Raw genomic sequence first — 72,089 nt, forward strand, 5'->3', positions numbered from 1 at the left:
TGCAATATATTTATATGCAGTAGTTTTTCCCCATACCCACTTTGAAGGATAATTGTTACCCACTGCAAAGCTTCACAGCTCTTCATAAACAAGCGCTTTCCAAACTCCAGTAGAATGGTGTCACTTCTGTGTGTGTGTGTGTGTGTGTGTGTGTGTGTGCATATGCGCTCACACAAGCACACGTATTTTTGCTTTGGAGGAAGCCAGATTGCTTCAAAGAGGTTAACACAGAGAGCAAATGGAGCATGTGCAAGAAAATGCATCAAGTCATTTCCATTCTTTCAGAAAAATAAAGATATATACTACCTTAAACCACATTTTCCCTTTTTAATACAGGAATTTCTCAGTATTATTTGTGAAATGTTCACAGAGCATTACTAGTTACACTTACGAACTTACATGCTGTTTGGCTTAAATACCTCACATCCATCTTTCTGGTGGTCATTATTGAAGACCGAGATATTTCACAGACATACAGTTAACGATTACGTATTCACCCTCCACATCTAGAGCTCCACAATGGAAAATTATCTGCAAAGCTTGTGTTTCTGTTTGCTAGGGAGCTCGTCTCTGCCCTGTTTCAATGCTTGCAAGGTGGCATCAACCTAGTTATTCATTCCTGAGTCCACAGAATTTATTTAAGAATAGTAAAATGGCAGCTGGAAATAGCTGGAAAATGTCATAAATATTACACATTCGAAGATTCATGAATGCTAACATTATAAAATGTACTGCGTGCCAAAGGTAAGTTTACCTTCAGTTTAAGGAAAAATATGTTCGAAACTGACAAACATACATGGGGTTAAAACCCAAAGGGTGACTCTTGAGTCCTCAAAAATAAAGAAAGAAAGAAAAGACGACGTAGGCAGGGAGAAGATAAGGGAGGGAGGGCCATTTCCTAGGCAACACAATTGTATGTCCATTATTCCCAGAATGTCTCAGTTCTAGTGTACTGCTCAGTTCTAGTGCACTTATAAATAACATTTCCTCCCGTTTTGAAAGTGCCATGGTTTTCATGTTTCATAAGGTGGGTATCCTGTGTAAAGGCAAGGTTGATGGGGGAAAAATATGCTACTCAAAGCAATGGAAATCTTTTAAAGCTTTAAAGAGGGGGAAGTACTCTTTAAAATTCATGAACAACAATGGATGTAGCCTGAAGAGGAGATCAGAGGGGATCAGTGTCAACTTGAACAAATGCGACATCCAATTAATGAAAAGACTTCAAACATTTCATTTACAAATGGAATGGAAAGACAAGGGAATCTTTCTACAAACGTTCTGAGGCCCCTTATCGCAGGCAATGGGGAAGTGGCACAGGGTTGAGTTCAGTCCAGATCTCAGTTTTGGAAAGCAACCTTGGAAGTTGTATTCTTTATTCCTTTGTGTTGGAAAACTCTTCTAGATTATCATATAGTTGACTTTTTACTATCAAATTCGGGTTTTGCAAAGACTACTCATATAGGGACAACGGTGGCAGTGGGGAAACCAGTGCAACAGACTGAGGTGCCCTAATCACGTAGCAAAGGAAGCTAGGACGAGATGGTGACCTTAAAGAGACTGTGGGCTTGACCCGTGTGTTAGAGACACAGTGGACAGGATTAACTAATGGTGTCAGCACATAAAGAAGAAACTGTGATTTTAAACATTAAGTTTGCCAAGGGTTGGAATATCCACATCAGAATAGTAACTTGGGTATAAAATCCTGTAGATCACACAAATGTAGAGTAAGGATATACATTTTCTGATAATTAGAAAGTTGCATATATGTGCTTTACATGGCTTTTTGCAACTAGGCTATGATGTGGAATGGATTTTTAAGGCCTATGTACACTCTGGATAAATTTTGTCATTGTAAACAGGTTTGGAATTGTCATCTTTGACATTGAGTAAATTTCAACTCAGGGACCCATCAGCCAAAGCAGATTTGCTCCCAGAGGGTTACTGGTCTATTATCTCTCTGGGGTTATTTTTACCACGGAGCCACTGGTGGGTTATAATGGTCCCCTACTATGATTCAGCCCCCAGGGTGCTTTAAGGAGTGGATAGCAATTGCATTTTAGCCTTTAGAATACATAGTAGAATCCTTGCTCTCTTTGGTTCTTCTCTGAAATGGTGTGCATGACCATTAGTCATCTTCCCACATCTAATGACCCCACAGCCATTTTGAGAAGCAAATCAATCTCTGTCTCACCAGGATTGCGATGGTTTGTACTCTGTACTTCTGGCGTGCGCATAAGGACATGATTTTAGCGCCTTTTTAAAAAAGGATCGGAAAACATCATTTCTTCCAGAATTTACACAAAATTGACTTCCAGACCACAAAGTTATTGTTAGGAAACCTGACACTCAAATCCATGGTATTCATAAAACTGGATGCTTTTGAGGGGAGCCCAAGGGTCACTGTAGGTTTGCTGTTGAATTGCTAACCACAACACCAGTGGCTAATAATATGAAAATAATAATAATTTGTAATCTATCAAGGGTTCACAAAGTTGGGGAAAGGAGGGAGGGATAAAAGAAGAGCTGATACCAAGGGTTCAAGTAGAAAGAAAATGTTTTGAAAATGATGGTTACAGCATATTACAAATAGGCTTATACATTAGATGTATGGCTTGTTATAAAAGCTGTTAGAGCCACCAGTAAAATGATTTATGAAAATATAAAAGCTTGTGAATGGCCATCTAAGGTACAATTATTGGTCTCTCTCCTTCCAGGGTAAAACAAAAGTAAGTATAATTGAAGATCAGGCTGATAAACCACACAAACCTCTGAACTCTACAAGCCTCAGCTACCAGTGACCTGGGACCAGAAGAACAAGATGGTCCTTGGGTACTACTAACAACAAGTTTGATGAGAGCCATAAGAAAATGTCCCTGGTTAGAGTGGGGAAAGGTGTGGCATAAGAATCAAATTGTACAAAGAAGTACTGAACTTACTGTTCTGATAGAGACGCCTGAAGCCAGAGCTCTCACACAAGCTTGACACCTGGAATTGACCTACCCTAAGGTTCACCTTCCAAACAATAGACAGTCCTGCTACATGAACAGTAGCAACAAGGCATAGGCATTCCATAAAATGATCAATAAAAGAGACCAAATGGCAGCATTAGTCTAATGTCAAAGCTCACAGGAAAAGCAACAGGGGCAGGGAAGAATCAGGGATGGAAACAGTCAACCCAGCGGGAGCAGCAGGTTCTGGTGCATTGATGGGTGCACAGTCAATGCCTGGAATTAAAATGTGTCTGCTGCTCCCCATGAACTGTGTTGTTATATCTATTGTAGACACACAAATTTACACAATATTCCTAAAATGAAGATTTGTTTTTGTGTTTTGGTAAAAATCCATTTTTTTTTACCATTGGCTTGGTAGCTAAAATGCAGCTCCTCATGTGGATTTTTTTTTCCAGTGACATCAGGTCTTGAAAAGATAGGAAACACACACACATACACACACATACACACACACACAAGCATACTTTAATTAACTGTGAATAATTCTCAAGGCCATCTTGAAACACTTGTACTTCATTGCAAGACAGCGACAATGTAATTAATAACTGTGCCTCTCTAGAAATTAGTCTGAAATGATTCTTTGTTAAAACTGCTGGCACTGAGCACATGCCTTGAGACAGGAGTTGGCTGCTTCCATCTGCTGCTGTTCTTCCTCAGCTCCCAGGACTCCACTGTTGTGAGCTTGCCGTGCTCTGTCTCTCCATGTAAGACATCAATAACCAGAAATCCCGTGGAGCAAATGCAAGTGTGAGTGGCTATGCATGAGTAGCTGGATAAAAGTCTGCTTTGCACCTGTCCCTTTATTTCTTTGCCTCTCTTATACTTTAGAATTCACATGCGAAGCATGTCAGGGCACGGTATTCACCCAGTGTTAACTCCATTGGATCTGTTTTGTCTTCCTCTTTCACTTCAAGAGGAAGATGTGTTCTCACTTAATGACTATCTCACACATTAATCGGGTTGGCTATGATGGTAAGCTCCTTGTGGCTTTATTAATGAATTATCGCTTATCAGGAGTTATAACATTTAAGGTCCTGCTAAATATAATTTGCCTTAGGCAGTGAGAACAATATAAAGACTGTCTTCAGTGTTCCAAATGAGTTTTTAATCTAGTTTCCATTGAAAAATAGTGAACATTTTCAGAGTGGACCCAATTCTCAGCTTCTTTCTGTAAAATGACACTTCATTTAAGCACTCTTCTCAACATGTCTAAAGTATAATACATACAAGAGAAAGGACAAAGTAATTGAACATGAGCATGACCATACAGATAAACTTATTCTAAATTGAATTCAAAGGGTTTTAAAAGGGTAAACGCCTACAGATATATAACAACAACAACAAAAAAACCAAAACTAATACTCATGCATTTGATTAAAGAATGAATGAATACCTGGCCTACAAAGCCTCAGGTTTCATCAAAAAATTGAAAATTTATCTTAATGACTATACTTTTTGCTTCTAAAATTCCTCTTCCATCAAGGCATGTAGTTAAATGGATATTGTAAAATAAATAAGGACATTCAGAATTCAGTGATAAATGAGTTTCACATTTCAACATTTATTTTGACCTTTATTGTGATCTTGTGTTAGAAGCAGAATAACACATTGAGCATTGGCATACTGATGCAAATGTAAAGCTGTGGATTGATTGATGGAGCCATGCACTAGCAGTACAAAGAACAATACTCTAGTCGTGCATTGCTATGCTAAATAGTCAGAGCATGTGTCCAGATGGATCATGAGAAATCTAAACGCTATGATGCATTTGAGTTTGCCCCTTAATAGTGCAGAGACAGAGAGACTTCAGACAACCTCTCATGTCTTTTCACACCGTGTTAGTCTGGGCTGACTAGGAAAAACATCCAGTGACACTCATATATGTGTAAGACAGTTTTATTTCAAGAAGAAATTATATGTGTGTATCTGGTAAACATCCCAATCCAGCCCAGCTCAAATCCATTTGTCTGATACTAGTTCATAAGTCCCTCTTCAGACTCACAAATTTGCATGCAATGATGTAGAATGCAGGTAGATCACAGTGGTAGCAAATTCCCATGGATCCAATGGCTGTGGATGCATCTCCAGGGCTCTGGCAGAAATCTGGGTCTGCCACTTGGAAGTTGAAGGCACAGAGACAGGGGGAGGCCCTCAGGGTCCTCCTATGTGAAAGCCACACCCACAAGGAGTCAACATCAGGCTAGACTTCACCCCTACAATCTATTTTAATCATTTTATTGGTGACTCATACAACTCTTGTCACAATCTATACCTACATACATTGTGTCAAGCACTTTTGTACATTAGTTCCCCTCATCATTCTCAAAATATTTGCCTTCTACTTGAGCCCTTGGTATCAGGTTCTCAGTTTTTTCCCTTCCTCCCCTCTCTCCCTCACCCATGAACCCTTTATAATTTATAAATTATTATTATTTTGTCATATGGTACACCGTCCAATGAAACTCTTCACCCACTTCTTTTCTGCCCATCCCCCAGGGAGGAGGTTATATGTAGATCCTTGTAATCTGTTCCCTCTTTCTCCCTACCTTCCCTCCACCCTCCCAGTATCACCACTATCACCACAGTTCCTGGGGATTTCCTCTGTCCTGGATTCCCTGTGTTTCCAGTTCCTATCTGTACCCGTGTACATCCTCTGGTTTAGCCAGATTTGTAAGGCAGAGTTGGGATCATGACAGTGGTGGGGAGGAAAGCATTGAAGAACTAGAGGAAAGGTATATGTATCATCATTGCTATACTGCACCCTGACTGGCTCACCTCCTCCCCATGGCTCTTCTGCAAGGGGATGTCCAATTTCTCACAGATGAGCCCTTAGTCCCCACTCTTCATTCCCCTCATTCACAGTGTTATGCTTTTTTTGGGTCTTTGATGCCTGATACCTGATCCCTTCAATGCCTTGTGATGTCACAGGTTGGTGTACTTCTTCCACGTGGGCTTTGTTGTTTCTGTTATATATCTTCAAGTTGACATGAAATCATGTAATTAGCAAAGACATGTTAGTGGGGGGAAATCAGTCCGTGGAATAAGGTATCAGCCTTGGTAGAAGTCAGTGAGAAAGAGAAAGATCCTCAGCAGGATAGATTGACATAGTGGCTGTAGCAATGGCCTCAAACCTAAGAAAAACTGGGAGGATGGTGCAGAAACAGGCAGTTTTGTTCTTTGGAACTTGAGATTGATTCAGCACTAACTTAATGACACCTAGCAAGAACCCCAGAAAGGGTACAGCAGTGGTTGCAGAATAGGGCTTGTTTTGCTGTAACCTGTAGCCAATACAGACACAAATGGGCTGACAAAATCATTACCAGACAGCCTGCAGGTAATGGACTGAGTACTGGCAGAAACGGATGGTGATGTGTTTAATATAGTGGATATGAAATCCGAGAATACGGGATAGATCAGAAATGATTGAAGCACAGGGATTCCTTATTTGATGGACCATTCACATTCATACTCAAATCACTGGAGACCATTTACTTACTGATTCATTAGATTTTTTACTTCTACTCATTAAAATTTTTACAGTGCTCTCCTTATTGGAAACCTTATATGTATTACACATTTTCCCTGAATTTTATTTTAATTTTCTTATTTAAAATGAACAGTTTTCAAGACATGAATGCCACATATCATACAATTCAATGGTTTAATCATATAAATAAAGAGATATGCAATATCATCATCATTGATGTTAGAACATTTTCCTCTTTCTGGTACTCATTATTATTAGTTCCTTATTTCCCCTCAACTTCTTGCATTATAACCCTAAGTAAGTAATAATTCAATTATACTCTATGTGTAGATTTACATATTCCTTTATTTTTTTGTTAAAAGACATCACTATAGGTAAAAGTTTTTGGACCCATTCCCTCAATATGCTATTTTGGTTAGGTACTGTCGAGAAAAACTAACAAGTAAGACCGGCCAACTTTGTGTTGTTGTCTATAAGGCCACTGTGAGTTTTCTTGCTCATTGATATGTTTGGGTTCATTGTTGTGGTTTTGGGTCAATCTATCTGACTAAGGGGCTCCCTCTTTCAGAATATCTTCTTCTTTAATGACAATGATGTCCCAGCCAAGGAGATTTCATTTGTTTTCATTTATTTTGGCAAGAGAGTAATAGTTCAGAACCACAAATTCAATATATTCCACATTATTAGCTAGTCAAAATAAGGGAGGGGAGTGTTTAGTGGAGCTGAATGTTCATATAAATAAACCCGGGAAACATATTATTAGCTTGGTGAAAACTGTAATCCAAACCCAGAGCGTTTCGTAGTGAGGGGAGTGAAGCTAGCTGATTAAGAAGCAAGAGGATCATGAAACTTTCAGAGTGCATTTGGAACGTCCTAGTCAATGTAATTTAACAGATAAATGATATAAAATTATAGATCTAAAGATGAGGAAAACCAGCATATCAGCATCAAAGTTAAAGAAATCAGTAACTATTCTTTTACAACATAATCTAAATCAATAGCTTTCTCATATATAATAAAATTAGCCAATAAAGAAATTTACATTCATAATCATGCATTCACTATACATCATTAATCTATCAAGACACAAAAGGAGGAGAAAAATGATGCAAAAAGATCTATAAATTTGATATCTTAAATTTACATTTTATATTTTATATTAGGAATTCAAAAAATTGGTGGTGAAACTATTGATTGGTTTTTAGTGATTTTGACAAAATACACTCCAGATAGCATCCATTGATAAAGTACAATCAATCTATATAATCATGTCCAAAGAAAATGTGAACATGTGTCCATCCACCTGTGATCTTTCAATGCAAAGAGCATCTTTATTCTTACTTGGCACCCATAGATTCAGAAATGCTGATATATTTATTACTTCAAACAATGCTGATTAAAAATTATCCATTTGTGAAACATAAATCATTAGAAAGTGTCAAAGAGTAGCATCTTTATTAGAAAACATGTGTTTAGCATGCGCTAGAGAAATGATCAGTAAACTCATCAATCAGGATGTATTGCTAGCCAGTTGCACCCATACATAAAGTAGGAGGGCTCCAATTCAAAAGAGAAAATGCCTCATGTCCAATTTCTACTGTTGTTCAAAATCATGGATCTTCAATTAATAGGTTTTAAAGACAGACATTGTGGCAGACTTTGATTACAATGCAATATTCTGGCTTGGGGAAACGTTAAGCTTCTGCATTTAGGAGAGTGATGGCAAGTTGGGAAAGGCTCCTTAATCTGCTTAGCATTGCTGACTACATAGTTGGAATGTTTATTTTTTAACTCACTTTTGAAAGGAAAGAAAAGTTAGTAAAAACGTGTTGCTATTAATATAAATGCATAGTGAGCTTCCTCAAAAATGCTTGGAAAGTATTCTCATTAGTAATTGCCTTGAAAATGACAATGTGATGGATTTATTTTGTGTTCAAGTTTCATTATTTAATATTTCTTACTCTGATCTTTTTTCTGATGAGAACTTTCAAAAGAAAGATTCTTCTTTGAAAAGAAAAGCAAAAGGTGACTAAGTTTCAAAGTTGACACAATCCACTTACAATTCTTATTTTGAGTGTGATTTCTTCTACATATTGGGGTACTTTACAGTATACTAATATATTATTGAATAAATGTATATTTTACATTTTCTTGACATATTATTTACACATAGTTTTAACAAATTTTGCAATCATCACCACAATCAATTTTAGAAATTTTCTTCTTTCCTTTACTCATTGTTAGTTTCCCATTTCCCCCACCTACCCTGCTGTAACCAAGACACTATGAACCCAAATACTGTTGTTTTCCTTTTATTACCTATCCTAGATTTTATACATTTTATTGCAAAGAGATATCAAGGCAGCAGAGCCTGGTGACTTAGTGAGTTAAACATGAGACTGCAAACCCCAAGGTAAATAGTGCAAAGCAGCCAGCTGCTCTAAGGGAGATAGAGGAGGATTTCTAATCTTGTAAGGAATTACAGTACCCTAAATTCACAGAGGCAGTTCTATTCCATCCCATAGGATTGCTTTGAGTGTGACTTATTTTGATGGGAGTGTGTTTGGAGGTTGGATTTGAATGATATAGTAGTCAACAAAAAATGAATGAGGAAAAAAAATGGTGGTTTGAGTCCTGTTACTTTTACTCTATCACAAGAATCACTGATGCTACACATTACTCTCGACATTGGGAAATGACCTTGATGACCTTATCCCATTTTATGTCAGGAGTAACAGGAAAATGTGTCAAAACATAACCACTTTCTATGTAGAGGCAGTCCTCAAACGAAAAACAGAGCGTGCTCTTTCTGGGATTTTAATGGACAGAGTCTAGCACCTTCCAAGGTTGGATTAAATGGCTGCACAAGCAAATGTGGTGAAGAAAGACGATGGTGCTCCGTTAACAAAAGATACAGCATCTGGGCCCTTAAAGGCTCGAAGTTAAACAAGCGGCCATTTAGCAGAGAAGCAACAAGCACACATGGAGGAAGCACACCAGCCTGTGCAATCATAAGGTGCCAATCTGATCAGGCAATAGGCATCAGAGAACCCCCAAACAAACACACAAACAAAAAACCTATTGTTGAAAATGGTTAGAGCAGAGACCCAAACCCATCTATAGACAATGGGAGATCCCCTCACAGAGGGGTCTCTAGGAAGGGATGAGTCAACCAGTGCACAGTATAGTACTGATGAAACACACAATATTCCTCTGGTTCCATGAGACTTCCTCCCCCCTTCCACCACCCCCTACTATCATGACTTCAATCCTGCCTTTCACTGCGGGCTAGGCCAGAGCATGTACACAGGTACAGATAAGAGATAAGTCAGATAAACCTGTCAGGAAAAGAGTAGCAATGCCAGTAGGGTAGAAGGAAGGCCGAGAGAGGAGTGGTGAGGAAATCATGGAGTAAGAGAGACTGTGTTCAGTGTAAGATATCTAATAATAATAATTTATGATTTATCAAGATGTCTCGAGGATGTGAGGGAGTGGGAAGGATCCAAAAGAGGAACTTATACCAAGGGCTCTGAAAGCCAATATTTAGAAATTTATGATGGCAACATATGTTCAAATATGCTTGATACAATTGATGTATGGATTATTATAAGAGGTGTAAGAGCCCCCAATGAAATGATCTTAAAAAAGGCAAAATATATAAATAAATAAACAAATTAATTAATAAAATCTCCTGGGGTTTTTGTCACCTTGTATTGAAATGTTGGGAAAAAGACAAGGTAATCGTTTCCTTAGGGGGTGACCTTCTGGAAGCAGATCTCCAACTCTGTACCCCAGATACCCTTTTGTCTCTTTAAATGTTCCAACTTTTAGTTTGTATATGAGAGCTTCATTCATTGCACTACCCTGCTGCCCTTGTGCTAAGAACAGAGCACTTCAATGTTTTTATAGAAGAATCCATTCATTTTTAATTCCATTTTCCTTTCAAAAACCTTGTGTAAAATCAAAGAAAACTGACACTACATTCATATGGAAGGTAAAGAAAATGCCAATAGTGGAAAATGTAATATGTTTTCATTTCTGAAAGAATATCATATTATGCAATACAAGGTATCATGAGATAAATTTCTAAACATACTAGGGTTCTAAGGAAGACGATCTCTCTTGAAATGTAGGTCTGAATTTTTGTGTGTGTGTGGAAAAAAGTAGTAAAAACTTGAATTTTTGGAGTAGATAGGTATAGATTGGATTATCACCTAAACTCTTACCTTTCTACTACGAGAATGCTATGAATCAATATTTTACTCTATATTTTCTTCGCATTTTTCTCTGTCACTCACAATACAGAAAGCAATAAAGATGAAGAATAGAGTCAGTAAATTTGCAAGACCCATATACACCCAGAGGCAGATTACATAGTTCTTCCAATTATTTGTTCCTTTCTGGCCAGCTTTGAAGTGCTACCTCCGCAAAGGCCGGGACTTACCATGGAGTTTTCTCTGACAAATGGAGTGTTTAGAAACATGAGATGAGCTGAGGAGCAGATTTCAACACAATATCATGGACTGACTTGGCCTCTTCCACTTCTGTCATGTACTTAAGGAAGAGCAGGATCCTCACAGTTACTATCCTAAGTAGCATGGGGAATAAAGCTCATACTAACCCACACTCGGGACCTCTCTCCAGCAGATCTCAAACTTCATCATTCAAATTCCAGCCATATGGAGTTGGAGACTGGTGATTGCAAAAATAAAGAGAGGAATGGGTTGAATTAGTGAAAGAAAGGTTAGAAAAAGAAAAGATAATCAAGAGAAGAAAAATTAAAAGCAAAGTGTTGCTACAAACCACTGTTGTTCTTAAAAATAACTTTGTATTTTGAGCCAAGTGAATGTTTACGGAACAGATCATCTATTTTATATTCATCAATTTATCCATATATTTCCCTCTCATTGATTACAGTCCCCTCAATTCAATATCACGTATCCCACTTCTTCCCTAGGTTTCTTGTTTCCATTTCTCCCTCTTTCCTAACTGTCTTGAACTTTGTCCTTGATTAAATGCTCCTCTTTTCCCATCATCAAAACGTCTAGATCATGCCAAAAAGAAAGTAAATTCATGACAATTGCAGAATAAGTTGCCATCCCCAGCCCGCCCATTCCACTCCCTGATCTCAGTAACTGCTAATAAAGTTTAGTGTGTATGTAGAAACAAACAGAAAAAACCTCACGAGCAGCCATCTGAGATGCAACTATTACTCTCTCCCTGCCCTGGGAAAGAAGAATGAAGAAAATAAAGACACATGGGAACAATTATTCTATAACCCTGAGACCAGAAGAACTAGATGGTGCCCAGTTATCATTACCAACTGGTTTGAGATGGATCATATTAGAAGGTCCTAGGTAGAGTGGTAGCAAAATGTGAGCAAAAGTAAAAATTGTAAAAAACCAACTAACTCATGCTTACTGGTTGGATAGAGACTGAAGAAAGCCCTGAGACCACAGCAATTTGCTGTCTTCTAGGTGTGGAACTGAGTTCAATCCAATGGCTCACTTTGCAGCCAAACAATAGACACATCTAAAGGAGAACATTAACACCAGGGAAATAAGCTGCAGCCCTAAGGATCATCAAGTATTTGAGATAAAAATGGCACTATTCACTCAAGAACAAAGTACAGAAGACTTAGGAAAGAAAGAGGAAGGAAGCAGGAAACACAAGAAGGAACTGAGGTCTGTGATGTTACATTGTGAATACTGCAAACCATGACTTGAAACAAAACATGCATGGATTTTTGAATGGAAAAACTGATTTTCTCCTCATCAAATGCACAATAAAATATTAAAAACAACTACAAAAATAAATGCTGCCATTTTGATGCACAGTTGTTGACTATTCTAAGGCATGGTCATTTTACTAGTGTTACAGTTCCTCTTATATTTTGAGACTGTTACACAGCAAAACTAACATGCTAAGTGCTGGCATTTTGCTGAATATTCCTTCTTATATATTACTAAAAACCTGCCCGAACTAGTATGCAAACTCAAGCCTTTCAAATTGATGACTTGTTTGTTCATAATTCTTATTGTGCACATTAAAAAATTTATTATATTTATTAATGTACATTGGAAGATGTATTTTTCTTTTTAGTTGCCCTTTTTATTAGAAAACTTCTTATAAGAAGTGAGGCAATAAAAAAAAAGAAGTAAGGCAATATTGATCACTTGGGTGCTCATGGGAATTTCTTCCCCCTTTTCACAAAATAAAGCATTAGAGATAAGTTTTCTTTATTATGTACTTCTAAATTAAGAATGTATGAGAGGATAAATTTATGGCCTACATATAAACTTGGTCAGCAGAAAATGTAGCTGGATAAATATGAGAATCAAGCAAATTAAGTGAGTTTCCTCTTGGACTCATTATACTAAGGACACTCTTTCTATGTCTTTGAAAAACCTGGATAATACAGTGTTTAAGTGACTCACAGACTTGATTTTATCCTTTAAAAAAATTATGGATTAAATTAGCTCAACCACGTGAAGAACATAATCACATCTCTGCTTTTAAAATTGTCTTACTGGAACGCAGACATAAAATAAATTAGACAGAGAAGGACGGAAGACAATGTGGTTGCCAGGTAAACTGCCAATGCCCATGAACGGTATGGCAGAATGAACTAACAGTTAGTGGCAGAGGCACTGGAAAAGGTAGCTATATATAGTTAATTCACTATGTGCACGTTTGCTTTGATGGTCATTTTCTCCCAGTAGGTGCCACCATTTGCTTGGTTCCATGCCATGTAGATTGGACAGGTCAACTCAGAAACTTGCTTCCCTTGGTCCGAGGACCATCCCAGAATAGCACAAGGTTGAATCATTGTGATCAATCTTCCTGGTAGTTTTAATCTATCGGAAGTGTGGGCATATCTGTGATCAGGATATATCAGTGTAATTATAATTGCATATGGTCCCTGATAGAGAAACAAATGACAGTGACTTTGGATCTGAAGAATTAAATCAATAAGCATATGTGTGCTACTGAACATTAAAGCATAGTGAATTATTTATGTGGCTGCTGTCAGGAGCTGTCTTTTCCATTCCAAATCACAGTGACCTTATATATACAACAGAGAGAAATAGTCTGGTCCTGCATCATCCTCACAGTCATTGCTTGTTTGAAACCACTGTTGCAAGCAAAATGTCAATCCATCCCATTAAGGGTCTTTTCATTTTATGCTGACCCATTGGTTTCTCAAGTGTGATTACAATTTACTTGGACCCACAATCCATATCCATGGTAGTGGCAGTCAAGAAATCAAATACCAGATGAAAATGGGGAAATCTGTTGAAAAAGACTTCTATACGGTGTTCAAAGATTACTTATCCACAGTGAAAGTTTAGGGAACATATGGTCATAATAGACTAGTGAGGAAAATAATCAACCATGTACATAGTTAGATTTTTCAATAATGGAATTTACACAAAATAAAACAAAGAGCAGCATCAACTAATACACGCAGTAAGCAGTCCCGAAGTGATTTCACTGGACCAACATTTTAGATGAGACAATACCTCTGGTTCAAGATCTTAAGAAGTCAAAGGCTGATGGCAAAAATTACTGAAAAATATAACAAAAATGATAAATTTGCATCTTTGGAAGATTATTTTCAATCTTTTAATGCTAACTGGAAGAGAAGAAAACCTCCGCAAAAAGATTACAAGTCATTATGATATACACACAAAGAATAAGGTCAAGAAGAAAACACGAATACCAACCACGTTGGTAATAGAAATTCAAAATAAATATGACCATTAATATTAAAGCAATTTCTTATGTATTGTCAAGAATAAATATAGATAAATGATAACGTCCAATAATTAGGAAGTAGTTGAATTGGAATATAAATTGTCATGTACAATTTTGAATAATGAACGTGTAGTGTTTTGCAAGTGCATGTCAAGAACTCATAAATTGGTGCACCTTTTAATCAATAAATTTATTTTTCCAAGAAGATATAATAGTATACAAATATAAAACTACAACAAGATTTTAGAAAAGAGAAATTTGCAGTTGCAATAAATCAGTACAAACTTAGTTAACAATGCATTTAAATTTTAATTCTTTCATAAAATTAGTCATTCAGTTAATTAAAAATTATACACTATATCTTTTCAGGTAATGTGCCCATTCAAGAAGAGCATATACATTCATTGTGTGAGTGCAGGTTTCTTGATATACAATTATTCTTTGATATAAAGTTGTCTGTTACACTTTTATGTCTCTGGATTTGTTTCTCCAGTCAACCTGCACACTCACACAATGAATGTATATGCTAATTTTTATTCACTAGGGAGTATTAACTAGATAGCCCTAGTTTTAAAAAAAAATGGATAATGGTAATATCAACGGTGTGTGATGCTACTGATTCAAGTTAGCACTACAGACAACAGAGGACCAAATTAAATTGTAATCCTGATTCCACTATCAATTTTGATGGCTAAGATATTTAAAATAATTTATTCACTACTTTTCTCTTTTGAAATTTATTTTCAATTCACAAGATCCACATGAAAGGGGAAAGCAATAAAAAAATCCAAATGAACTAATCTCCTAAATTTGGGATATATCTTTCATTGTAAAACTAAAAGGGGAATAAAAAAAAACCCCTTGATTTTAGGAAACTTACCTTACACTGTGGAATTATTACACACAGTCTAGTAAGTGGCCCAGAATAAGGTAGGCATGCCTTGGGACTTGGGGAAGTAGTAACAGAGTCCTCTTTTCATCTCACACAGAGCAAGTACACATATTCTCATTGAGTGACATTATAAATATAACCTACATGGCTTATTCAATCATAAGATATTTTTTGTTGCTGGTTCCCATGAATTTGACACCAACTCATTTCCCATGAGGTTCCCAGTCGCATGCTATCTTTGGGACATTTGTTTCTTTTAAGGAATTGCAATTTGTGCAAAGGTTGCCATTGTATTTTATGAAGAATGCGCTGTCACTCTGGTGTCTACCTAGTTTGCTGTACAATTTAATTAACTTCTAGTCATCCTTTGGGCCTGATCATCTGTAGGCACCAACAAAAGTAAATCTCTTGGCCCTCCATGCAAAACACTGAAATGTAAGAACATGATTCAGCCCAGCTGTTTTAAAACATCAAAATGCCATCAACCTCACATCCTTCCTGCTCCTAAGGACTTGGGAAGCCCAGGAATGTTTTCAGGACAACAAAGAGAACCAAGTCTTTCAGACAGATGGTGACATAATTGTGGTCATGAAAGAAAAAGAAACTGCAGTTTTGAAATGAAGGATTAGGGTCAGCGAAGTAGGGGGAAAGGAAGATATATATATATATATATATATATATATATATATATATATATATTAACATATATGTCTGATAAAAAGACATGAGTTTATCATCCGTAACTGAATAAACTCACTACCATCCAGTTGATGACAACTCATAAAGGCATTAAGAGGAAAACTAATTGAATAAAAATGGTAATGTATTTAAAGAGGTAAACAAATATATTGGAAAATATGCATCAAAGGTAGTCATTCCAAAAACCTCAGTGCCCTAGAGTCAACGCTGACTCATAAAGACAAAGTAGAATGACACTGTAGGTTCCTGGGAGGATCACTCTTTACTGAAGCAGAGAACCTCATCTTTTTACATCAGAGACTGCTGATTCCAAACTGCTGACCTTGCAGTTGATAGCCAGATGCATAACCACTGTGCCACAGGGTAATTCATATTACAATGATGCATAACTGTGCATGCGTGTTGATAACTAACATTTGAGAAACCAATGAGAATTCATGTTTGTGAGAAGGAATGACATCAAACTCTCACACATATGTTTGGAGTGTAAACTGCTGCAACCATTTTGGAAAATATTAGCTTATTAAAAGTAATTCAACAAGTGCATCTGGTACAGCCATTCCATTCCTAGGTATTGAACCAGAAAAATATAAACCGAGTTCAAAGAATTTCTGGAATGTGACTTACAGTGTTCTGATAAACAAGTTCAGCAGCAGAAGCACTCATTAGCAGACATGCCAGGCAATTTGGAAGACTCGGCCACCCAACAGACAGAGATCCATGCTTGTGTCCATTTCAAAGAAAAGTGTGCGATAAGATAATGTGGTTATTGAGTGATATCACTAGTGTGACATGCAAAATAAATGTTGCTATAGATAATTCCAAAAGTTGTTCAACAGTACATCAAAAGGGTGTTGCCATAAATTAAAGTCAAATACAAAAGAGAACATGGAAGGAAGGATAACGTTGCTGAGGTGAGATGGATTGTGCCCCAAAGCAGAGAGTATCAGGCAGATATTCACTGTGTTTTATTAATTATGCAGAGACATTCAACTGTGTGGATTATAACAAATGCTAGATGACATTGAGAAGAATGGGAAGTACTGAACACTTAATTGTGCTCATTCTGAGGCTGTACATAGGCCAAGAGGCAGTATTCTAACAGAATAAGAGAATAACGAATGGTTTAAAATCAGGAAAACTGTTTCTTAAGACTTGTATCCTTTCACCATACTTATTTTATGTCTAGGCTGAGTCTATAATCAGAGAAGGTGGATTCTCTACAGACGAATTTGGCATCAGGATTCAAGGAAGTCTAATTATAAACCTGAGATGTGCAGATGACACAACTTTACTTGCTGTTGAAGATCAAGATTGCAGCCTTTAGCATGTATTAAAACTCAATGCAAAGAAGATTCAAGCCCTCATGCCTGGTCTAAAAGGTAACATCAGGACATACAGAGAAAATATCATAGTTGTCAATGATTTAGGCTTGCTTGGATCCACATTCAATGCTTATGGGAGCAGCAGTGAAGAGATCAAAGGATACACTGCATTGGGGAAAAATCTGCTGCACCAGACCGCTGATAAGTATTGACAAGCAAGGGAGTTAGTCTGAGGACTAAGGAGTGCCTGACTCAAGCCATGGTATTTTCAATTGGCTCCTATGCCTGTAAAAGTTGAACATTGAATAGTGAAGATTAAAAAAAAACAATTCACTTGAATTTTGGTGCTGGAAGAGAACACTGAAAGAGTCTTGGACTGCAAAAAGGACAAACAAATCTATCTTGGAGGAGGTACAGTCAGAATGCTCCTTAGCGGCAAAGGTGGAGAGTCATGACCTCACATCCTTTGGACATGTTGTCAGGAGAGACCAGTCGCTAGGAAGGTCACCATGCTTGGTATAGTAGAGGGGGAGCAGAAAAGAAGCAGGTCCCGAATGAGATGAATTGATGCAGTGGCTGCAACCACGCATGGAAACATAGGAACAGTTGGGAAGATGGCACAAGACCAATCAGTGTTTTATTTTCTTGTTCCAGGGTTGCTAGGAGTCAGACCTGACTCTATGGCACCTCAAAGTAGTAGCAGTAAGGAAAAGAAAATCAAACGGATAGCTTATTCCCATTTGTATTGACATATATTAGGCATAGTAAAACATAAATCTGAAGTGTAAAATTAAGTACTTTTGACATATTTTTAAACCATAGATCTGTTACTCAAAGAATGAAAATATTTCCAACCAGGGAGGAAACTTTATGGTTATTTTTCAGTCACTATTCCATCATTCACTGATGGCTGGTAAAGGTGACATTTTTTTTCATATTACAAGTTAAATCCATGTCTTAACCAAAGATATTACATGAACACACTGTATTCATCTGGGTACTTTAGAGAAACTAATTCTCAGAAACTCATGTATAAGAGAGAGTTTATATAAAGGTTAAGTACATATCAAGAAAACATTGCAACCCAGTGCTGCCCAAACCCACAAGTCCAACATTAATTCATATGTCCAACACCAATCCACCAAGTACTTCTCCATCTCACAAAACAGATGCAATGATGCCAACTGCAGGAGGAAAGCCAAGTCAGTGGACTTTTAAGCATCTCAGTGCTGGCAGGGGTCTCCACATGGCTGCTCCAGCACCCAGGGCTGCATTGAGAAAGGTCCATGTGGTTTCTCCTCAGGGATGTCCTGCAGTAAGTGAGCCTTACCAGCTAAAGCAGGGAATTGGCTAAGGCAGCTGCACCCTGGTCCAACCATGAGAAAGCAAGAGATCTAAAAAGAAGAAAGGTAAAGCTCACTGAGCCATTGATCCCTCCACCCTTTAATTAACATCGCATGTGTATATTAGCTAGGTTGGCACAATAAATGAATAAACCAGCACACACACACACACACACACACCTTCAAAAATGAAATAGTTCTATGGAGATCAATTGACACAGCAGTTAGGAACTCGGCTTGCTAACCCAAAGCATTGAAGCTGTAACCCACCAAATCTTCCATGATTGAAAGATGTGACAATCTGCTTTAGTAAAGACTGACACCCTTGGGAACCCTGCAGAACTGTTTTGCTTGGTCTTATAAAGCTGCCATGAGCCAGAATGTATAATATTGCAAACCGTTTTATTCCTCCTCCAAAGAGTGTTCCCTTCATTACATTTTAGAAACATATTATGTGTGTTCTCAGAGTAGAGAGAATATTGAGCAGATACAGCTAAAGGAAAAAAAAACCTATGTGAGAAATTTGCTTATTCTATTTCTCAATAGGATATATAGAAAGCTGTTATTTTTATGACTTTTTTGTGTTTATGATTTTTTTAATTCCAAAATATTCAAATATGCAATTTTATCACACTAATTTTAGATATCCCTGATGAATTTGAAAATTCAAAAAATATTAGCTGAAGCAGATTGTAAAGGTATGATTTTGGTTAAATAATGAAGATACTAAAAAACTTCCAATAGATAAATTTGATACATTAAGTAACTTGTTCAGAGAGCAAGTAAGAATATATATATATAATTTTTCCCAGGAGAATTTTGTAGAGCACCTTACTTTGTATATTTTCCTCCTTTCAGTTCAGGTCAGAGAGTTCATATCTATTGCTACTTTTATTTCTTAACATTTGACTTCCGTTTCTTTTTGCACTCTTCCTCTTTCTCTCAGGCTTCATTCAGTCAGTGTGTGTATTGAAAGGGCTGAATAGAGGGGCAGAAGTGGCTGCAGTAGCCCCACTTTTCAGAGACATTCCAGGGTGCCACTGCTCCATAACTGACTTATTGATTGATTCTTTACTCCGGACTTTGGTGACATTGTTGCTCTATTTAAGCTCGAAGATGAAAAGTCTTAGTCTTGAAAGTGCACTGGTATAAGAGGGAGTCCACAGTACTCTCCATGCCTGAATAGCACTTTGCACTTAAAAGTATCACTCAACAAATAGCACCCCCAAAGTAAATACCAGCTGATAAGTTTCATAGAAAAATTTTTCTATCGCATCTGTGTACTTAGACTCTTTAAATAACCCAAGGATTTTCTTTTAGCCTTCTTTATTAATATGTCATGACAGTGGAATAACTATTGGCCCAAAATAGAAGAGAATATTAGTATTTCCCATTCAATATCATTGCTATATTTGAATGTATTTCATCCTGGGTATATTTTGATAGATCTATTTTCTTCTATTGTTATTGGTCATCCAGTTGAGTCTGTCTCAATTGGTAGCCCTAGGTTTGCAGAGTAACCCTGTTGGGGTCTCAATACTGACATTTCAGAAGTAGAATTCTGGTACTTTCAGTTAATGTTCTCATGTATTTGACCCACCAACACCTGGGCTAATATTCAAGAGCTAACCATCAAGTCATTCAGGGACTGGCTAACTAGAATAGATGAGGGGAATATCCATCATCTATTGTACTTCTAGTTCAATAATGAAAGGTTTTGCAATATTTCTTTTGCCCCCTAAACAAACTAACTAATAGGCATGCCTAAAGTAGGTGATTTCCATAGAAGACATCTTTGTCTTACGTTGCTCTTGTTGTAAGGTTTTCTTTGCATATTTGTTAATCTGGTATGTTTTTCTCTGTATGAAATCAAGGATGTGTTACTGGAATAATGGTTTCTTGGAGGTCTTGCAGGGGAGGTTGAAAGGAAAGGGGTAGCTAATAACAATTAGTATAAAATAGAAGAAAATATTCTAAAACTGATTGTAGTGATGATATTACAATTTCTTTAATATAATAAAATATTGAATTGCATTACATTAAATATATTCCAATAAAACATTAAAAAGTAAATGACACAAATAATAATAATCCATGAGTTTATCACTATGAATTCATTATGATCTCTGGATGTTACAGTTCATGCTTTGCATCAACTTGCTGTTTGGAAAGTCTTAGTGTCTTTGCACTTACGACCTAATAATCCTCAATGAGCAGATCTTCTTGGTGGTATGTTGGTTTCAATATAAGTGAACACTCTGGAGAAGCTTGCTTGCTTTATTTTTCCTTTCTGAGTTGGAGTCTTCCATCAAGCTCCAATATATAAGCTCCAATTCTGTAGACTTGAGCAAATAGTCTGCTCTGTGGCTTGTTTATCCAGGAAGACTTCAGCAGCCTGTCATCTTACCTATCAACTTTGGATGCATTTGTCATTATGACAACCTTCTGACCTGCTATTATTCCTGCATTCAGTTTAAGGGGTTTTGCTTTAGCTAACCTACAATTTAGAGCGTTGGGTCCTTATCTGAAGGCGCCATGGTGAGATTGTCAGATAAATATTGGACTGGAAACCCGCTGACCTGCAGGAGCGAGATGAGCATCTCCGCTTTATTCAGATCCGTAGCCTCAGAAACCCTGCATCGAGTTCCTATGAGTCAAAATTGATGCCGTTAATGGTAGGACTGGGATTTGGCCTTCTTATACAAGTAAAATAGAAATGGAAAGCATTTGCACAAAACAGCAAAAATATCCTTGACGAGCAGTTGAAAATGGTAACAAAGTATTTCAAAGAAGAAGAGCATTTAACACAAAAGAACTAGCTATGAAAATATAGCACAAAGAAAGGAAAACCTGTAAGGGAATAAAAGGCTTGGACAGTAGAAGATGATCGAAATGAAAACAGAAGAAGAAATGCAATGGATGCACATACTTAAGATGTACAATAAAACTCTAATGTAGATGAAACGTCCTCACATAATAATGTAGAAGAACAAGCAATAATCGTACCAATATTTGTAAAGTTGAAGACGTCTAATATACTTTTTAAAGGACACATTATAAAGCCCTAAAAAAACAGCACAGAGTAACCAATACCAAGACAGAATGTAGTGAAATATATTTAATTAAATCCAGAATATGTGGCCATCCCCAAGATACCAAAGTTTCCTTAGTGAAAAAGAATAATAGGCTGCTTTTCATTGTTTCTTTTGTTTCTCTTTGTCTTTGAGGAATGCAAGTCAAGAGAGTCATTTTCAACATAGTTTTTCGACCAGAACAATACATCTCCCCAAATAACACAACAAAGGGAAATGCAGCAAAATACCTCAAACCAGGCCTATAGAATTGCAGAAGGAATATTGAAGAAGTCTGTAAAAACCAGATAGTCAATTCTATTTGTACTTTTCCATGCACTCGGTGTCTTTGTATGACACATAACATTGACACCAGATGCACAAAGAATTGTAAAAAAAAACCCTATTTCACATGAATATCAGTAAAATAAATATATAATTTTCTAATTTAGTTCATTATTCCTACGTTGCCATGATTTTTATGTTTTCAATACTCTCACACAGTGTTTTATTTTCTCCAAAAGTTTAAGCTGTTAGTTTAGCTTTATACGATTTTAAAACATTACTTATATAAATATTTAATACAATATTTTATGCTGATAAATGTTTTAGCTCTATCCCATAAGGATAAGTTATGTTTTCATTTACACTCTTTTCTACAAGACATATATGAAATAATGTACTTTATTTTTGACCAAACGGCAATAGGATCTGTTCTGAAGAATAAAGGGAAGCAAGAAGATTCTTATGTTGCTTATTGAAATACTCTATGGTAAAGGAAATTTTCAAAAATCAAGCAAAATTTCAAATTCTGATTAATAGAATCTGACTTGATAAAACATGGCACATACTTAATATCACATCATCCTCTGGTATAAACATAACATAATGTTATTTACAGATAATCTTGGAATAATCTCTGAGGTATATTGCAAAATTTACACATAAACAAAATAAAGCAAAAGATAAAATGAATAAACTTAAGCAAACCTATGATGTAGTATAGAAAGTTTTAAGGGTTAAGTGTGTGTGTGTTTGTGGGTGTGTGTCAAATAAGAGGAAATGATATTTTGTTCACATTTACTTGAATTTTTAAAATATATAGGAAAATTGTATGAAAAGAGTAAGAAAAAAAGTGTGCAGATAAAAAGAGACTGGTACCAACATGGGACTGTGCGAAAGACAAAGATTCTCTGTCACCTATAGCTTGTTTTCCCCTTTAAATGGTGATAACGATGTCAATAGTTTTTGTTGCTATTGTTGTTGTGTGCCCCTGAGCCAAGGCCTATGAATAGTAACCTCATACACAACAGAACAGAACACTACCTGGCCCTCCACCATCCTTACCATTATTCCTGTGCTGGGGCCCACTGTTGTAGCCATGGTGTCCATCCATCTCTTGGAGGGTCTTCATTTTCCTGCCCTCTACTTCACCAAACAGGATGCCCTTCATCAGGGACTAATCTCTCCAGACAAGTCCAAAGCATTTAAGATAAAGTCTTGCCATCTTTGCTTCCAAGGAGCCCTCTGGCAGTATTTGTCCAACACAGATCAGTTTGTCCTTTTAGTAGTCCTCGGTACTTTCATTTTAATTTTCTTCAACTTTATCTTACGTATGAGCAACTGACACGTGAGCAACTGATGTTCTCATATAAATACTTCCATAAGAACATATTTTATTTTCCCCTAAAATAGTTTTTGCCATATCTTACACAATCCAATATATCCATCCACATACAATTCTGTTGTCTGATTCCGTCAAGTTTGGTAATACAGTCATCAATGCTATCATCTCTCTATTCATCCTACATACCTCCTCTCTTCCTGTACTCGTAGGGAACCATTACTCCTGCTACTGTTTCTGAAGGATTGTCTACCTTGGCTTTCATGTACCAACCTATCTAAACTATACAAATCAACATACACAAATCGAACATAATTAAGGTTGTGCAACACATAAAAACAATAACAGTAAGGTGAGGAAATATTAAAGAACTAGAAGATACTTATGTGGTTCATCAGTGTTATACCATCTCTGGGTGGTAGCAGGGGAAGGGGTGATAAAGGAGTGTTTGTAACAGGAGTTCAAGAAAAAGGAAAGTATTTGGAATTGAGTGTGGTAACAATTGTACAACACTGCTTGATGTGATTGAACTATGGAATGTTAAGATATCTGTAAACTAAATAAAATAATTTTTAAAAAGAAAATATTAAATATGAATCAAAAGAAAATATTGACTACTACTAAGAAAGTAGCAGAAATGATTCATTATTTATTATCAGTGTGTTACAAAGAATGGAATATTAAATGACTATAAACAGAACATTATTTGAAAATTTTCAAGGATGAAATATATAAAACACATAACTCATATGCAAATCACATGAATATCAGATACCTTGGAATCATTGCTACTTAAATCAAGGAACAAAGTATATTGAACACCCAGACATGTTTTCCATTTACTCTCTAAATCATATCTCCTCTTTTTACCTCTCACCCCATCATCAGATTGGTTTTTATTAACTTATACACAACACAGATTTTTTTAATGTTGCTGAGCATAAGTGCACATCATTATTTCCATTGCTGTGCAATAACACATTCTGTGAATATGAAACATTACATCCTTTTTGTATTGACAGACAGCAGAATGTTTTCAGATTTTAATAATTTTACCATGGGCATCTCATGACATGCCTGTAATGTCCTTCCATTTCTGTTGGGTATTTTGACAAAAATTAATTCCATAAAAAGAAATAGTTACCATTGTATCAATTTGTCTTTAAAATATGAGTTTCCCTGGTATCTTAGGAAACACTAGTCATTGGCTTCCTTTTTAATTTGAGCCATTCGGGTAGATTCCTCGTTGTATCTCCTTCTAGTTTTTATTTGTATTTTACTGATGGCTAGAAGTGCAGTTACAACTCACAAGTCTATAGTTTGTATATATATCCACTTTTACAAAGTATTCTTGGAATTTTATCAATTATTGTGCTTTTGTCTGTTATTGATATTAATTTTCTCTGGAAATGCCTACTTAATTATTTAAAATGTTAAAATATCTTTATTAAAAATTGAGATATCCACGTGGCATTGTATACACTACTGCCACATTTTCAAATAATCTGATGTCTGTATTTTTTGGGCAGATCTACATCTATCTAAAGTAATTTTAGAAGTATCAGTTATTTTAAGATGTGGGGCAAAATTAGTTTAGAATTTTAACATATACCTGCAAATATTCATAACTTCCATAGTTTTATTTTCAGATAATATTGCTACCATGCTTGGTCAATATTTATGTTTACATTTATCCTTTAATTCCAGATTATTTGAGCCTCTTGTTTTAAGTATAGCTTAAGTAAACTTCCAAAATTAATTTTAGAATTGACTGATGTTACCAATAATCTGTCATTTATTTATATGTTTCTTTTTAGTACTACTTAGTTTAATATGTCAGTTAGCATTAAATTTCTGTTTTTTTCTTTAAATTTCATGGTTTAAAAATAGTCTCACTAAATTAAAATAAAAAGAATATTTTAACTTAAAAATGTTAAAATGTAAACATTCCTCAAATACATTCTTGTGCAGATGCTTCCTTTTACTTCATTTTTGTTCATTTTTTGGGGTGTTAATTTTAAATGTAATTAAAGACATTAGGTTTTGAGCCTTCTCTTGGTATGTTGGAGTCTCTCTATTTGGAGATGACTGAGGTGTCAGAAAATAGTGATGTTTAATTTTGTCTCTCCTACATTCTAATAAACTTTGAATTTGGTACTTAAACTGGTTGACATGTGGCAAATGAAATTTAATGTTGACAAATGTAGAGTAATGCAAATTAGCCTCAGATATAATAAGCAGCAGCTATAAAATTATAGGTAATTAGAGTAATCCATGAAGACCTTCAAAATGTCCTCAATATTGTGTACAACATCTCAGGAACCCACTTTCCCCAAAACAAAGACTCAGTGTGCTGGTTCTTGGTATGACACAACTGAAATAAGAGAGTTGAAAATCCCACCACTTCATCCCCTTGGCCTCGGGCTGCTCACCTGAAGGTTGGTGGATCGCATCCACTAAGCTGGATCATGAGGGAAAGGACTGGTGACCTCCTGCTTCTGTGAAGATCACCAGGTGTGCTTCCTACTTCCTCTTTTATCAGCGACCCACCAACCTGGGCCATGTTCATATCAAAGCTATGAAGAAAGCGGCCCAGGTATCATTGAGAAATACCACACAAGCCTGGACAAGGACTTCCACACGAACAAGCGAGTGTGCGGGGATTCCACCATTATTCTAAACACGATTCTCCCTTACAGATCTCAGGCTGAGTCACACAGCTGATGAAGCGGATTTGGAGATGCCTGTGAGAGGCATCTCCATCATGCTGCAGGGAGGGGAGAGTGAAAGGAGAAATCATTACATTCCTGGGGTTTGGCCCTGGATCAGGAGATCCTTGAAGTGCATCAGACACTAATAAGATGTGGAAGCTTGCGACTTTGGTTGTCTGTCCAACAACCAGGTTATTCAGCCCACAGTTGCACTGAGTTTCAAAACACCACATGGAGCCATTGAATTACCCACAATGCCGTAATATTTTCCATAAACCTGAGACCCACTGAAAAAAATATCAAAGAAAACCCGCTAAAGAAGTACTCTTCTGTGACACATGGGGTCTGCTTGGGTCAGATTCATTGGGGGGCCATGGGCCTGTGGGTACATGTTAAGAAAGTTGAACTCACTAACACGGCACCTGATTTTCAACGTTTGCTCCCTTTCTCTGGCTCAGTGTATATCATCTGTTTAGTCATACAAAGTGTTCTCACCTCTCTTTTTCAATGATTGGCAAACTAACTGAACACACCATAGAGAAATTCTATTTTACAGCGATTCATTAAATGTCTGGAGTGCTATAGCAGGGGAACGACGTGAAAAATACTGTAAGAGTGCTTGGTACCACTACAACCCAGATCTCCACCTTTGAGAAAAGAAGTGGCAGATAACACCCATTTGTTATCCTTTCAAATCCCTGGTAAACTGTTTAAGACATGCTGCGGGCTAAGCCAGGCCAGATTCTGGCTGTCTTCAGTCAGTAACTTGGACAGTGCATGGGCCTTAGATTAGAATCTGCTAACACTCCTCTTTAGCCACAAAGGTCTTGAGGGAGCAATCAGAACTCACTGACCCATCATAACGAAGCAGATACTGGAAAATCAAATGCTCTCTATTTTTGCTACATTCTTCATCGTCACAACTACAGTGAGTTGGAGAAAAATACCCTTCTTTCTTCAAGGGGCATGTGGTTTTTCTGCTAAAGAAAATGCTCTGAAAACCAAATCACAGATATGAAGTATCATTTATTATACATCTTTTATGTTTATATTAAATTTTAATTGTGTGCATTTCCATAATATATGCATCATTCTGCATAATATATGGTGGTAACTGCATAGTGATATGTATCATTGCTGTACGGTTATGTAATGAAATAGTTTTTTTCTCACAGGAGATCACTTTTTGCTCTATTACTTTATAAAAGACAAGATTAAGTAACAAACCAGCCGAACATAAAAAAGACACATATCTCCAAAAATTCCCCCCAAATCACACTGTCCCTTGGTTGATTCTGACTCATAATGACATTACAGAATAGAGTGTAATGACCCCATCTGAGTTTGCAAGAGTGTAAATACTGACGGATGCCAACAGTCTCACCTCTCTGTTGACCTTGTGGTTCGAAGCATAACTCACTACGCCGTTAGTAACTAATATTCTGCTAGTTTTCTGAGTTATAAACAATATTTAGGATCAGAGGAAATGAAGTTCAAATGACTTTCAAAATATGGTCAGACAAGAGTTAATTGAATGTTTTCAATTCCAATCAAACGCAAACATTTGGGTATTAGAAATTTCTGATCTATAAGGTTAGGGCTTACCTAAGTTTTCTCAATAACACCTATTGGTAAGTATGTACATTAAATTACTTTAAAATAATTTTAAAAATAATAAAAAGCTCACATACAGCTTGAGTATGGTGACAAAGACAGAAAAAGAAATCGATGTCAATGTTATTGGTCCCATCAAGTTGATTTTGACACATATACATCAGAAAGAAACACTGCCTATTTGTGTTATTCTCACAATTTTTAGATTTGAGTCCATTGTTGTAGCTACCATGTCAATTCATATTGTCCAGGGTCGTCTTCTTTTTCACTGCTCCTCCACTCTACCAAGTATAATGTCCTTCTCTGTGTTCATCTGGGTTGACTTGAGAAAGAAATCCAGAGACACTCATATGTGTATAAGAGAAAGCTTTCTATCAAAGAGCAATTGCATATTGAGAAAACATCCTAGCCCAGTTCGGATCAAGTCCATTAATCTACAATTAGCTCAACTGTTCACTACTAGTCCAGAAATCCGTCTTCAGACCCATGCAGCGTATACAATGATGCCAAATGCAGCCAGTGGGTGGAAAGTCCTGTGGATCCAATGGCAGTGGATGCATCTCCAGGGTTCTGGCTGCCATCAGCATGGCTCCATGTGGCTGGTCTACAGGAAGGCTGGTCAACAGACTGATAGAATGTGTCCCACCTCCTGGAAGGAAAAGAGGCTGTGAGATGATTGAAAGGCTAGGCCCCACCCCATTCATTCTATTTATCCAGTTGACATGAAATTATGTAACTACCACACTTAGGGACTCTCCTGATAACATGTCCAGAGTACTTGAGAGAAAGTCTCTCAATCCTGGTTTGCAAAGAGCATTATGACTGTACAGCCTCTTAAGACAGATTCGTTTGTTCTTTTGGCTGTCAATGGTACTTAGAATATTCTCCCCAAGTACTATAATTAAAATGCAACACCAACTAATATAGTAGAATTTAATATTTATGATAGTCACTTACAACAATCTCATCTAGTCATTATAAATTCATGGGCAGCTAAATTAAGTATCAATATTATGTTTTACAGAATATTCATCTAGACATAAAAATTCTTCATTACAATCCAAATCCAATTGCCATTTCACAATTTTACCTGATCTTATCTAAAGAAATTTTTCTTGAAGGATTATTTATACTATTCCATGAGACACACACGTATGAGTATTCACCAGTGGTAGAAATTATGATAAATAACAAAGGAAGACAGTCAAACAAATTACACAGGAATGCACGTCGATGGCATTGTAATCACGAATATCATGAAATGTCTTCATTAGCTTTATGATTTAAATTGTAACTGGGCTTTGTGCTATCCTTTACACCCTTTGTTTCCATTGTAGGTTCTGAGGAATACCATATATTCATTAAACATACCTGAGCAAACCAATCCCACACTGTACTCATGAGACTTTGTTCAAAGGAAAAGTTTTTTTCCATGTGGTTTAAGTCATTCCCTTATTGAACTGTGGGTCAGTGTGTCATAGAACAATGTTCTTCCAAACACGCTTAAACAGATAAATTTAATCTTTTTTGTTAAGGTCAATTTATTTGTCCAAAGAACACATCTACTGAAACCTAAGATGACCCTGAGGAAGATAAGTGGTAAATTGTTAGCTCTCTAGTGACAGCGATTAGGATAGGTGGCTCACGGTTCAGGTTTGTGGCCTGGCGGGTGACACACCAGGTGAATGAAGCACAATTACCACTGTTTTTACAATTATATCCCCATGAAGATGCAGCAATTTCATGCACATAAAATACTTCAGTTATGAAACAGACACTTTTTCAATTTTATATAAATCTAGAAATAATCTTATGATTGTTTCTTTTGGGAAAGTCAGCCAGGCTTTCATATAGTTTATGTTGTTCTTCTTTATTAGTGATCTTTCTGATACCAGTAATTTTATCACCTCAGTTTTATGATGCATGATTCTGAAAGGCATGATTTAGTCCATTCAGCAAGAATTGCAAAACTGTTCTGCTTCTAATAAGTCAATGGAGATCTGAAAAGTTGCACAGTATTAAAACAAAAGAAAAGTAATCAGAAGTTGATTATTGGGAATGATGCTGTCCTTAGAGAAAAAAGAGTCTCTTCATTTAAGCTCCCTGTTTATGATTCTTGTAGCTTTACTGCTGGAAAGATTTTTATGAATATATCTTCATAAAATATGTAAACTCCTAAATCCCCACTCAAATAAAATTATTGAGTAGAGAGAAAAATTTGTTTTGTTTGTTCTTTTTCTTTGCCCATAAGAACTTTTGTGTCAGTTATTAGCTATTTACTTGTGAATAATACACTTAAGGGTGGATTTGTATAGCAGTAAACATAAAAACTATATTTCTCCCATTGGGACATAACTCGGATTTCAGCTAAAGTTGTGAAAAAGGCCTGATTTACAATCCATACAAATACAATAGTGTGTACACATGTCTTGTGGGTCATTTCCTGCTTCCTTAACATATACTCTATTATTAACAGTTATAACCCAAACAAAGCTCACTGCTTCTGAGCAAATTCTGGCTCAGAGAGACCCTTGAGGACAAAGTAGAACCGTCTCTGTGGAGTTCCCAAGCTGTGAACTTGGGAACAGGAGCAGAAGCCGCACCTTTCCACCCCAGAGTGACTGGTGGATTTGAACTGTAGACCTACCTTGTAGTTAGTAATCCACTATGCCACCAGAACTTTGTAATAACTGTCACTACTAAACATCTTCTATATTTTGTTCCAAAAATTCAAATCTGAAAAGTGATATGTCAGCTGGGTTGTGGATCCTTTATTCTCTTCACTTCATAGTGTGCCCTGAATGAATCGTTCTCTAAACACTTAGCCCACGTTCACTCGTTGCCTTTTTAGCCTACAAATATTCACTCAGATTAAGGATCAGCATCTTGTTTCTCTGTACAGACGATTGTCTGTAATAATGTAATTATGAATGTCTGGTGCCAGCGGCTGGCAGTTTGAGTATTACCACTCTCACTGCTGGTCATGAAGGGATCATCTGTCCTGGATTCCCTGTGTTTCCAGTTCCTCTCTGTGCCAGTGTACGTCCTCCGGCCAAGCTGTATCTGTAAGGACCATGGCAAGCAGTGAGCGACCCTGCACTGCCATCAAGCCCAATGGGGTCCAGCAGGGCCTCGTGGGAGACATCATCAAGGGTTTAGAGCAGAAAGGTTTCCACATTGTCGCCTTGAAGTTCATACAGGCTTCTGAGGACCTTCTCAAAGAACACTACATCGACCTGAAGGACTGTCCATTCTATGCAGGCCTGGTGAAATGCATGCACTCAGGCCCGTGGTTGCCATGATCTGAGAGGGGTTGAACATGGTAAAGACCGGCCAGGTGATGCTAGGGGAGACCAACTCTGCCAAAGCCAGGCTTGGGACCATCCAGGGGGACTTCTTCAGTCAAATTGGCAGGAACATCATTCATGGCAGAGATTCTGTGGAGAGTGCGAAGAAGGAGATTGGCCTGGGGTTTCACCCCAAGGAACTGGGAGCCTACAAGAGCTGCCCTCAGGACTGGATGTATGAGTGACATGCCAGCAGACCCCAGAACTTCTCTTCGCAGCGTCCACAGGGAGGGGATCAGGCTGGAGCCCACCTAGTTATTTCTGAGGACATCTTTATCGTCAGGAGGGCAGCTGTCTTAGCTGAGTGCCCCTTGTTCAGTGTTACCAGCCACCATCAGATTAAAACATTGTCACTCCCCCCAATAATGTAATCATATAAAATCATGTATAATGATTAATCATGTAGTGTATAATAAATAGTATTGTCATTTCTGTCATTGTTTTAATCTAATATAGGTTTTGAAAATCCAATCAAATAACTATGGTAGAAAAATTATCTTCAAATAATATAACAAATGTCTTAAAGTTGTACTATATAATAATCAAGAAAATAGAGTTTTAAATCATTATTAAATCATTCAGTACTAGTTAGATGGAACCTAGATTTGCATTAACTTACTAACACTGTTAAAATAAACTCTGAAATATGATAAGAGCATTTCAAAGCCCCAAATATAGAATTTGAGGTAATATTTTACTAAGAAAAAATACTATTCGTTTAATTTATCAATTTCACTTATCAATTTCAATAGTTTTCTGTGTTCCACTTTTAATTCACTCTACCTCAAAGAAATAAGAGGAAGCTATCGTTCCATAGAAAACTTACCTACCTTAATTAATAAAATTTAAAAGAGTTTATTAGTAGTGAATGATATATTTTATTCAAACTCCACAATAACCAGGCATTGATTTCCTCCTGTGTTCGAGAATTGATTTAGGTACACTGTGGACTACTATGATGAACAGGAAGCACAAGCTCAAAATCAAGCCCTTAAGTAAGGATTTTGTCTATATTTGCCCTCTACCATCATGTCCTTTTAGACTGAGGGTAAACTATAGGAGAGACTAGAACATCCCTTTCGGGTAGTTTGCAAGAACAGAACACCTCATATTTCTCCCACAGTGCACATGGTAGGTAGGTTTGAATTGCTTGAGGTTTGACTGCTATGCCAACTCACAACTCACTGTGCCACCAGCATTCCTATATTCATAGAAGCTAATAGTAAATTAAAGACCTCTCATGATGTAGTGAACGATGCCTTGGCTGCTAACCATAATGCTAGTGGTTCAAACCCACCAGCAGCTCCTCAGAGGAAAGGAAAGCTTCTGTAAATATGTATCATCTTGGAAGTACAAAGGGATAGTCTGCTTTGTTCTATTGCTTCTCTATGTGTTGGAATTGACTGCATGGCAGTTGGTAGTTATTGTACATGGTTTTTATTTAGCACATAGCAGTGTTTCATAAACTCCATTAAGTTTTTATAAATTCTTGAATGTCAAAATAATAAGTGAGCATGTTGATAAGAGAATTGAAAATAATAAACATATCTAAATTTTGCCATCAGAAGCCTTGCAACTGTGCTTAATAAGCTCTTAATGTATATTATTGGCCACATACTCAAACATTTAGCATAGATTCAAGATGCTTCCAAACACATGCAGTTTGATGTCCAAATGTACATTGCAGTTCTTAGACAGGCAAACTTTAAGAAATATAATGAGGTAAAATATTTTCAAAGAGATTACCTATGCAGAATGATCTTATAGAAGATATTGCTTTACTGCAGTTTCTTGCTTCCCGTGATTTCTATATAAAATCCTTGATTTGAGCAGAAAATTAAAATTCACTGATATGGAGTCAATTCTGATTTACAGTGAGCCTACAGAACCGAGTAGAACTACTCCTATGGATTTCTGAAGCAGTATATCTTTATGGGAGTAGAAAACCTCATCCTTTGCCATGTGAGTATCTGGTGGTTTTTGAACTGCTAATCTTGATGATCAACAGCCCCACATGTAACCACAGAACTAGGTATCCCTTCTACAGACAAAACATTTGCAAATTACTGTGTATAAATATTACTCCATAATACAGTTCTCAAATCCAAGAAGACGTGTCTGCAATGTGTTATAAGAGACAGAAATGAATAATTTCGGTCAACAATTGCCAAAAATATGTTAATTTTATCCACTGTGTTCATCGGTGAACAAAGTTAAATATTGGGCAGAAATATTTAATTGACATATTTAAGTGGAAAATGTAAAGATGGTTCAAAATTGAAAAAGTCTTCCTTATTCACTATAGATGAAAATTATAATTTTAAAGTGAGACTAACACATTCTTCTTTATAGAAAGCCATGATGAAGGACTTGCTGACGAAGGTCAAGGACTGCAGCCTCCAGTGTGGATCATGATCAAAGCAAACCAAAATCTTCAGAGCAGATCCAGAGAATAATACAGTAATAAAAAAAGAGACAATGAAGCTGTGAAGGATTTTACCTCGCTTGAATCAACAGCCAATGCTCTTCTTAGAAGCACCAGTGAAGAAATACGCTGGAATCTTGCATTAGGTTTATCTGCTGCACAAGACTTCTTTAAAGTGTTGAGAAAAGGGATGTCAATTTGAGGACTACCGTGCTCCTGACGCAAGCCATAGTATTTCCGGTTTCCTACAATGCATGTGACAGTTGAGCATGGTATGGAAGACTGAAGGAGATTGCTGTATTTGAATTATGGTGCTGGCTAGGAAATTCGATTGTACTATGGAGTAGTGTCAGAAGAAAGAACCAACATGTCTTAAAGAAATACACAGAGAATGTTTTTTAGATACAAGGATGGAAGACTTGTGTGACGCACGTTGACTTGTTATCTAAAGGGACCCGATCCTGGAGAAGGGCATCATTCCTGGCTGATGCAAACAGCTCAAGTAGAGCAATGATCGTGAGAATGGATAAGGCTGCGCATGTGTATTTTTGTATGCAAAATTGCTGAGTTAGAACCAATTTTACAGCATCTACCATCTCCATCACCAACATTCCAGTAATTATATCTTATAAAACAACAATTCTTCCCTCTTACATAAGGAAAGAGCCCTAGTGTCACAGTGGTGAATGCTTGGCTGCTAACAAAAAGTTGGCTGTTTGAACCTACCCAGGACCTCTGTGAAGGACAATGGGGAGACGTACTTTCATCAAGTCTGTTGTCGTGGTTTTTTGATGCCATTGAGTTGGAAAGGCCTCCTAATAATCCTGTGTACACCTGCAGGAAACAGGCTTAGCCTGAGACCCTTCAGAACATACCTGTTCTACTAATTGGCTCAAAATCCACATTACTTTGCTCTGTCCACAGCCCTGATTTTGCTTGCTTTGGGTTTTTTGTTTTTTGCTTTGTTTTGTTTCACTGAAGGTTTCTGTTTGTTTTTACATAGCGTCCGCCATTAAATTCCCAAATAGGATCAATAGTGCCATGCCCACCATATTTAATGTATAAAATCGTCTCCAGCTTTAGTACGTGGACTCAGCTTTTTTATACTCATCATGTCTTTTGATATTCTGTCAATTAATACAGTGTCCTTTTCATAATTAATATAAAATCTGTCTTGAATAACAAGAAAATCTCCCTATTCATATCCATGATTTATTTTCTTATGGTATTAGTTGTCTATATGGATGATAGAAGTATATATATAAAATATTAATTTATTACTGAAAAAAGTGGTCCAAAATATTTTTGTCTGTACTTAAAGCACATATTCAAATAATGACCTCTTTTCTTGAGGCCTAGAATACTTCCATTTCACTCATTCTGATATCTGATTTTTGTGATTAAAGGAAAAATAAATATCTGTTAAACTCAGCCATAGGAGACATGGCAAGACTTGGATTCAAAGCCTGGTTGGTGAAACCACAACACAGAATATGAACCGCTGTATATTCACGCAAGCCACAATATCTATGCCAGATGCCCATTTCGTGTTGGCAAATTACTAAATGAAAAATAAGCAGAGTATTAGCAGGTAGTGCACAGAAAAGAAAACCTAGAAGGTCCAAAGACATTAATGACATCATTAATATAGCCACTATCATTTAGGTAAGAGAAAATGAAATATTAATGAAGTTCCATTTCACAATCACACATGTCACCAAGATTTTTTATAAAGGAATAACAATATAGTGTATTGGCCAGCCAGAAGAAGCTGTGTTTTACTGGATGGTGTTTCAAAATTGCAAATTAAATTAAAAAGGAAATGGGAAAGTTAATTACGTGCACAGCACGTGGTTGCTGCTGTTAGGAGCCCGCTAGTGGTTCTGACTCTCGGCGACTGTATTAACAGTAGGGAGCACTCATCCCATCATCGCAAATATGATTTTGAGCCCATTGTTGCAGGCGCTGTGCCAATCCATTTTGTCAAGGGTTTGCCTCTTCTTCATCACCCTTCTAACTTTCCAAGCATGAAGTACTTTTCCACGTACAGAGGCCCACACATACCCTAATATACAGAAGTAAGTTTCTATATATCAGAGCCTTGGTAATTGTTAAAACACTTGGCTGTTAAAGAAAAAGCTGGTGTTCAACCCACCAAGAGAGAATGATATGGCACCTGACCTTGCTAAAGATTTACAGCCAAGCAAGCTACAGCCTACTCTGTCCCACAAAATAATTGTGAGTCATTATCAGCAACAGATTAGAGTTGATCTACATGCCGGTTACAACCCTGTGCATGTGCCATCTAGAAGATTAAATATTTAAAAAATGAGAATTCCTGGAAGAATGCTCCACTTTTGGAGAAAGCACGGTATAGCTACAGTGACCCTGTAGGGAAAATGTGGAAACCTTTCCGGGAGTTTTCCAACAGAAACTTGAACTTTCTGAATTTCATTTTCAGAAAATAAGCTTCTCTTTGTACCTCATTAGTTTATGAGTATAATTACAATATGATATCACAGGATATTCCTACCCCTCTCCCTTCGCATCCATGTGTTCTATTAGTTAACTCTAGCCAAGCTCTCATTCAAATGTGTGGTGACAGATTCATAAAATCGTATTCAACCACAGGCACTTGATACTGTTGATCTGTATCTGAGTTAACACAACTGAAAAGTATTATTTTAACTCTTCTGTTGTCCTGTAGATTAGAGTGATACAAGTTTATTCTAGCTGTATTTCAATACTTATGTAATCTTTGTGAATTCATGGGGCTAGAGTTATTTACAAAATAAGTCATAAAGAACAAACAAATTACAATTTTATATTAACGCAACCTATGATATCATCTGTTTACTATTATATAGTTTATATGGATTTTCTATAGTTATCAAACACTTTTTTGGGAATTCTTGAATAAATTCAAAATGAAATTCACTACCAAAATGTCAGAAATTTAATAAAGTATTTACATCATGTAAGATCCATTGAGTCTATTTCCCTAGCGTTCAATACATTGCCTACGAGCTTGGAAATGGCTTTGATCTAACATGTCTTATTATTCCAGAATGATCTTCATCTTCGCCAAGATGCCCTGCTGCCAGTGACGACTTGGTTGTGTGGCACACTGGACCAACTTAGCTCTTAAAGGACTCTCCTTTCCCAAGATAACACTATTATGAGGTTCCAATTCCATCACCTCCACTGTTTTGATTGGAGGATAAAGGACAGTCTAAACCAGTGATTCTCAATCTGTGGGACATGACACCTTTGGGGGTCAAATGACCCTTTCACAGGGGCCGCCTAATATATCTGGCATATCAGATATTTACATTATAATTCATAACAATAGCAAAATTACAGTTATGAAGTAGCAACAAAAATAATTTTATGGGTGAGAGTCACCACAACATAAGGAACTGTTTGAAAGGTTGCTGCTTTAGGAAGGTTGAGAAACACTGCCCTAGACTAGCTTTTTAATTTCTGTTGCTTCACTTTTTGTTTAATGGACACACACACACACACACACACACACACACATAAAGGTCTTATCATCAATTACCTAGGCAGCCATCTTCAAAAATTCTTCGAGCCGAGGATGAAGAAATGACATGGAGGCCACATCAGACCTTCTTGGGACCTCACACAGATGTCAGATCCATCTCTATCCTCCATCCCTTTTCCTTTACCTTCTTTCAACACCTGTTGCGCTTTCCATGGCTCTCTACTTCCATGGAGAGGGTCAGTCTTTCATTGCAAGGGTGCAAAAAAACTCACATGAAATGCTCAGAATGAGAGAGTTGAATAAGAAAGGTAAAAGATTAAAATCCAGGTGACAAGTGCTCAGGATATCATTGTCCAGTCAGGATATTTTCTTCTTTGCTGTACCTCTAGACAGGAGTCTTTCTGGACCTCAGCATCTTGGCCTAGTCCCTGTGTTACAAGGTTGTCAATAATCTACCAATGGACATACCAATATGCTTGGAATTTTTTGCAGTCCAGGATACTTTCAATATATATGGCCAGTACAATAACGCAAATGCATCAATACTTATGCAATCTTCCTTATAAGTGTCTAATTTTACCTGCATATGAAGTAATTTAAAATACTATGGCTTGGGTCAGGTGCACCTTTGTCTTCAAACTTACACCATTTTTCTTCAATACTGTAAATAAATCTTCTGTTGCAGATTTACCCAATGCAAGACTACCTTTGACTTCCTGACTGCTGTTTCTGTGACATTGATTGTGGACCCAAAGCAAGGCAAAATCCTTCACAACTTCCATCTTTTCTCTTTCTCTCATGATCTTAACTTGGTTCAGGTGTGAAGACTTGATTTTGTTTACATTGAGTTGTAATCCTTGTTGAAGGCTTACATCCATGATTTTCTTCAGCAAGTATGAAGTGCTCATCACTTTCAGGAAGCAAGATTGTGTTATCTGAAGAGTAAAGGATGTTAATAAGACTACCTCAATCCTAAAGAAGGATTCTTCATAGAGTCCAGCTTCTCAGATTATTTGCTCAGCATACAGATTGAATAATTATGAAGAGGAGACACAACCCTGATGCACTCCTTCCGAATTTTAAAGCATGCAACATTCTCTTCTCCTCACACAACTGCCAGGAGCACAACGAAATGTTCTGGGATTCCCATTTTTGTCAAGGCTGTACATTATTGATAATGAGTCACACAGTCAAATGTCTTTGCATAATCAAAACATAACATTCTCTTTTTCCCTGATTTTCTCTGCTTTAAACCAAGATCCCTCAGACATTGGCAATGGTATCCCTTGTTTAGTCTGGGTTAACTAGAGAAACAAAATCATAGACATTTATATGTGTTCAATAAAGAGATTTGTATATAAAAGCAAATGAATATTGAGAAAACATTCCAGTGCAGCCAGATCAAGTCCAGAAGTCCAATATTTAGCCCATATATCTGATACCAATCTCATGCAACACATGCAATGACCCTGAATGGAAGAAGATCACAAGCCAGTGAGTGGAAAATCTGTGGAACCAGTGGCAGTGGAAGCATCTCAGCACTGGCAGGACTCCCTGGTTCCTTCAGGTCCAGGACTCTAGTGTAACTCCACGTGTCTTCTTAACAGGTATATGAAACATGTAGTGAGAATGTGTCCTGCTTCCAGCGAGCTATTTATCTCCTTAGAACCTCCAAATGAGGTCAGCAAGCTGTGACCTATGACAGGCTTAACTCCACCCCTTCACTCTTAAGTGTCAAATTGACAACTGATTGTATAACTACCACACTTGTTATATGGCCTCTTCTTAATCTGGTTTGAATTTCTGGCAGTTTCCGGTTATTGTACTGCTGCAACCATTGTTGAATGATCTTCAGTCAATTTTACTTGTGTGTCCTTTGAGGTGGGTGAAAATTGAAGTAGACTGAGTACTATTTCTCTCTGCTCAGAGTTTAAGTAAATGTTATCATTTGACATTTAAATTGACCATCCGAAATCCATATTATCTCAATTTGGGTTAAGTAGTTTGGTTTGAAGGAGGAAAATCACCTGCAGCTCACTAATCTTGTAAATTGCTGAACTCTTGTGAACTCTGGTTTAAATCCAAAAAGATATGAGCAAAGTCATTATAAGATCAAAACTACAATTGAAGATGAGTAATCAGTGTGTCAAGGTGGAGAGAAGCTTAGTAAAGGGAAATAATTTAATGAGAAGAACTTAATGAAAAGTATTATGTTTTACAAACAAAAGATATTGGGTTATCTTAAAGGCCAAGGGTTCACATTTATGCTTACTCATCATTTATGTCTAAATGGCTAAACTACATTATTCATTGATGCATTCAATTGTTTCCTTATTTATGTGTAGATTCCACTTGAGTTCTAAAACCCAGCCAAATCCTGCCACTATTGTTATGTGATGGTAGTATGGACATTGAGAATGTAAAGCAGAAACAGGTTCAGAGGACATCCTGGAGGAAGTATCTCCTAAATGTAGGCATACAAGAGTCTCAAATTCAGAAAATAATTTAATTAATTATAATAAATATGCCTAAGGACTCTCACTTTGTGGGAAATGGCAAACTCATGCTTCTCAGATATTTTCTACTATAATCCATGCCCCAAACATAAAAACAAACAGACAAAATAAACCTCTACAAATAGGATGTTGTTTACATGGATTTTGCGATGGCATGATCATCAAGGACATATCCCAAGTTCACTCAGCTCGTAGATGGTCAAAGCTAGTTTCTCTATATTTTAAAAACACTCACAAAAAGGCCTGAGTTCAAAAAATTAAAAAAAAAACCTGTAACCTGAGGACTCCAAAAATTGTGAAAAAATGTAATTAGAACATAATCAAAATTATGTACAAATTTTTACAGCCCCCGTTGTATTACACATCTGCCATAGCTCGATGAAAGACAGCTGCTCAGATGGACATGGGACCTCCACCCAGGTACTTACTCAATGCAAGAACACATCGGTGGCCTTTAAATTGGCATTCCATGATGCACACCTTCCTGACACAATCACTGAAGACAAATGTGTACATAAGAAAATATGGTGAAGAAAGCTGGTGGTCTCTGGCTATCAAAAGATATAGTGCCTGGGGTCTTAAAGCCTTGCAGGTGAACAGGCAGCCATCTAGCTTGGAGGCAGCAGAGCCACATGGAGCAAGCACACCAGCCTGTGTGACTGTGAGGTGTAGAAGGGACCAGATGTCAGGCATCAAAGGACAAAACATCACATCAGTGGGTTCCCACCTTCCCGATATGATCACTGAAGGCAAATGTGTGCATGGGCAAGGGTGGTGAGGAGGACTGATGGTGCTCAGTTATCAAAAGATATAGCGTCTGGGATCCTAAAGGCTTGGATGGACAACAGGAAAGTGGTTGAAGGGAGACGTCGGACAGTGTAAGATATGACAAAATAATAATTTATAAATTATCAAGGGTTCATTATGGAGGGATGAGTGGGGAGGAAGGGGGAAAATGAGGAGCTGATCTCAAGGGCTCAAATAGAAAACATTTTGAGAATGATGATGGCAAAAAATGTACAAATGTGCTTGACACAATGGATGTATGTATGGATTTTGATAAGAATTCTATGATCCCCCAATAAAATATTTTAAAAAATAAAAGAAAGGCTCTGCTGCTGCACTCTTTGGTGTCTATGCTGCTACCTTCACACTATCATAGGTTTGAACCTATTTGGACCCTAACAAAGACAATATGAACTTGGTATTTGATAAGCTTCTTTCCTTATGATGCATAAAATATGAACATGAGAATTTTTGTTTGTATGTGTTTGTATGATATATTTGTATGTGATTATGAGTGTGTTATGTTAAAATATAAACCAAGAAAAATGCCTATTGTTAAAATGAATATATTCACTACCTTAGAGAGTGTTCATGGCAGTTTAGGAAATGAGGAAGCCCTGTCGGATATTTGTGTGTGTGTGTGTGTGTGTGTGTGTGTGTGTGTGATTTGAGGCTTGAATAAAATTTCCCTACCCTTTTGAGAATTATTTGTGCTTAACATTCTGATTTATGAAATGGTATATATGTGTATGCTAAATTATATATGCATGTATGTTTACTTGTATACTTATATATCCATGTATGTATACACAGCACATTAGTAGAGGACTACCATAAATTTGAACCTGATACAGAGGAGGACACAGACCAAGGGATATCATTGCTGAGGTCAGATGAATCTTGGATAAAAGAAGAGCATACCAGAAGGATGTTTACCTCTATTTTATTTATTACACAAGGAACTTCACTGTGAAAATCATATCAAAATAATGGATAACACCACAATGAATAATTCTAGTGCCCATGAACCATATGCCACCCCCTTTATATGTGCAGTATAGCAACCACCTTGACCAAGGAGATGTCATTTCATCTGGGGTCAGTTTCTCAAGATGCAAGGAATAGGAGAAGACCACGCAATTGCTGCCATACAGCATTGTGTTAAGAGGACCCCCAAATCAACAGACATGCCTACACGAGTAATAAGAGAAATTTACTCCAAAGTTGAGTCAAGATGGAAAGAGGAGAGCACGTTTGTCTCAGAGAAGGCGATTGCATTTCTGTTGGTGGGTAAACGGTGCAGCCACCTCCCATGGGAGGAAAAAGGCTTAGAAATATGAGTATAGAACCCAGAGTTAGAAAGCACCATGCACTGTGTCCCCAACTGGAAACTTTGGACCTAGTTTCTATCCATCCCTTTGTGGTCCAGGTGTTTAAAGTTCCAGTATTTTACAGGTGCACAATAGCCTTCATAGGCAACACCAGAAAGATGTGATGCACAAATTCTACTGAGAGACGTTGGTTTTACTTTAAGCTCACCTGTAGCAAATTTACGGAATTGATCTACTTACTTATTCATTTGGACTTAAGGCTGAAGACCCTAGTGTGAGAAAACTGCTCCCCCAACGTTATATAGCCTTGGAGGTTGCTGGACTTTGGTTTGTACCTCTTGCTTTTAGGGTGTCCACTGAATGGTGGTCCAAGACTACCATATAGTTACTCTCTTAATGCTCTCTTTACTTTCTTATTACATGCAGTAAGTAGGTGTCAATGAGTTTTATTGAAAATAGTGTCCTGTAACCAAGCCCCATTGTTTATATGAATAGTGTCAAGTCACTTAAAAGTTAAATCAGTACAAGTCAACAATTTGTGTATTTTGGTGAAGTTGGTATATCTGTATAAATACCTTCTCTCAACAATGTTTTGAGGTCTATACAACTGGCAAAATTTATGAAACTCAATGGAATTATCTTATGCCTTGGAAGAATATTTATAATTTTTTCACTTATAAAATTATACTGATGTCCCTAACATGAACCAGGGACATATACACCATAGACCTATTAGTGGATTTGGGACTCACACTTAATTATAGCCCTTAATCTAAGAACAATTAGTTCTTAAGATACTAACCCTCATGAAAACATCACTGAGAATATGGATGCTATAGTAAAATGTGGTAAAGAAACCTGATGCTTCGTGGCTATCAGAAAAATATATTGTCTGGGATCTTAGAAGCTTGCCATAAAACAAGCAGACATCTAAGTGAAGCAACCAACTCAGTCCACATGGAAGTAGCACACCAAACTGTGTGCTCCAAGGATTGTAAATATTAAGATACAAATATGAAGGATATAATGGTATCAGAGCTTACTTTATAAATTCTCTACTTGCAGATACTATAATGACCATTTGCAAGGTGTCACATGGATTGAATCGCTGATGAATTCCCTTTGACCATAATCCAGGGTTTTGAATGTCCTTGCTAACAGACAGAGCATTGTAAAGTTGACGGTGGCAGAGGAAGTTAGGTTTAAACATGTAAGACTTTATCATTTGATCTACCTTCGGATCGATTTTAATATTTTAATATTATCTGCTTGATTTTTGATGGAAGCTTTTATTTGTTATTCTTCCTTGGTCATTGTTGGCTTTTAACGTTGATCTTATTTGTTTGTTTCCTGTTGAAGTTTTGTATAATTTCCTGTATATGAAATATAGGACAGATAAACCTCTAAAGACAGAAATTGAATTAATAATTACCTAGGGTTATTGTAGGGGAGGATGGGGGGAAATTGAAAGCTAAAAACACTGATTACATGAAGAAAATGTTCTGAAACTGTGGGGTGATTGCACAACTTTTTAATATGATTGAATAATTGAATGGCATGTAAAGTATGTGTCAAACAACTATTTTAAAAATTAAAACTAATGAAAAGGGTTAAATCAGTATCAGGATTAGATGAAGACTCATTTAAAAATATGAATTTGATGGAGATAGCACAACATATCTCCTGAAAGAAAATACTTGGAAGAGTGATGGGTATCAAAGACTACAACCTTCTGTATGGATTACACTTGAGCATAAAGAAAACAAAAATGCTCCCAACTGTATGAATACAGCAACATCATGATAAATGAAGAAAATATTGAAGCTATCAAGAATTGCATTATACTTGAATGGAAGCAACAGTCAGGACAATATACCTAGATCTGTATCTATATCATCTATTTCTATCTCTACATCACTATCTATCTATTGCATTAGGTTAATCTTCTTCAAAATATTCCTGAGTAGGTTGAGAGCAAATATATGACTTTAGGGATCACTACAGACCTGATGAAGGCAATGGTACCTTCAGTGGCATCCTGTGTGTGCAAAACTGAGCTAGTGTATAATGAAGACTGAAGAACTGATGCCTAGAAGGATGATGTTTGAGAAAGACTTCGACTATACCAGAGGCTTCCAGAAGACTAAACAAGTATGTCTTGGACAAAGTGCAGCTCCTTACAAGTCAGGATGGGGAGAGTTTGTCTCAGATATTTGGGACATATTATCAGGAGGAATCAAATTATGGAGAACACGATAGGTAAATTTGAAGGTTAATAAAAAAGAGAAACAACCTTAACAAGATGGATTGACACAGTGGTTGTGAGGTAGTTAGTTTATTGTACCAACCTGGCCGATAAACACATGTGAGGTTAATTGAAGGGCAGAGAGATAAATGGCTCGGTGAGGCTCGCCTTTCTAGTTCTCAGGTCTCTTGCCTTCTGATGGTTGGACCATGATGCAACTGCCTTAGCCAGTTCCCTGCTTCAGCTTGCAAGCCTCACTTCCTGCAAGACATCCCCAAGGAGAAGCCACGTGGACCTACCCTGATTCAGCCCCGGGTGATGGAGCACTCATGTGGAGACCCCTGCCAGCACTGAGATGCTTACACATTCACTGCCTTGGCTTTTCTCCTTTACTGTAGGTATCACTGTGTGTGCTTTGTGAGAGGGAGAAGGACTTTGTGGATTTGTGTCGAACTTGGGCAGCACTGGGTTGGGATGTTTTCTTGATGTGCACTTAACCTTTACATAAAACTCTCTCTTATATATGAGTTTCTGCTGATTTGTTTCTCTAAAGTGCCCAGACTATCACAGGTTGAAACAATACGATCAAACCAAACAATTGTGAGGATGGTGGCAGTGTCTTCTTCTGTTGAACATAGGATTTCTATGAATCATAACTGACTCAATGCACCTGAGAGCAACAAAAACATTTATCTAGATACGTATTTAAATATTAGTATATATACATGTATTCATGATAGTATAATTTAATTTGTTATTTTTTTTTACACTTTTATTCTTGTAAGTGGGTATTTCGTTTACAGATACTCAATTTTGTGTTGAACAACTTAAACTACTTATCAATCCCCCCATAGTTTTCCCTGCCTATCTTTGATTTTTCTAGTCCCTCTTATAAAATATCACCTTCCCTTTCACCCAAGTTAACGTCTGCGTACCCTCTAGCCTATGACTTCCCTCACCATTGCTTTCCTCCTCCCTTACCTCCCCCCATCAAGTAACCATCAGAGTTTGTTTCTTTTAGTGTGAAAATCTATGTCTGGGATTTTCCTTTGTAACAGGTTCCTACAACAGCTGTGATTGACCCATTTTACTCATGTTCTCCATGTTCATCGTGTATCATGGTTTCATCTTTATTCTTTTTTTTATATAGTAAAGGCGAGTGGCAGCTACAGATACTTTGCTGACCTGAGCTGTCAAAGTCTCTCCACGTTGCTCTCGCATGCAGCTGGAGATCAGATGGCCACACTAGCCACAGACATCTTTATTCTTTATTTTGTGTAATTTAACTTTATGTCTACATACCAAAGTTTATTATTCATACATTCATTCACTGACTGGTGTTTAAATTGTTTCCATCTTCTTATGAACAGTGCTACAATGAATGCAGGTGCGCTTATACCTCTTCATGGCTCCAAACACTATTTCCTTTCATGTCTGTTTACAAGTCAGACCCTCATTTACATGTGCTCTAAAATATCTTAAAGCTGTTACAATATCAGCACATATTGGTAACTATCTCTTGGGCAACCATTGGTACTTTTGCTTACAATAAAAGGTGTTCATTAAAAACAAAAAAAGGAAAGTGGCAATAAAAGTTTAACATTGAATAAAGAAGACCTGAGAAGAACTATGCTTATAAATTATGGTGCTGGCAAGGAATATTGAAAGTACACTAGACTGCCACAAGAACCAACAAATCTGTCTTCGAAGAAGTCCAGCCAGAATGTTTGGTAGACCAAATGGCAAGGCTTTATCTCATGTACTTTGGATATCTTCTCAGGAGGGACAAGACCTAGGAAAAAGACATCATGTTTGGCCAAGCAGAGGGGCAGCAGTAAAAAAGGAAGGCCCTGTGTGATCTGGATCAACACAGCAGAGAAATGGCTTCAAACATAAGAACAATTGTCAGGATCACACAGGACTGGGCAGTATTTGCTTCTGTTGTACTTATTGTCTCTCTGAGTCAGAACCAATTAGATGCCACCAAACAGATAGCAGCCTTACACATTTTACATGTGTGAATTTTCAATCATTTAGTAGCTGTAAAGGTCATAATTACAATTTACATCAATAATGGAAAGAATTCTTTCTAATTTTTTCTTGATATAATTACTCTTTCATTCCTTTTTGGTGGGGGGGGTTGTTTGTGAATACCTTGTATTCTCTATCTTTTCTTGCTGACCATTGGCTCATTCCTTCCATGGAATTTGATTTTGAATGCCCTTTACTTTCATTATTGCATACCGCTGCCATAAAAAATTTAATTTCCTCCATAAACATCTCTACGTTAAAGGGTGAGATCCTGAGATGATTGGTACTGACGACTGAACATGATGATTGTGCCTCTCCTAACTTTTCTAGAATTCTCGTCTTGAATGGAAGTAGCAGAGATCCATATTGCACAGCTTATTCCTTAAGAAACATTTCTCTCATGGCTGAAGTAATTTGCCGTCACAAGTTCCTAGTGAGAGTCTACCTCAATGTCAAAGCTACTCACACAGTAACATTTCCAATAAAGGATGTGTACCGTGAAGACTGCACGAAGGCACCAGTAAAGAGCAAAATCAGTAAAGTTAATCTTGCATCTCTTTCAGATATTGTTTTTATCTATCCCTCCTTTTTGACTTACAGTTGCAATTCCAGTGACTCCCATTCCCTCATGTGCTTACCTATCAGAATCAGTCATGGAGGAATTTACGTGCCTAATAGCATGGTAAATTATCATATATGTAATCTCTTATGGCAATGTTTATGATAAAATTGGCTCTGAGACTCTCAGGAGCACATTCCATCTAGGAAACCTGCATAGCTTTGAATGTTAGCATTATTTTCCTTGAATATATCTATCTGACATCTGAGGCATATCCCTGTGTGTTGTAGCCTCGTTGGACACCCAGTGTCAGAGAGAAAATTCTATTATGAGTGGTGAGGCTGATTGTCCACACCTTGGAAAAAAAGCAACGCCTGGTCAAAACCATGCGAGCAGGAAGGTCCCTGGTGATGTATTTTCTCTATCCATTCATGGCGAAAAGTAAAAATGGTAGTATCTGCAGAAACATAATGGAACTTTTACAAGGACTGGGTATCCACCTGAAATACACTTTATGAAACATTTAAACCCACATGCCCTACACCATTCACAATAACGGTGTTTCCACATACAGCCAGAATCCATGATCCTCTCCTCAGGGCTTTAGTTTCTGTGGCATTCTCTTTGGTGCCCCTGTTCCTGAACATCATGACCCTAAGTATCCTCTAGCTCAATCCAACTTTTATTCTATTTCCAGAATGATAATTTTCAAGTATACTCACAAACTGTCATTTCTCTCTTCAAGGCATTCAAGACCTTCTAGGGAGCCTCAGAATCTATCAATTTCTCATCCTGGCAAGATAAATCCTACATGACTTGGCCTGGACTCAGAAGGCAATCCTCTTGTACCAAATTTTAGCTCTGCTATTGACAAGATTGGCAAGGTATGGAAACTCTCTTTTACCTCATTTTCCAATCTGCATCATGGGAATAATAACTGGGCATATCTCGTGGGATCACTGTTTAGGTGGGGACATCAGTGGTTATCCTGGAAGTGCATGATCTCCTAGTTCAAGTCCAATATTAAAGTATTCTCTTAATCGTAACATATTTTGAGGGCTGTGCCTATAATTGATTCTTCTGGTTACCCCCTTTAAGTTTTATTTACTTAATATGTTTCGATTCATTTTTATTTTATATTAGTGATATCTAGAATTAAAAAGTAAAACAATAGAAAGAAAAACTCCCTGTTATTAAACTGATTCTGACTAGCAACCCCACAGGACAAGGTAGAACTATGCCTGTGGGTTTCTGAGACTGTTACTTTTTACTGGAGTAGAAAGCCTCATCTTTATCCCACAGAGAGGCTGCTTCAGTGAGTGTTGATTGTGGATTGAAGTAAAATGAAATCCTAGAAAATTTCAATCCTCTCTATGTGTATAAAAATTTTTTACTTTGGTCCCTTTGTGTCGTTTTTTTTTTTTTAATTTTTACATTGTGTTTCAAGGCAAACTTCAGGCTGCAGTCTTTGTTCACAGTCAAGGAAACCTTCAAGTCCTCTTTGCTCAAAAAGTTGCATTATTTTCACATTACCAGTTATTAGGGAGTCTTCTTCCATCATTGATGCCTGGTTCTTGCTCATATGTAGAGCTAGTTGGATTTTTTTGCTTAGCGTGTATTAAATGATAATACTAAAAATATGGAATGTATCATCAATTTGAAACAATATCAGTTAACTGATGGTTTAAGTATTTTTAAAATATTTATGATTAAGCACCTTATAAATAATTTTTAAAAATAACAAGAACAAAAAAACAAATCAAACTTTAACATCAAGATGATTCTGAACTGACAGACAGCCTACAAGACAAAGTATAAATTCCCTTAAGGGTTTTTGAGACTGTAGGTCTTTATGGGAATAAAAACACCCGGTCCTACCCCAACACAGCAGCTGGTGATTAGAAACTGCTAACCCTATAGTTAGCAGCCCAACGCATAATACAAAAAGCTACCAGAGTACCTCATGAATAGTAAGTGTTGTTCGATGGTGATTGTAATACCCATATGGGAAAATAAAGTAAAGACCATCAAAGCTGTGTGTCTATTTGAAGATGCAATTAGCAAATTATAAGAGTAAATGTATTGATTATATATTATGATTGAAATGCCTTAGTTATATATAAAATTATACACTGATTGTATATGAAATACACTGATGATATATTATAACTGAAGTCATAAGGAATATTTCTCTTAAATATCAGATATTTTTATTTATATTATTTTTCTTTAAGCAATTATAAGAGTATGTAAATATATAAGTAATTAAATGAAAATTAAATGTCAAAAAGGCAAGCAGCTGGATTCTAAATGTACATCAATTCTTTGATTTCTTTGGAGAATATTGAAGAGTGTGTGTATTATTTTAGTATTGTAGATACTCTGTGAAATATATTCTCCTTTTCATGGAACTACATGCAAGTTTTGCTTAATACATTCTATCCATTCTCTTCTGATAGAATAACAAATCAGAACAGTTTATCCCAGTGAAATGTCTACAAAATAAAAATTTAAAAAGGATCTGAACATGGACTCCTCACACCCTCAAGAAGAATTGAAGTCAGTTAAGAAAGCTATTCCCATAGCATTTGTTAAACGATTTTTCTCATGCTTGCTTTGGCTGCACATATACTAAAATGGAAATATACATGGCCCCTGCACAAGGATGACATGGAAATTAGTGAAGTGTTTTAGAGCAGACAAAGACCACAAGTCCAGCATGAATGGGAAATACAAGAACTGATGGATGCAGAAATGGAAGCAAAATACAAGAAAACAGACCTCAACAACAGACTAGAAAAGGCAGAAAATCACACCAGGGATGTTGAGGATGATCAGGCAGATTTCAACAAATGGGAAAGACAGTCAAAAAGATAATCAAAGAGTCAGAAGAAAACCCTGAGATCAATGACAGATGCTATGAATTGGTACAATATTAAAATAATTGGTCTTCCTGAACAAGGCACAATAAAGAGGTCTACAGCTATATCGCAAGGGGATTTCTGGAAGCAAACTTCCCTATGTTAATGAATGAGAATAAGACCTTCATACAGGAATCAGAGAGTACACCAATGAGATTAACCCCAGGTAGAACTCACCAAAACATATAATAAGTAAATTATCCAACTTTGAGGAAAAATAGAACATTTTAAAAGCAGCAGGAAAATAAAAAAAGGTGGTCACCAACAATGGTACTCAGGTAAAAAAAATGCTCAGATCTATCATCAAATACCATGAGGAGAAAAGAGTGGGGTAATATCTGCCTAAAGCTGAAGGGAAAAAAATGCCAACCTGAGAATCCTCTACCCTGCCAAATAATCTATTCAGATAAATAGTGAGGTAAGAGTTTTCCCTGACAAGGAAAAACTCAAAGAATATACAATAGGACACTCAACCCTGCATAAAATCCTTGCTGATGCACTGTTGTCAGAAGATCAACAGCCACAAACACAAGCAGGAGACAACCATATAACTCAACTACATCCAGAAGTCAACATGCAAAATAATTAGCAAGATAACATTGCCTCAGAAATAAAATAAAACAAGAATGAATCCCCTTTACATAAACACAGTACAATGATATAAGTCAGATAGGAAAACACCAACACAAAAGATACAAGATTACAGCAATAAATCCACAGGTGGTGGCATAAACTCTGAATGTCAACAGCTTGTACTTGCCCATTAAATGACTAAGGTTATCAGACTGGCTGAGGACACATAATCCACCAATCCTGCAAGAAAGACAATTTAAAGTCACCGACAAAAATAAACTAAGAATAAAAGGCTGGTAGAAAATATATCAGGCAATTAACAACTTACAAAAAGCAGACACTGCAATCCTAATCTCCAATAAAGTTGATATTAAGGTGGAAACCACAGCAAGGGGAAAGGATGAGCACTATGGAATGCTCAAAGGGTCAGTAGACAAGGGACCAGTAAGCATAATAAATATATATGTGCCTAATGAGAGACCCACAACATTTGTCAAATATTCAAAAGATGAAAAAGAAATCACAGATTCGACAATCATGTGGTTGAGGGTAACGCAACCACATGCTGCAACTCATGGACAGAGAGATCTACAGGGCCGGCTCCAATCTGAGCCCAAATTCCCCCCCCCCCCATACTATAAATATCTCCTAAAGAGAGCAACACTAGACATTCAGGTTTGAAGAGGGGCACACACTAGAAATATCTGCTACAGAGAACATTACACTTTCAGGTTTGGAGAGAGGCTGCCCTGCCAAGTCCATGCAGAAGCAAACCAAGAAGGAAGAAGAGAGAGTGAGGGACTAGACTCCATACTGTCACACCAAACTCTGAGGATGACATCCCTGACCAGAGCTGCTAAGTCAGAGAGAGGAATATAGGGCCAACAACTGCTTGAGACATGATGTCCTCTCCAGCGACAGAGCACAATACTGAGGGCACATGGTGGGGAGGACACATGGTGGGGAGTTATAATCCCCACAGTGGCATGAACCAAGAAAAGAACATAACTGACCAGCAATAGGAGCAAAGCAAAAGCCACAAAACCCTTAGAAGCTTCCAAAATAGACATCAGAGTAGCAGAGGCAGTTCTACACACCTCCTAAGACCTCTGGGGGAGATATTAATAAATATGAGTACCTGGAATTATGTATGCTTTTTCCTTTTTGTTTTTTCTCTTTTTATTAAACCTTTTCTTTTCTTTTTATTTTGTCTCTGTTATTGTTGTTTTGCCTGCCAACATAAGATAGGCATGGGAAGCAAGCCCGAGGAGAAAGCATTGGGACCCATGATACCAGAGGGACGTGGGGGGAGAAGAGGGTGGGGTAAAGGATCTGTGCGCAAACAATGCCATAGACAGGGGAACAACTATGGAATTAAAATCAACAAATAGGAGGACATAAAGATCCAGGTGATGTTGGAGCAACAGCAACCTAGCTCAGAGGAATTACTAAGAGGCAGAAGAAGGGCGAGCGTAATAGTAGGACAGGAGCAAGGTAAAAGGAAACAGATATAACATCTAGGAAGCAATGCTATGGATAGAGGTATAAACAGGTATATCTTAAGTAAATAAATTAATTCATAATAGAGGTATTGGCCAATGTACATATATTTATTTGGCAATACATTTAGGGAGTGGATGGCATTTTGAGCTCTACTCAAGCCCTCTCTCAATGCAAGAAAACTTTGTTTTAACAAACTGGCATTCTGTGATGCTCATCCTCCTGACATGATCGCTAAAGACAAAATGGGGACACAGGCAAATGTGGTGAAGAAAGCTGATGGTGCCTGGATATCAAATGATATAGCATCTGAGATTTAAAGGCCTGAAGTCAAACAAGTATTCATCTAGCAGAAAAGCAACAAGCCCACATGGATGAAGCACACTAGCTTATGTGATCATGAGGTATCAACGGGATCAGGAAACAGGCACCAGAAGACCCCCCAAAAACATATTTTGGGGAATGAAGGGGGTCAAAGCAGAGACCCAAAACCTATCTTTAGACAATAGGACATCCCTTCACAGAAGGGTGACAAGCAAGGGATGAGTAAACCAGGGTGTAATACAGTAGTGATGAAACACAATATTCCTCTGGTTCTTTGAGGCTTCCTCATTCCCCAGTATCCTGACCCCAGTCCTGCCTTTCAGTTCTGGCTAGACTGGAACACGTACACTGGTACAGATAAGAGTTCATGACACACGGAATCCAGGTCACGTAACCCCCTCAGTAACAGAATTAGGAGTAGTGATATTAGGAGGGTAGGGAGAAGGTGGGGGAGCAGGGGAGGAAGGGGCAAGTGATTGCAATGATGGCTTCATAATCCCTGCTCTCTCCCCCAGGGTGTGAATAACAGAAATGTGGGTGAAGGATGACAACTGTCGGTGTAAGACATGAAAACAATAATAATAAGTTATAAAATAATAATAATAAAAAGTTATCAAGGGTTCACCAGGGTTGGGGGGGGAGAGGGGAAAAAAGAGGTGTCGATGCTAAGGGCTAAAATAGAAAGTAAATGTTTAGAAAATTATGATGGCAACCTATGTGAATTATGCTTGAAACAGTTGATGTATGGAATATCTTAAGAGCTGAAAGAGCCCCTAGTAAATTGTTTTTAAAGGTGTTTCTTCTTCCAGCCATTTTTCTCGGCTGCTATTCTTTTCTTCTCCTGATGACTCAGTTTTCTGTATCCAGGGTCTGGATGGTTCAGTGCACAGAGCCATCATGGCAAGTATTTCACAAGCTGAGAAAACCTGCTGACAAATAATTCATATCAACTAATTTGCACACATGTGAGGAGAATGTTTGTTTCTTATCATACTTAAGTTACATATCATAAATTCTACTTCTGGATGTGGATATTAAATTATCCATTGAAGAGTAAGACATGGTTTTTATATTCTTCCTCCACCATACAGGGAGAGAACATACGTGTGTTTTTGAGAGTTCAATGTCTTTATATTAATGACCATACTGCTGCATATTTGTTTTCAAGGGTTTTAAACCCTTGGAGGATTTTAGCAACTATTTTGCAAACATAGAAAGTACAGTAAGACCCAAAAAAGCTCAAATCTATCAGTTAGTCTATCTATAGTCTTTGTAATTCCCACCAAAGAACTCTGTGGAACCAGGAAGAGTGGGTATACTTCCTCTTTGCTTTATTAATCAGGGTAAAAGAAGATGGAACTGGGTTACATGATTCCATTTTGAGTGATGATTAACTGGTTGCAATATGATTATTAAGACTTAGAATGCCAATGTAAGGATTGGTCAAATTTGTGATCCTTATAAAATGAGGATTATAATATGAGCAATCTCTAAAGCAAGAAACAGGGAATCTCTCTGTTACCAGTAAAGAAGAGGGTGGAGTGGGCCATGTCCTCTGGGTTCTGAGATTTCTGTGCACGGAACCTCCTAGATCTGGTCTACAGAAAGCGGTGTCACCAGTAGGAGAACAGATGGCAGCAGAACTAGAGGCAGAAAATAAGATCGTGGTGAGCTTCTCAGCCCACAGAGCATAGAAACCTTCCTGCTCATAGGCAAAAGTTTCATGTATGGAGTGAGGTACATGTGGGCATTTAATCAGGAGAGCTAGAGTTGGTGATTCCCAGAGCTAAAGCAGGGACTCTGCTTGCTGAGGGATGTGGTAGAGTATAGTGCCTTCTGGGAATTTATTGGAAGTGCTGCAGGAGCTTCTTAACATTGTCTGAGCATGGCAGACCTCAGGTAAAGGGCACAGGGCCCTCAGGGCCAGAGAGCGCCTTATCTGGCAGATGGCTGTCCTGAACAAGTAACTCTTATACCCCCGCACATGTCTGCTCCTAATTTTAATCTGTCAAGAATAAATTATTCTGTCAAGAATAAATAAATAAAGTCAAGAATCATACGCACGTGGCTATTTCAATGACTTGTGCTACCCAGTTGATAAGCAGAGATGCTGTAGGAGGGATGGGCTGAATCCTATCCAAGGAGAAGGAAAACACAAATATTCTGCATTCCAAGTAAGAGAAAAGGGCTGAGACTACACCTTTTCAAATCAGTGCATGTGGGTGACACTGAGAAGCACCCAGGGGTCCTTTTGGTTTCCTGCACTCACCGGTTCCACTGTCTATTTGTTTCCTGTAGATGCTCTCAGATATCTCCGTCTGATATACCAAATTAACACAAATGTACATCCTCTCACAATTGTGAAGGACAGAGATTCTAGGGGAGGGTCTCTCAGAACCTTATTTCGTTCAGTTTCCAATGACTATAGATGTTATTTGGCTGTGATCACATCCCTCCAAACTATGTGTTTGCCTTCAGACTGCCTTCTTGTCCATGTGTCACATCTCCCTCTGTCCTGCCCTTGTAGGAGAACAATTGTCTTTGGGTTTAGAGTCCAACCAGATAATTCAGGGATAATCACTTGTCAAACCCTTCATGCCACATATTGTCTTAGAAATCAATGTTCACATGTTTATCAAATAAGGCAATGTTTTCCAAAGTGGGCCCTTTGGGGAACACTAGAATGATAGGTGGGTGAGGGCGTAGTGCCAGGGGGCTGTCAAAGCTGATACCTATGCTTAATCTGGGATCATGGGTTTTAGTGCAAAAAATGTTATTTGCCAGGGGGGCATTGAGGAATTTTTTTCCTGAATAAATAGGGCAGTTTGGGAACCTATGACATTAGACAATATTCAGGGATTTTAGACATAAAGATATGGGCATAATTTGGACACCATCATTCAGCCCAACACATAACTTTTTGGGTTTTTTTTTTCCAATAAAGACAACATAACACTGAGACATGTAACCATGCAATGCTGAGAAAATGCTCTCGCGGCTCCTCTTAGGAAATGGTGTTAAGCACATACACATTTTACATTAAAGGTAATTAAACAAGCAAACTATTCCTTTGGGATCTCACTGAACTACAATGTGATTCTCCAAATTGGACAAAACTAGAAATGTGTGGCTCCTTTGTCCTTTTCTTCCAGGCAGTGGAGTTTGAGGTCTATTTATAGCACATTGATTTATTCAAAATGAAGAGAACTGGAGAGATATTCTCTTGCTGTGTTCACTTCTTCCAGTGCCAGGTATAGATCCTTTTGCATTTTTTCCTTTAATGCAGGAATGTATCTTAAAGGAAAAATCATCATGTTACATGTTGCTAGCACTACTGTATATCCAAGACTGCCCCCAGGAGTCCGCTTGGACTCTGCTAATATCATAGTACCTTGCTGTGGAGTGTGGTCAGGTTTGAAGTTTGGATGTAAGTCTCCCTCTTAAGAGCAGGCACTGCAGTATCTACAGGGGCAGACCTGCTTGCCCTGACAAGTGAGCTATAGCAGTTGCCGCATGGCAGCTCGCCTTGAATTGGCTTAATAATTTCCTTGGAGCAAAGTCCATAGGTTGAGGTGGCATCTCTCAGATGCACTTAGCAACATGGAAGGCAAGGTAGGGCCCTATTAGAGTGAGCACTGCACAGCTGCAACTCTTCCAAAAGCAGAGATTGCCCCACATAGCTCTCAGCAGCATTTCTACTTCTTATAGATTCAAGGTCAGCAGTTCAAAACCACCAACAATCCTTAGGAGAAAGAAGGGCGGTTTCTACTCCCTTAAAGACTTGCAGTCTCAGAGACTTCCTGGGGGTATATCTAACCTGTGTTACAAGGTCACTGTGAGTCAGAATCGACTGTATAGCAGTGAGTAAAAGTACTGAATAGATAAGTCAAGGCATGGGTTACTCTGGAGGGCAGTGGTTAGAACACAGCCAACCTTAGAAAGTACACACAAAGACAATGTGTGCACTCGACTCTTTATACATGTTGTTGGAAACAGTGTGAGAAGAGTCTTAAAATTTTCTAGCTATCAATGACTGTATTTCCTGGATTGTCCATGTGGTGTCTAAGAATGCTACCATACTTGTTGCCATATGTATTTTTAAATAATTCCTTCTGCTTACTCCAATGGCTGGTCACAAGTTGATACCTTTGCTAGCATTGTATATCTAGCTACCATCAGAAGATATTTCATGTTCTAATCACTGTAGCACCTTTATTAAAACATAGGAGCTTATGAAATACAACAGTACATGCTGGAAATGTCACAAGCACAACTCACTACATCAAGTCAGTTTTGACTGACGACGCCCCTTTAACATGGCCCTCACACGCCAACATAAAAGTCTATTTCATGTTTTTAAAAAAAACCCATCTTGAACTATTCAAATATGCTTTGTTTAAAAGAAGTTTCTGTAGTAGTTAAGGAGGCAGGCTTAAGTATGAAGAATTATTTTGAGTATTTCAACATTTAAAATTATCATACTCAATTTCAAATGATATCTGCATTGCAAATAATGGTGTTTACAAGGAGAAATACTAAAAACTGATTTGAACACATTTACCCAACCAGTTTTACACCTTTGTTAAACAACAATGTGCTTTGAATGGGCCAGTGTTCCCTTTCCCATGCTGTACGCCTCCTCCAACCCTCCCCTCCCACACACACACATGTAATCCTTCACCCTGTCTTTGTAATATTTATGGTGATTAGTTTGTAATATATTCCACTCCACTCCAGGGAACTGGAGAAGAGGGAGAATCCAATAAAGCAGAAGAATTAAAAGCATAATTTTTTTCATTAATCAAAACAAAATGGTAGAACCCAGGGGAAAAAAAGCACACCTTTATGATACCAAAAAGGAGTACTGCAATAGAGAAAAAAATCAGACATGCACTCCCCATCTAGAGATACCCAGAAAAGAGAGGACACGGGTACCAAGGGAAGAATGCCAAGCTCACAGAGATTAAAACAATGAGGCAATTCACACACCTTGCTTTAGCAGGTATGGTGACTTAGATGACACAATTACTAAAACAGACTCAAGGAGGCATAGACATATCAGAACTGTCAGAACATATTTTAAAAAGTAAAACTCAATTAAAAATTGATCAATTGAACTTCATTAAAATGAAATAAAATCCACGTTCTAAGGATGCTATCTAAGAGCCATGACTATACCGGTCTACAAAAAGATTTGTAGGCAAATTTTAATTCACCTTGACTTTTAATAGCCCAAACTAGAATCCATCCAAATTCTATCTGAAGATGAATGGATAAACAAAATATGAAGTAATAATGGACTCATTATACTTATATCAGTGTAGATAAACCTCAAAAGCATGTTGCCAGGGGATAAAAGGTGGATACAATAAAAGACATGTAGCACTTTATATAAATATAATATCTTGAAAAGTCAAATTGATAGACAAAAAAGCAGGACAATATATTCCTCCTGATGGGGCTGGGAGCAGGAATGGCTTGTACGTGAGCATGGAAGAAGTTTTGAGGGTGATGGAAAATATTTTAAAGTAAACTTGGTCTGGCAAGTGTACCACCCTATATATTTCCTAAAAAGTATGAATTTTACACTTATGTTAGGAGATTGCTAACATACACAAAATAGCGGAACAAGAGCTGTTTAATTAAACAATAAAAAGCAAACAGCAAAATCAACACAGCTCCCTTCTTTATCCAAAGACCCCCACCTCCTTCTCCACTTTTAAGATAATGTATTGTCAAACATTAGGATGGAAACTTTTCATGTTCAGCTTTTCCCTGAATAAATGGCAGAATTCCCCTGTGAAGTAGTCTCTTGGTGGGGGCTAATAATGAGTATGGGAAGACAGTGCAGTGAGATGGTGGTGATGATTGCACAACTCTTCATGATAATGCTGAAAAATTAAATTGTATGACAGGTGAAGTATATGCCAATATGGTCTTTTAAAAAAAATCTCAAAAACCAAAAAAAGAAAGAAAATGAAAATTTGACTATTAAAATTTGTGAGGCCCCATCCAAGTTATTTTCAGTTGCCTCCGATGAATGCTAAAATTGGATAAGTCATGAAGAACTAAGAAGAATTGATATCTTTGAAAGATAATGTTGGTGAAGGATATTGACTATCACACAGACTGGCAAAAGAATGAACAGATGTCTTAGAAAGAGTAGCGCTTGAAACAAGGATGGCTGTCCTTCCTCTTGACTATTTTGGTTATGTCATTGAGAGGCAAATGTCTGGAAAAGGCAAGACAAAATACTTGGTAAAATAAAGAATCTGTGAAATAGCAAAGACCCTTAATGAGATGGATTGACACAGCTCCTTCAACAATGGAGGTCACACATAAGGGTAACTATGAGGACTGATGGGGTCCTGATGAATCTGAACCAAAGGAGTGACAGTACTTAACAACAACATTATATGACATTTATAATTTTAAAAAAGACTAAGAAATGTGTGCTCCTTGATACACGTGGGGATTTAGAAATATTTTCCCTATAAAAAATACTCTTTCCAAACCATGCTTTTTAGATTAAACTTGTGATAGCTTTACACAGTTTAAACTCTGCATGGTTTTAAAATATGATCACTACTGACGCTAACATTGTTCAGTGCCCTCCAGTGTGTTCCAACACACAGGATTCTACAGGGAACACAGGAAACACTGCCCCGTCCGTGCAGTCTCACGGTTATGATTACTTTGCTCCTATTTTTGCATCTACCTTGTCAATCCACCTCTTTTTGTGTAAAATTTAGCTGAAACAATATTAGACAAAGATAAATAATTATGCTATGCAAAGTGGTCAAGGTCCTTCATAAAACCATCCGGAATCCTTTGTATGGAAAGCACATAAGAAAACCATATAGACATAAACAAAACCAAATTTAAACTTGTTAGAGCTTAAGTGATAAGTTACATGACTTGCGAGTATACTTAATTTCATTTTGGAGGCTGTTAATATATTTTGGATGTTTAAAATAGTTATTATATTTTTAAATATTAAAAATGTGCTCCTCCCATTTCCTTCTTAGGATTCTTTTCCTGAACAATGCTCTCCTCACATAGGCTTGCTCCCTACTTTATCAGTGAAAGTTATTCTTTCTCCTTTCACATTCGTCCAGTTTCTGTCTTTGTGTCTTGGGCTTTCTGAGACAAACCTGGTTTGATAATAGTTCAGAGACTGGACCGAACCATTTCCAAGACCCCTGCACATTGCAAGAGGCTCCGCACACCCTCACATTATGACGCTCAGACTCTCCTTTAAAGATCCCTGGTGGTGCACCTCATGTGGTCTCTGCAGACCACTGAAAGGTGGGTGGTTTGAACCCCCCACCTGATTCTGGGAGAAAAGACCTGGTGATCTGTGACCATACACACAACAGGCAAGATAACCCAGTCAGACAATTCACCTCTGTCCCATTCACCTGTGCCATTATGGGCCAGACATAGCGTTCTCCAGTTTCAATACTAGGCCACGGCTCCTTCCCCAGTATACACATGTGACTGAAAATTAATTTAAAATCTCCTTTTTTACCTTAAGGTAGACTAGGTCTTTGTATGGTATTTTAGCAATGGGACAGCGAGAAAAATCGAGTTTGAGACATGATCTGTTTTTATTAAAAAGAGCACAATCTCGAATAGGTGTTTGTATTAAGTGAGTTTGTTTTGCTTGTTTCTTTTTCCCTTGCTGGGGAGGAGGAATTCCCCAAGTCCCTTACAACTCCTAATGAGACTGAGTCTTCCTCACGATGTCAGGATGAGCATCAGCAGGTGCTGCTCTGATTGCTGCTGCCATGGAAAATGCTGAGCAAAGAGACATCCACCTGCTCCGCCCATGGCTCTTGATTCCAACACACACACACACACACACACACACACACACACACACACACACACACACACCATCGACAATTCAGGAGGCTTCCTTTTCCAATGCATTTCCTTTAACTTCAGGGTGTCAAGAATTGGAGCAGCCCTCTTAAGTTAGAATTAAATTTCTTCTTGAATGGTCCCAGAGATGAATAATGAATTTCTCCAACGATCCTGGGGCTCTCATTTCTAGTAGGTCAGATGGTCAGCCTGGGTGTAGCGTGCTTCCTTCTGCCACTTTCCACTTCTTATGGTTCTCTTTGGAGCACTGATTCATAACACCGTCCAAGGAGGATACATAGCAATGAAGCTCACCAGGTGTTACCTCCAGGATATTTTCCAGGTGAGCTAATTATTAATCTCCTTTCAGATGACCCATTTCATGTACGGCTCTCAGGGTTATGTTCAGTCTTTCCCCAGGACAGTCTTTAGTAAGCAGAGAAGGCAAATGGTCAGGAGGATTTCAATTCTCCCATCGCAGCATAAGCAGAAACACTCAGGTTGGTTTAATGTCCAGGACTCTTAGGTCTAATATTTGATATTCTTATGCTTGCATTTCATTTCAAGTAGCTTTTATCTCCTGAAAATGCGAGGTATCTGGGGCCTCTAGGCCTTAAGGAGTAAAGGAAGTAATTTATTCACCCCCACCCAAGAACCCCTTCCCTTTTTAAGCTTCCTTTGTTTTTCCTGAAGCCATTGCATGGAAACCCACACAGGCAGAGGAGTGGCGAGGCCTTCCCATGATGGTTTGGATTGAAATTATAATTGGAATGAACGGATTGCTGGTGCTTCTGGTGCATATAATGTATTTCATACAGGAGTGCCGCTTTGCTCTCCATTCCATTGCCTGCCAACGGGCCTGGTCCTCTTCAGTGACAGCCCTAGGCACAAAGAGTTCCAAAGTCCGGACTCACAATCAGGTTTCCACCCAGAAGATAAAGCACTCCTTTATCTTAAGCAACAAGGTCAACTCAGGATATCTCTCTTATCCAGGAGTAATATGAAAACTCACTGAAGAGAGCCCTAAGAAGTTTAAAGGGGGCTATACAATACAGCTATAGTGTCATATAATTCAGTGCCACCATCCTAGTGGTGCAGTGGTTAAAGCACAACTGCTCTGTAGGATAAAGGTGCAACAATCTACTTCCATAGAGAGCTGCCCATGGAAACTTTCTGTGGCAGTGGGGGCCCCCTTTCTGTGGGGGTCGCATGCAGCCCCCAAGGTAATTTTATGTGGCCCATGATCCCCTGAAATGAAATGTAATGAGGGAATTGTGTGTACAGTATTGCCTTGATCTCCCCTAAGCCTATTTTCTTCATAAAAATTATTATTTTCATTTTATTTCAGAGCTCACGTGACTGAATTCCTGACATGAAATCCTATAGCACTGCTCAGAATGAAGGTCTAAAGGAATCTTGGAAAAATATTTTCTGGCCAAAAACAAAATAAAAAGCTTTTTCCAAGAATTCTGTGTTGAAATGAAGGAAAGTGTAGGTCTTAAGTTGGAGAAACTATCTGTGCAACTATAGAGTGATAAACACCCCCAAACCCAAGAAATTGACAAAACCATAAGCATTTCCTCTTAAAAAACAACCTTATTTTACCCAAAGGAGACTGCATTATCACTCTCCCTACATAATCTTCATGGTTATGTAAGGATATTGCCATTAAAATACTAATTTATTATTTTTGATGAAGACAGTACTACAGTGGGCTATTTGACCCTAAAATTATTTTCCAGAAAACTGTATAACATTTTAGAAGACTATGCTGCTTAGTCCTATCTCATGGAAACTGCTAAATAATGAGAAGAAGCGCCTTGAAGAAATGATCGAATTCCAGGGTTATGTTGAATATCTCTTGTACTCCAGGTTTAAAAATTGAGGTGTTTAAATAAATTTACAAGATATATAGAATAAAGTAAAAGGTCAACACGATTGTGCAAAATATGTGGTTTCTCTCTTTCCCATAGTGACACATGAATGTCTTCAAATAGAAACAAACAAACAAAGATGAAGAAGAGAAAGAGGGGGAGAGGGGGAGAGGGAAGAAAACAAGGAGGAAGAATCAGAAGAAGGGGAGGGAAGACTGAATATTACAAAGAAACAGGCTTCTTCCTTTAGACAGGTTATGGTGACTTCTTAGTAATATATTGTTTTGTATTATCTACCATAGCCAAGTTGCATGTTAGATGCATGCATAAGTAAATATTCTTCATCATTTTAAATTATCATTAAAAATGGACAGTTTTCTGAGCAAAAGTTATTTTCTGCACATTTTTCATTTTGACCTTTAGGCTCATTTCACATTTGGATGTGAAATTAATGTGGCTCAGACCAAGCCTCAAATTTGTACTATTGCTAACACAAACACTTCCTAAATTTCATTAGATGTGCATAACACATTGCTTTCTATCAAATTTTACAAAACCCAGGAAGGTTTTACAAGCATTCTGTGGCACTACGGGCCAATCTTCTCAGGAAAAGCAATCAAGAGGCAGTTGACCTTAGTGAGCATTTAGAGAATAGCAATCTCCCTGACTACTCATTTCATAGTTACATGACATAAAACATGTTATCTGAGAGAATGTGATTCAGTGTCTGACCCCATCCTGAGATGTCCATAAAATGAACATTTAGGTACATTAATTGTACAATTTCTCAGTAATAATACCTTCATTATTTTATAAATAGTTATGTTTCATTGTAATTTATTTTCATCATATATTCCAACACCAATTGTATGAAATCTAAGAAAGTCAGTTGATTTATTTCTCACAATTGATTCTTTGAAGACACAATTCTAACTTGATTAATGGATCCCATGCCCAATATTAAGTACACTGTTCCTCTGTCTTTGAGCTTCCAAGATGCTATTGTTATTGACAGGTGATGTTCAATGGCTTTGAATCCTAACAAGCCACTATATAACAGACCAAATTCCTGCCTGATCATGGACTATCCTCACAGTGATTGTTATGTTGGAATTCACTGTGTTAATCTATCTCAACGAGGGCATTGATCTTTCCACTGATTCTCTACATTTTCATGTTCAGAATGGTCAGTGGTAGAAGCCAGGCACTACCTGATTCTCTGAGCTTGAATAGATGAAGTTGTGACTCTTGGATACTTTCTTCTTTTCTGTGCTTTTCATGACCTTCATTCTACATTGCTCATGGTGATTCGAGATTTGTATTTGGATCCTTAGATGACTGGCTCACAATCTTTAAGACTCAGGGTTAATCATGGAACTAGGATGTAAATGTGCTATGTCAATTGACTACTGATTTGTCCCCACATACCAATTGTTCTAAGGCTTCAAACACAGAGGAGCAATGTTGGAAGGTGTTTGGCAATGTATTTATGTCTTTAATAAACATATGTGCTTGCACTGACATATTTTTATTCATATATATTACAGATAAAATGTTTGGGTAGTTAATCACATATAAGTAAATATATTTCTGATATTCCCTGTTTCAGCCAAAATCTACATCATATCAGCTATATGTCTTCTTCTAGGCCATCTTCTGAAACTGATTTGAATTTTGGGCAAATCTGATGTATTGCTGCATCGAATTTTCATTTATAGATGATGAATTTTACTTGCATGCAATATAAACTACATATAAAATTATATATATATATACGGATCTCTTAAAGATATCATGACATTCCATAGTTCTACTACATCAAGTAGTATAGTGAAAGGTAGCTGACAGCTACCACAGTCAATTTCAAAAAAATTTCTTTCTTCTTAAACTCCATGGTATCAGTTCCCCTTTATTCCTTATCCCCCACCAGGACTCTTATTTGCTTATTTATTTATTTTACCGCATCTAGCACCACCCAATATATCCGTTGGCATACTATTCTAGTGCTCACTCCCTCGAGTGGGGTTATGCAATCATCAGTGATATCAGTTCGCCCTATGCCCTATCTCTACTTTCTCTCACTTCCTATTCCCTCAGGGAACCATTAATCCTATTATTGTTTCTGAAAATTTATCTACATTGGCTTTCATGCATGAAAGTATCTTAATTATACAAATGAACATATGCAAGTCTGCCATGCTTAATAAGGCAAACCAAATAAAAACCCTAATAGTAAGGAGAGGAAATATTAAAGAACTGGAGGATAGTTATGTGTCTCATCAGTGCTATATTGCACCCTGGATTTATCAGCCCTTCAGTGTGGCCCTTCTGAGAGGGACTGCCCAATTATCTTCCAGTTGGGTTTTGGGCACCCACCCCTTCTCTTTGATTTGGTTGCTTGTTTTGTAGGTCTGATACCTATTCCATTGATCCCTCATGATCACACAGATTGGTGTGCTTCTTCTCTGTGGACTTTGTTGCTTCTCTGCTATATGGCTGCTTGTTTGACTAAAATCTTTTAAGACCTCAGAAACTATATCTTTTAGTAGCTGGGCACCATCAGTTTTCTTCACTACACTTGCTTATACATCCATTTTGTCTTCAGTGATTTTGTCGGGAAGGTGAGTAAGAAATGATATTGTTTTGTATAAGTTATCATCAGGATTTTGTTGTATGAATTGTCTTTGGAATGGGTATATAGCAATCTCTTTTTGCTAATTCGTCAGATAGCTATTGTGTTAGCCTGGATTAACGAGAGAAACATGTTGACAGACAATCATATGTGTATAAGAGAAAACTTTATATCAAAGAGTAATTTTATGTTAAGAAAACATCCAAGCCCAACCCAGACCATGTCCATAAGTCTGATATTAGCCTATATTTTAGATGCCAGTCTATAAATTTGTCTTCAAACTCATGCAACACACACAATGACACTGGATGCAGGTCACAGGCTGGTGGGTGTAAAGGCTTCTGGATCCAGTGTTGGTGGAAGCATCATGGAGCTAGTATGGGTCTCCACGTAGCTCCTCTAGCCCCAGGACTCTGATTTCATCAGTGTAGCTCCATGTGTCTTGTCAGCAGGAGTGTTTCCTGCCTCCAGGGAGGAAGATAGGAATTCTGAATCCCCAGGAAAAAGTCATGCACACATAAAGGCTTCATTGGCTATGACCTGATTGACAGGCTAGACTCCACTCCTTCACAAATTGACAGGAGATTATGTAACTGCCACAGCTGTCTTCCAAATTCCTTGGCATAGAATAGTAAGTGCTTTTAGGGTTGCCTCAGTATACAGTTGAAACTTTTCTGTTGATATTGAATAAATTTCTAGACCTCTGTTTTTCCTAATGGCTTCAATATAGGTTCGACTTATTCATTCAACACCATGGTTCTTTATCTTTATTATATATTACCTCTTGAAAAGGTTGAACGTCCACCAGTTCTTTTGGTGCAGTGACTCTGTGTATGTTCTATCTTTAAATGTTACCTGCTTTGTCTGATTTTGTCCATAGAATCCTTCAGTACTCAACTTGAATCTTGGTTTCTTTTCTTCATTTCATTCAGCTTGAGATATGCTGAGTATATTCTTAACTTTTGGTTTTCTCGCTCCAAGTCTTCCACACATTTCATTATAGTACTGTACTTTCTCTACCTAAACTGCCTTTTGGCATTTTTCTGCTTTACTCTTTTGACTTTTTAATTTATTCCATTTGCTTAAGCTACTCTAGTTCAAGAGCAAGATCCAGAGTCTCTTCTGTCATCCGCTTGGGTCATTTCATTCTTTCCTTTCATCTATTGTTTGCTTCATCTATGATGTTCTTGATATCATTTCACAAATTGTCAATTCTCTCATCATTGGTGTTTAATAGGCAAATGTGCTCCTGTGATAGTCTTTAAGTTCAGGTGAGAAACCATCTAGATTGTATTTTGGATCTCATGATCTTGTTTTTATTTTTTTCCTTCAGATGGCTATTGGATTTGCATCAGAGAAGTCGATTATCTATTCTATAGCTGTCTGCTGGGATTGTTTTAGCTGAGGAGTCATGGTCTCTCCCATAGATGTATTCAATTTGATTCCTGTGTGTTCCAAATGATATTGTTCACTTGTAAAGTTTCTGGTTATTTTATTGAAAAATGACATCACATTGCAATGAAGAAATAAATGGTCCTGCAAAATTCTATCGTTCTATCTCCAGCTACATTTCTATCACCAAATTAATATTTTCCAGATTCTGACCCTTGATCCTCATTTCCAAATTCCACATTCTATTCACTAATAATTATTAATACAGTTTGATTGCATGTTTGATCACTTTTAGATTGTATTAACTCTGCAACGACATTGGACAGTGTGGATGATAACAAACTATAGATAACCTTGTGAAAAACGGAAATTTGAAAACGTTTCATTGCGGTGATTTGGAAACTGTACACTGAGCAAGAGACAGTCATTTGATTATTCAAGGGATATGTTTTACATCTTAACATCAGGCATGGTGAGTCCTGGGGCCCTATCATTTCATCATACTTAATCTGCAAACCAAGTTATTCAATCTGTATGCTGAACAATTAAGCTGGGAAGCTGGACCAAAAGAAGACGAACACGGTATCAGAAATGAAGTTAGTTTCATGAACAACGTGCAATCGGAAGATGGCCCCCCAAAAAATACCTACATGATGACAGATAAGAGGACATACATCTCTTACTGATGGAAGGTCAGGCTACAGCCTTCAGTCTGGATTATACCTCAGTGTAAATGCACAAAAGTCTTCACAACTGGATCAATCAAGGCTATCATGATAAAGCCAGAAAGCTTTAATGTTATTGAGTGTTCCTTTTAACTGGGAAACCAGTAGACACATACAGAAGCAGCAGTAATGAAATAAAATTACTCAAAATACCTCTTTAAAGTGTGAAAGAGCAAATGTAGTTTTAGAACTCATATGTACCTGAAACCAGCCTTGGTATCTTTAACCCCTTCCTCTGTTTGTGAGCAGCCCTCATGACAGAGCCCCCATGCTTTGGGCTGCTAACTCTGAGATCACCAGGTGGAAATCTCCAGTGGCTTCTGGTGAGAAAGGCAGCATTTTTCACCCCCGTACGAGGTACAGTGTCTGCGGTCCACGGGGGCAGTGAAGTCGCCTAAAAGCCCATCAATGCATATGGAAAACTGGTGAAGAATGGATTCATTTAAATCATGGTTTCACTGATGGCTACTGGGAGTTCCACAGGCTCACAGAAGAACAAATTATTCTGTTCGGGAAAAAGTACAACCAGAATGTTCCCTAGAGAGATGAGTCAGTCAGGGTGCGACATAGCACCAATGAAGAATACAGCTTTCCTCCAGTTCCTAAATGCTTTCTACCCCCCTCCCCCCTACCATGATTCCGAATTCTACCTTGCAAGTCTGGATAGAGCAGAGGCTGTACACTGGTGCATATAGGAGCTGGAGGCACAGGGAATCCAAGGTGGATGATACCTTCAGGACCAGGGGTGTGAGGGGCGATACTGGGAGAGCAGAGGGTGAGTGGGTTGGAAAGGGGGAACCGATTACAAGGATCTACATGTGACCTCCTCCCTGGGGGATGGACAAAAGAAAAGGGGGTGAAGGGAGACACCGGATAGGGCAAAATATGACAAAATAATAATTTATAAATTATCAAGGGCTCATGAGGGAGGGGGGAGCGGGGAGGGAGGGGAAAAAGAGGACCTGATGCAAAGGGCTTAAGTGGAAAGCAAATGCTTCGAAAATGATTAGGGCAAAGAATGTACAGATGTGCTTTATACAATTGATGTATGTGTATGTGTGGATTGTGATAAGAGTTGTATGAGCCCCTAATTATAAAAAAAAGAAAGGCATGTAATTAAGGGCATAGATGAAATATCTGTAGTTAATCTTATACTTGAGTAAAAGACTCAAGGCTTTCTAGCTAATGTCAGGGCTAAGGCGAGAATGTCCACCCTCATGAATTATATTTAATGTTGTACTTTTAAGTTTAATAACACAGGAAATGAAAATAAAATCCATGACTATATCTTTAAAAAAAAGAATGCTCCCTAGAAACAATAATAATTTAACTTCATCTCATGCACTTTTAACGTGTTATCAGGAGAGGCCAGTCCCTGAGAAAAGACAATATGCTTGGTAAAGGAGGAGGTCACCTAAAAGAGAGGATAACCCTCAAGGAGATGGGTTGACAATATCCGCAACAATGGACTCCTGGTAGTGTGAGCATGGTACTGAACCAGGTGCTATTTCTTCACCACAGATCACTATGAGTTTGAATTCAGCCAAGGGCACAAAATAGCAGCAATGACAACATAGTAATTAATTTTTCAGTTTTTTAAACAATTGTCATATTTTCCCCTCATACTGATGCTACGATTTTACGTTCCCACCAGAAATAAGGTTTCAAATTTCTGTGTGTCCCTGCTCACATATGTAATTTTCTCTCTTTTGTTTGTTAGTCTTTGGCCCTGCAATGTTGCAAGGTTACTCCATTCGCTCTAGTCATTGTTTTGTGCATTTGGGAGAGGGGTTCTATTTATAGACTAAGGAATTTATGAATAAAGGCTATTTTAATTCTTCTTTTCCTATTTGGATAATGTTTATCTACTTTTCTTGTATTATTGTTCTTATGAGAACTTAGAGTATACATTTTTATAGAAGCTGAGGAAATGGTCAGGTTTTCTATTCTTAGATTCTAGGCAAAAGTTCTCTGTCTTTCTCAAATAAATATTATGGTGACTCCTGGCTTTTTATATGTTCCCTGAGTCATATTGAGAAACTTCAATTCTATTTCAATATGTTTTAGAATTTCCATCAAGAAATGATGTAGGTTTTTATCCAATGCTTTTTGCTGTTTTGAATGATGATCTTATGGTCTTTTCCTTTGTTCTGAAAACAGGGAGTATTTTGATGATTGATTTTCTAATGCTCAGCTATTCTTGCATTCCTTGAATAAACCCGGCAAGTTGTGGTGTAAGAAAACCCTGGTGCTGGAGAGGATTCTGCATTGGACTGCTGCCTGCCTGGCTAGGTGTTCAAAAGCAACAAGCTCTCTGTGGGAGAAAGATGAAGCTTTCCATTTCCAGGCAGAATTCCAGCCTTAAACACCCACAAGGGGAGGTTTGTCTCTCCCACAAGGTTCTTATGAGTTGCAGTTGCCTACACAGCAGTGTTCGGAGTTTAAGCTTTGGTGAAGGAGTCTCTTAATGTGCTGTACACTTCTATTAGCTAGACCACATCAGATGTTTTTAAAAACATAATTATTAATAGCTTAACAAAATACCCATCGAATGACTATAAAGCAAGGAAATAGTATATATTAAAGTAATTTGCTAAACACACCATGGAAATTAACAAGCTTAATCACTGTGTAGAGCGGACATATTAGTAATTTTTACAAGGATATCAGCTACTTAATTTTTTCTTTGCTATTTCTCAGTACATTCTGGCAAACACGTAGTTGTAAAAGATCTAAAATTATACAAAATTTTATTTAATTTCAGAAAATTGAAAATCTTCCTTTTCCAAGGAAAATTGTGGCAGCTTATTTATCAAAACTAACTGGGAAGGAATTTACCTGCATGCGTGTAACATTTTCAGTGATCATATTGTATTAGGAGACGACTGTTGGCCTAAACAAGCAAACATTCAGTTATTGCTCATGTTTTCATTTGTTACAGTATTAAAATGCTTTCTTAATGGAATATTTTTCAGTCTTATAGTCCTTTCTGTATACATGGCATGCATCCCCGTATTCCTCATTTTACAACTCGTTCTATGAAGCAGTAACAAGTTATTCGTTTCATTTACTGTAGCCATTAAGTGCTAGGTTAAGTGTTAGGGAGGTTTAGAGTAAACTTATAGCTAGGATATTATCATTTCTACGTGGACAACAAACTAAGAGAGGAAGTTAGTGAGCATTCTGTTCTCTTCATTCATGAAAAAAAGTTTGTGTAGAATTGTAGAATTCTAAACACATTCAAAGCTACTAAGTAAAATACTTTGTTTGGGAAACAGTACTGTTGCATATTCTTCAACACGAAAGACATTCTTTGTCTGGCTTCAATGAGTTTTTCTTGAATGGCACCCCAAAATATTTCACTCTGATATTTTAAATATGATGTAAAATGTTTTTGTTTCAATTAGATTTCACTAAAGGCATTAGAGTTCAGTAGAGTTAGCTATTTTAATTCCTCCTGACAGGTCTGATGGAATAAGACAGTGACTGTCATATGAGAGGCAGCACTATGTATTCCTCCTCCCCATGGCACAATCGGAAGAGATTCTCCCTGTGGGGGCTTAATTGCTATTGAACTGTGTAAAGTTCACCTATGTCAAGACAATGCAGCTAGCATTTTGGTTCATATTTTCTGGCTGAAAAGCATTTGACAACAAAATAATTATCATTAGATTGGAAAAGAGTATGATTCCTGAATCATGGGGCTGACATGCCTGACATTTTGACTCACTACATTTTAATGTAGATCTTCAAAAATAAAATATATCTAAATACGAGTATATATATAGACACAGAGGATGAACTCCAAGCTTTGCCACAGGGCTTCCTTGGGCTATTATAAATTGCATAACACCTCATCATCAACTAGCTGGGTCCCAGACAGCAGGCAGACAGGAGGGTGCATTTTTGAAACTGTAATAAATAACAGGTTCAAAATTCTGATATCAAAATTGGTGTCATGTTTAAAAACAGCAAGAAATAGAATTGTAGCATGCAAGGGACTCTCCCCCTCCTTTCCTTTTACAGGGCTGGAAATTGAAAGTATTTAATAGCTGTTCAAAAATATATTTTGTATAAATGGAATATATTTTGTATAAATGGAATATATTTTGTGTAAATGGAATAATGCTCTGTTTAGCTTAGCACAGTTAGCCACAATATTAAAAGAAATGGCGTTTGATCCCTTCTTAGGAATGCTGACTTTACTGAAAACATTCTAACAGAATTTAGAGCTTTGAATATGACACACAGGAGCCTGAGCTATAAAATTTATAGTAATTATAAGCTTATTCAAGGAGTCCTGATGGCGCTGCAAGCTAGGATTTGGACTGCTAATCACAAGGTCAAGTAGTTCAAACCCACCAGCAGCTCTGCAGGTGAAAGATGAAGCTGCCTGCTCTAATAAAAATTAGGATTTAATCTCAAAAAGACTATATTATTACTGAGTTACTATTGGTCAGAATGGACTTGATAGAAGTGGTTGGTTGGTTGTACAGTGTGGCTTATTTTGCACTGTTTTCCCCAATGCATTCATCTTGAACCTAATTGGGAAATAAACTACTGAGATCAGTATATATGATGCACCACTTTGGACTGAAATATAATGGTTTGTTTCCTTGACACTGTTTGAACATGACAGACTTTTGAGAATCAATAATGAACTCTTAACAAGAAGCTATAAACCCATCCAAGGCTCAGGATCAAACCTGTATAATCATCACATGCAAAAACCTGTACAGTATCATCGATTGTAACTGGTTTCAAGATTCATACCAATATAAAAGGTGCCAGAGTGTGTCCAGATGTCCATTGTATAATGCTCAGAACTTGGACCTCCATGTGTTGTAGCTCAAAGGACCGGTATGTGATTTGTCTGATCCTTCAAGTGGGCTGCATAATAAAGATGTCATGAAATGTACAATATTGCATCAGACTCATCCAGCTCAAAGTGCTCGGTTTAACTTTCCATTCTGACAGTCAAAAATTAGGTTAGCAGAATGGATGAACCAAGAACCACTCTGCCACGTGCCTTAGTTCTGTGATACTTGGAGAAGTAGAGACCTTTACTTGATGTGCTAGAGTGGGAGGACGAGAGAAACAAATCCTGGGCAACTCACACATAGAGAAGGAAGAGGTTTGTAGTCAAGAGCAATTTAACATTGAGAAAACATCCCAACCCATAAGTCCAACATGAGTCCAAATGTCTGATATGAACCTGTACATTCCTTTTCAGGCTCATGAAGCACATACAATGATGTCAAATGCACAAAGTCTACTGGACAGTGGGTGCAAGTTCTTGTCGATCCATTGGTGGTAGAAGTGTGTCACTGCTGGCAGGGGTCTCCACATGGCCCCTCCAATTCCCAGGTTACAGAGTCTATCAGCATAGTGCCATGTGCCTTCTTGGTAGAGTGTCTCTCAGGGAGTGAGTAGAGAGAGTGGGACTCCCGCCTGCAAGGAGGACATTCAGGGGTTCCCAGAATCCTCAGCAGAGGTCCATGCCCACACAGAGGCTTCCTTGACAGGTTAGACTCCACCCCTTCACCTTTAATCCTCAAATTGACAAATGATTATTTAACTACCACATTGAGAGGTCTCCAATCTACTTCTAAAGCAGGACACTGGTGCTTGAAACAGAGAATTCATAAGCACCCTTCCTAAGCACTGCTTGGTGTGTGTCCATGTGGTTCTCCACCTTCAGCTCACTTTGACACCAAGGTCAAGTCCATGCTTCTGTGTCCCAGGGCTTAGTGTTTGAGCAGGAATCTGTTACATTTCCCTCGAAGAGAAGATAGTTAATTGCTGTGAAGTGGCATCTCCTCACTTCTCTGCTGCAATATGGTCCTCTCTGATGGCAGAGCAGGAGTCATGCTGTAGCCAAGGGGCCAAGGTTGAATGAAAGCTAAGGGGGGTGTCAGATCATGCAAAGCAAGAGTCCCATACTTTCCATGTATTCCCAAGAATCTTGGTCATAATCTGAGGCCAGAATTCACTCAGTGTGA

At 37.6% G+C, this 72,089-nt stretch overlaps 1 non-coding gene and 1 pseudogene across 1 annotated transcript; one reads left to right on the forward strand and one right to left on the reverse strand.

The window, feature by feature from the left end:
- Window positions 1-30,609: 30,609 nt before the first annotated feature.
- On the forward strand, window positions 30,610-31,067 carry LOC142427843 (nucleoside diphosphate kinase A 1 pseudogene; annotated as a pseudogene).
- Window positions 31,068-44,832: 13,765 nt separating this feature from the next.
- Window positions 44,833-44,959, reverse strand: LOC142428413 (small nucleolar RNA SNORA44). Its single transcript, XR_012780318.1, has one exon. It is a non-coding gene; the product is annotated as a small nucleolar RNA SNORA44 (small nucleolar RNA).
- Between the last annotated feature and the right edge of the window lie 27,130 nt (window positions 44,960-72,089).

Source organism: Tenrec ecaudatus, chromosome 15 (genome assembly GCF_050624435.1).
Source record: "Tenrec ecaudatus isolate mTenEca1 chromosome 15, mTenEca1.hap1, whole genome shotgun sequence".
In the NCBI taxonomy this organism is placed as follows: Eukaryota; Metazoa; Chordata; class Mammalia; order Afrosoricida; family Tenrecidae; genus Tenrec; species Tenrec ecaudatus.